This window comes from Syngnathoides biaculeatus, chromosome 19 (genome assembly GCF_019802595.1).
Source record: "Syngnathoides biaculeatus isolate LvHL_M chromosome 19, ASM1980259v1, whole genome shotgun sequence".
NCBI lineage: Eukaryota > Metazoa > Chordata > Actinopteri > Syngnathiformes > Syngnathidae > Syngnathoides > Syngnathoides biaculeatus.
In genome coordinates, this window is record NC_084658.1 from 2,035,871 (window position 1) to 2,107,959 (window position 72,089).

Below are 72,089 nucleotides of genomic sequence, written 5' to 3' on the forward strand. Positions count from 1 at the left end.
AGATCAAGGGGTCCCTAAGATGTTTTGACGGCCTTGAAGCTGGAGTTCTGGAGCAATCTGGAACAATCCTTCCAGCAGTGTATGAAAGCCTGGCAGTGAAATTTGGGAAAGTGCGTCAAGCTCCAAGAGGATTACTTTGAATGGGAAAACTTGGAGTCTGTAGTTTGGATTTGAAATTTTGTGACATCTCTTGGAACTCTTTTGATACACTTTGTGGCTACGCATATCTGATATCCAAACAGAGATTGGTAGATTTGCAGCTGAGGTAATACTCCTGAATGTTTGGCTGCCAGCCAATTGCAGTTGCATATACACAAATCGCTACCCACACCCACATACACTACAGTCAATTTAGAGTGTTCAGAGTACCTAAAGAGGAACTGTGGTACTGCATGTGCAAGTCTGGTGTGGAGGAGAAATATGTTAGAATAGTACAGGACACGTATGAGGGCAGCAGAACAGCGGTGAGATGTGCCATAAGTGTCAGAAGAATTTAAGGTGGAGGTGGGACTGCATCAGAGATCCGCGCTGAGCCCCTTCCTGTTTGCGGTAGTAATGGATAGACTGACAGACGAGGTTAGAATGGAATCCCCTTGGACCAGGATGTTCGCAGATGATATTGTGATCTGCAGTGAAAGCAGAGAACAGGCGGAGGAAAAATTAGAAAAATGAAGGTACGCACTGGAAAAGAGAGGAATGAAGATTAGCGGAGGAGGAAGAGTGAAGCTCCAGGGAGAAGAGATAGCGAGGGTGGACAACTTCAAATGCTTAGGGTAAACAATACAGAGCAATGGTGAGTGTGGTAAGGAAGTGAAGAAACAGGTCCAAGCGGGATGGAACAGTTGGCGGAAGGTGTCTGGTGTTCTATGTGACAGAAGAGTCACCGCTAGGATGAAGGGCAAAGTTTATAAAACAGTGGTGAGGCCGGCCATGATGTACGGATTAGAGATAGTGGCTTTGAAGAAACAACAGGAAGCAGAACTGGAGGTAGCAGAAATGAAGATGTTGAGGTTCTCGCTTGGTGTGAACATACTGGATAAGATTGGAAATGAGCTCTTCAGAGAGAAAGCCAAAGTTGCATGTTTTGGAGACAAGGTTAGAGAGAGAAGACTTTGATGATTTGGACATGTTCAGAGGCGAGAGAATGAGTATATTGGTAGAAGGGTGCTGCGGATGGAGCTGCCAGGCAAAAGATCGAGAGGAAGACCAAAGAAAAAGTTGATGGATGTTGTGAGGGAGGACATGAGGACAGTGGGTGTTAGAGAGGAGGATGCATGTGATAGGCTCAGATAGAAAAAGATGACACATAAGCTGTTCAGGGTTTCCTGGAGCCCATCCCAGCTGACCTCAGCCAAACTCCATCTTGGAATTGTTTCCAGCCAGTCAAAGGGCACATAGTCAAGACCACCATTTGTACTCCCTTTGCACCAGTCACTGAGTGAGAAATGACCACTGCATGCACAAAAGTCAGGCACACTAACCAGTCAGCCATGACTGATGTAATTTTAGTCAATGTCATTACAATATTTGCCAACAATATAATGCAATTATGTACAGTGGGTAAGAAAAGTACTCAGACCATCTTAAATTTTTCACTCTTTGTCATATTGCAGCCATTTGCTAAAATCCATCCATCCATTTTCTTTGCCGCTTATTCTCAAGAGGGTCGCGAGGAGTGCTGGAGCCTATCCCAGCTTTCAACGGGCAGGAGGCAGGGTACACCCTGAACTGGTTGCCAGCCAATCGCAGGGCACATACAGACGAACAAACATTCACACTCACAATCACACCTAGGGACAATTTAGAGTATCTAATTAATGTTGCATGTTTTTGGGATGTGGGAGGAACCCGGAGTCCCCGGAGAAAACCCACGCAGGCACGGGGAGAACATGCAAACTCCACACAAGCGGGGCCGGGATCGAACCCGGCTCCTCAGAACTGTGAGGCCAACGGTTTACCAGCTGAACCACCATGACGCCCCATTTGCTAAAATCATTTAATATAATTTATTTCCCTCAATAATGATAACACAGTACCCCATATTGACACAAAAATATCCTCTAGATGGTTCTACATCTTCATTGGGCAGTAACTATGTTTGATTATACTGATTGGTACTTCATTAGGAAAGCTAGACAAGTCAATATTACAGTTCACAATGCATGCCAGAGCAAATAAGAATCATGAAGTCAAAGGAACTGCCTGAAGAGATCAGAGACAGAATTGTGCCAAGGCAGAACTGGAAAGTACTTGACCAAAGTAAAAAAAAAAAAAAATGCTGCACTTAAGTTTCCCAAGAGCTTATTTTTTATTATAATATTTATTGATTATGCAGATTAAAAAAAGAGCTTTAGAAGACAGACCAAACAAGTGAAATGCAGGTGCAAACTACTGCAGAACAATGGTTAGTTTAGATATTTGATTGTAGGAAAAGATGTGAGAGGACAGTAGAGGGCAGGTAAAGACAGGATGGAAGAAGTTAGCAAGACAGTGTTAGTGTTAACTGACTTTTGTAGTATCTAAACATCTGTAAGGACCTGTACCATAATATCTTAATTTAATCTGTGTTATTGTTAGTTGTCATATCATAATCAATTCAAGCCTACAGCTTCTCCTAGGGAGCTGATGAGCACCATATCACGTGCATATTTGTGAGTGAACTTGTTTTTGGTGTTGCTGAGCAGGCACATTGAGAGAGGGTGACATTGAGAGAGGGAGGGCCCTGCCTGGCCCTTAGGAGTCAAGCCAAGAGAAATATATAAGAGAAAGACCCACCAACCCCCATTACTATGGTTATCAGTTCCTGACACTTTCTTTTAAACCTTTCCTTGAGCCATCACCTTATTGTGGTGGTGTGTTGAATGTTTGATAGGACTTGACATGTCAGCAGGCAGATTTGACGACTGGCATACACGGGAATCCCAGCCACACCAAACTGCACAAGATCTGAACAAAATATTTTATTTGTGTTTTTTCCTTTGTTTAATTATTGTAATTATTGCTGTAAATAGTAAGATTGTGCTCTCGAAAAAACAAAACAAAAATTAAATATATATAGAAATATTGTATTTTTTGTCGCTCAAAATATCCGTTACACTCTCCTGAGATGCCAACATGCCTCACAGATGGCAACTTGGAGTCAGGCGTAAAGATGAAAATGACATCCTGCAGCCCCGATTTGCAGCCGCTGTGCGCGGAGGTTCAGGTGCAGAAGTCATATTAAAGGGTATGTAAAGTCTTCAATGCACCTTTTGCTTATATTATACAGTTTTTTATTCTGATTTCGGATCTGAAAGCCGTTATGAAGGAAACATTTTTATTTTTCGATTATTAGCAAAAATTTATTGCACATGGTTGGATTCGCTGGAAATACACAACCACACAGCGGAAAAACCCAAGAAGGGACGTGGTGTCAGAAGTTGCGATAAACATGGCGGCCATTCGACTCCATTGTAAGAATGACGCTGAATTTTCCGAGAATTCGAGCGATGAACATGAGTCTGAAGGGTCCCACGAAGACGGTGAAGAATACAAGCTTTATAAAGGCGTTAAAGCTTATCAATTTGAACCAGTTAGACAGAACACATGTTGAAATGCAAACTAAATAGCTAGCGATGGAGGTGCCGAGTAAGTACTCAGACCCAGGGAGGACGACATGCCTTGTGATGGAAACACTGACTGGTAAGCATTTGTGAAGTTGTTGTTTTGTTTATATAACCATAAACTGATAAATAGCAACGGCTTTGATATCCTGAATCCTAATCCTATACAAAATTTTTGGTCTTGTTTTAAAATTATGCAAACGCCGTGTATTTAGTCTAAGTTGGTGAAAGGCTTTTAACGAACGAAATCCTTTTAAAACGTGACGTTAATTTGAGAGCAATAGCATGTCATAACTTTACCATAAATGTAATTTCAGATGTTAAACTGATGCCATAACCAGACAGTACCCGGAACTTCCATCCCCATTTTAGTCACAATTGTCTCGAGATGTCATGAGCAAAACCGGGAAACTTTAGACTGAAAGCTGTAACCGATATCTTGTGGTTTTGTATGGGCACTAAATGCTTAAAACAGAAATGTAAATGGGGTGAATGGTTCTGTGTACTGGACTGATATAGGTCTTTGAACTGTAGAAAATTGTGAATGTGAACAGATTTCTTTAATAATATCCACAGGTATACATGTAAATGCTGAATATCCATAGAAACAACAGAAGAAAGTTTTTGTTGCCATGAGAGTCAACATATTCACCAGAAAATTACAGATTATCCAGACCATCCGCTGCAGTGCACCCAGGTTTTATTGCCAGCTGTTTGAACTTCTGAGTTCTTGAGGTCACTGATCTCCAATTCAGGCAACAGTATCAGCATTGACTGGATTTTGCATAACACGAGTAAGAGCTATTTTAAAAATTATTAATATTTCTCCAAATCAGGCCAGCTTTTTGCTATTTACATTCAGATTTTTCAAAATAAATTCATTACATTATTATTGTTCCTGTAAAAGCAGAATTTGTCCAGTCAATGCTTGTTCAAACAAAGTCCCATTCTGGAAAATTGTCATATGAGTATATTTTCTTATTTTCAGGTTTCTAATTCTTATAGATGGATTGAGAGATGGTGTTCGGGAATTGTATGTAGAAAACAACGCGGGCCACTTCCATCCTGCTGTGTCTAAAATTTGTGGCAGATCGGCAAGAGTACACAGGATTTAAATGGTCTACATCTACATGAATTTTTGTTTCTGAAGTAAACATACACCACAGAACTAAAATCCTCACATTTTATTTATTGAACTGTATGCTTACATTGTGTATAAATATGTTTATCTCATAACATTTTCACTGAATGCTTATTTGATCTGTCATTGTGAGGATCTTGAGGCCACCTGAGGTTGAAATACATGTTGCAGTATTCTCTCTGCTTTCGGAGAGATATGTGTTCGTTTCTCGTGATCAGGCACTTAATCAGTCTGGCAACCTTTGGAATGTACCAAAGATTCAGCATCTGTTGATTCAATGTCAACCTCTTGTGCAGAAGATTCCTCCTGCAACATCTGCAATTAATATGGAAAAGTAAGGTTCAAAGTTTATAAAATAAGAAAAAATATATGGATAAAGCCACGGTGGTTCAGCTGGTAAAGCGTTGGCCTCACAGTTCTGAGGACCCGGGATCGATCACGGCCCTCCCTGTGTGGAGCTTGCATGTTTTCCCCGTGCCTGCGTGGGTTTTCTCCGAGTACTCCAGTTTCCTCCCACATCCCCAAAACATCCCAATACACTTTAACAAGTTAAAATAAATATTCAGGCAGTTATTTTGCAAATATTTATTTTTATTATTCAGTGAAATAGTGCTCTTTTTTCCCATTATATTGTAATGCTCTCGGCAATGAGGAAGAAGACTCACCACCATTTTTTCATTTTATTTTAGTCCTTTTGAATTAACACTCCAGGAGCACAGCAAACTCTTCAACAATGAGCTGCTGGATCACTTCACTCTCCTGCCTCGTCTACCTTACTTCCCCCCAATCCCTCCCACACGCAATCTTAAAGGGGTACACATAAGTGCTCAATTACTCTCTCTTTAAAGAATAAAATGTATTTTCTGAAACATGGATGGGCTAACATGCAGCCCCCCTCTTCCCATGGGCTCACCACCTTTTGGAGGAGCCATAGGGGTTGGTAGCATGTGAGCTGGATGGTGGCTGAAGACATGAACCTTGGCAATCCGATTCCCAGCTAGAGGCTGGCTCTAGGGACCTGAAACATCACCTCTCTGGCAGGCAAGGAGCCCAAGCTGGTGTGTAAACTCGAGAGGTCCCCTTCCCTTCCGTGCTTCAGTATCCGAGCTGGATTATATTATTGGACTTCTGTGCGCAAAACAGATGGCCCATAACCTAACCCAATGTTCAATCTTAACAGTGTCCACGTGTACCTTGAGGTGCAGTCATTTGTGTAGAACAAGAAGAGCAGAGGGAATAAGACACAACCTTGGGGTGCCCCGGTGCTGATAGTGCGTGTGGTTGAGGTGGTGTCGCCCAGCTTCACCTGATGCATCCTGCCTGTCAGGAAGTTGTACATTTTTTGAGAGATGGCAGGCGACATTGAGCTGGAGAAGTTTGGAGGAGAGGAGTTCAGGGATGACGGTGTTGAACGCAGAGCTGAAGTCCACGAAACAGGATCCTCGCAGTGGTTCCCTCACTGTTGAGATTTTCAAGGATGAAGTCCAGACCCATGTTGACGGCATCATCTGCTGACCTGTGAGCTTGATAGACAAACCACAGTGCGTCCAACTGGGGACCTGTGTTACTCTTGAGGTGGTCCAGCACAAGGCTTTCGAAGAACTTCATGACCACAGATGTCAAGGCAACAGGCCTGTAGTCATTAAGACCTGAGACTGCTTTTTTGAGGACCAGTATGATGGTGGAGTGTTTGAAGCAGGTTGTTACTTCACACAGTTGTAGAGACCTGTTGAAGAGCTTTATGAAGACAGGAGCAAATGTGTCTGTGCAGACTTTGAGGCAGGATGGGGACACAGGGTCTGGGCCTGGCACTTTGTTGATCTTTTGTTGTTTGAAGAGCTGCCTCACATCCCTTTCATGGATGTTAATGGAGTGGAAGGTGGTGTGGCTTGGTGGGTGTGTGGTGTGGATGGGTCTTTTTCAGATCTGCAATAAATGCTGCTGAGGTTGTCAGTTAGCCCGCTCTTGTTTTCTACTGGGGGGAGCGTTGCTTGTAATTAGTGGGCGATTGTAATCTATGCCAGACTGATTTGGAGTCATTACCACCAAATTGATGATGATGATTTTCTGGTTTAGCTGCATAGTCCCGCTTTGCAACGTTAATTTCTTTCGACAGCTGGTTTCTAGTCGCGAATGCAGAGGGCCCTATCGCCACTATGATATGCAACCTGCTTAGCCTGGCAAAGTTGCCTGAATCTAGCTGTAAACCACAGCTTCTTGTTATTGAATGTGTGAAAAGTTTTTGTTGGTAGACACACCTCCTCACAGAAACTGGCATATGCAGTAACAATGTCCGTGAATTCATCAAGGCTGCTTGCTGAATTTTCAAAGACACTTCATTCTGTGCAGTCAAAACAGCTTTGAAGTTCTAATTTTGCCTTGTTGGGTCCAAGTAACTTTACTAAAGGCTTTGTGCACTAAAGTGCTTGCCTATATGTCGGTGTTAAAGGAGAAGTCCGGTTGTTTGAATTAAAAATGTATCCAATAGGTCATGTCATATGTACTGAACCTTGAAAATATGGGGTTAATCCTCCATCATTTAATGATGTTTTGAGAAGATTTATTTTTATCAGCAATAATGAATCTTCATGGGCGCCGCCATTTTGGCGAGTCACATGACCTACCTTCTCTAAACACCATTAAATGATGGAAGATTAACCTCAAATTTTCAAGGTACAGTACATATGAAATGACCTATTGGATACAATAGGTCCAAACGACCGGACTTCTCCTTCAAGTAGAGTAAGGGGTGATCAGAGAAGCCTAGGGGACCATAGGGAATTGCGGGATCTGGGTGTTTAATACAAGTATAACAGTGGTCTAGAGTGTTATTTTTCCTTGTCGGACATTTTACGTGCTGCTTATATTTAGGGAGCTCATGGTTAAGTTTCTCCATCCATTTTCTACCGCTTCTCCGGGTCAGGTTGCGGGGGAAGTAGCTTCAGGAGTAATACCCAGATTTCCCTTTCCGCAGCCACTTCTTCCAGCTCTTCCAGAGGGATCCCGAGGCGTTACCAGGCCAGCCGAGAGACATAGTCTCTCCAGCATGTCCTGGGTCGTCCCAGGGGTCTCTTTCCGGTAGGACATGCCCGGAACACCTCACCAGGGAGGTGTCCGGGGAGCATCTGGCTCTTCTCAATGCGGAGGAGTAGCGGCTTGAAACTGAGCCCCTCACGAATGAGCGAGCTTCTCACCCTGTCTCTAATGGAAAGGTCGGACACCCTGTGGAGGAAACTCATTTCGACCGCTTGTATCCGGGATCTTGTTGTTTTGGTCACGACCCACAGCTTGTGCCCATAGTTGAGGGTAGGAATGTAGACTGACTGGTAAATTGAGAGCTTCGCCTTTCGACTTAGCTCCCTCTTTACCACAACGGACCGATACAAAGTCCGCATCACTGCAGACGCTGCACCAAACCGTCTGTTAATCTCCCGCTCCATTCTTCCCTCACTCATGAACAAGACCCAAAGACACTTGAACTCCTCCACTAGGGGTAGGATCTCATCCCCGACCCGGAGAGGGCACGCCACCCTGTTCCAACTGAGGATCATGGTCTCATATTTGGAGGTGATGATTCTCATCCCAGCCGCTTCAAACTCGGCTCCAAACCGCTTCAGTGAGCGTTGGAGATCACGGCTTGATGAAGCCAACAGAACCAAATAATCTGCAAAGAGCAGAGATGCAATGCTAAGGCCATCAAACCGGACACCCTCTACGCCTCGGCTGCGCTTAGAAATTCTGCCCATAAAAGTTATGAATAAAATCGGTGACAAAGGGCAACCTTGGCGGAGTAGAACTATCACTGGAAACAAGTCCAACTTATTGCCGGTACTGCGGACCAAACTCTGACAGCGGTCATACAGGGACCGAACAGCCCATATCAGGGGGATCGGTACCCCATACTCCCGAAGAACCCCCCTACAAGTTTCCATGAGGGACACAGTCGAACGCCGTTTCTAAGTCTACAAAACACATGTAGACTGGTTGGGCCAACTCCCATGCACCCTCGAGGATCGTGGCAATGGTATAGAGCTGGTCCACTGTTCCACGGCCAGGATGAAAATCACATTGCTCCTCCTGGATCTGAGATTCAACTTCCTGACAGACCCTCCTCTCTGGCACCCCTGAATTAACCTTACCAGGGAGGCTGAGGAGTGTGATCCCCCTATAGTTGCAATGCACCCTCCGGTCCCACTTCTTGAAAAGGGGGACCACCACCCCAGTCTGCCAAACCAAAGGCACTGTCCCCGATGTCCATGCGATGTTGTAAGAGGCGTGTCAACCAGGACAGCCCCACAACATCCAGAGCCTTTAGGAACTCTGGGCGAATCTCATACACCCACGGGGCCCTGCCACCAAGGAGCTTTTTAACCACCTCGGTGACCTCAACCCCAGAGATAGAAGATCCCGCCTCAGAGAACCCAGACTCAGCTTCCACATGGGAAGGCGTGTTGGTGGAATTGAGGGAGTCTTCGAAGTATTCTCCCCACTGACTCACAACATCCAGAGTTGAGGTCAGCAGTGCCCCATCCCTACTATACACATCGTTGATGGCCCACTGTTTCCCCATCCTAAGACGTCAGATGGTGGACCAGAATTTCCTCGAAGGCGTCCTGAAATCGTTCTCCATGGCCTCACCAAACTCCTCTCACGCCTGGGATTTTGCCTCACTGACCACCGAAGCTGCATTCCGCTTGGTCAGTCGGTACCCATCAGTTGTCTACGGAGCCCCGCAGGCTAAAAATGCCCGATAGGACTCCTTCTTCAGTTTGACAGCATCCTTCACTGTTGGTGTCCACCAACGTGATCTGGGGTTGCCGCCACGACAGGCACCAACCACCTTACGGTCACAGCTCCAGTCGGCAGCCTCAGCAATGGAGGCGCGGAACATCGTCCACTCAGACTCCATTTCCCTCACCTCTTCTGGAACGTGAGCAAAGTTCTTTCGAAGGTGGGAGTTGAAATTGCTTCTGACAGGGGAATCTGCCAGCCGTTCCCAGCAGCCCCTGACAATACATTTGGGCCTGCCACGTCGGACCGTCATCTCCCACACCCCACCCCCCACCCTATTGGAGCCAACTCACCACCAGGTGGTGATCAGTTGACAGCTCCTCCCCTCTCTTCACCCGAGTGTCCAAGACATGCAGTTGCAGGTCCGATGACACAGTCGATCATCGAACTGCGGCTTAGATTGTCCTGGTGCGAGGTGCACATCGACACCCCTATGCCTGAACATGGTGTTCATTGTTCGGACAATCCGTGATGAGCACAGAAGTCCAATAACAGAACACCACTCGGGTTGTGATGGGAGGGGGAGGGGAAGGGGGGGGGCGTTCTTCCCAATCACGTCCTTCCGGGTCTCACTGTCATTGCCCAGGTGAGCATTTAAGTCCCCCAGCAGAACAATAGAGTCCCCAGCGGGAGTGCTCTCTAGCACTCCCTTTCAGGACTCCAAAAAGGGTGGGTATTCCGAACTGCTGTTTGGTGCATCAGCAAAAACAACAGTCAGGACCTGTCCCCCTACCTGAAGGCAGAGGGAGGCCACCCTCTCATCCACTGGGTTAACCCCCAATGTTCAGGCACCGAGCTAGGGGGGTGGGGGGGGGGGGGGAATGAGTATACCCACACCTTCCTGGCGTCTCTCACTGTGGGCAACTTCAGATTGGAACAGAGTCCAACCCCTCTGAAGAGCAGTGGTACCAGAGCCCAGGCAGTGCATAAACGCAAGTCCGACTACATCTAGTGGGAACATCTCGACCTCAGGCAGCAACTTGGGCTCCTTCCCTGCCAAAGAGGTGACATTCCATGTCCCTAGAGCTAGTTTCTGTAGCCGGGGATTGGATCGCCAAGGCCAGCACCCAGCTCACATTGCACCCAACCCCTAAGGCCGCTCTCACAGGTGGTGAGCACATGGGAACGGGGAGGCATGTTACCCTTTCAGGCTGTGCCCGGCCAAGTCCCATGGGTGCAGGCCCAGCCACCAGGCGCTCGCCTTTGAGCCCCACCTCCAGGTCATGCTCCAGATGGCCCCGTCACACCATGAAGTTCTGGCCAACGTCCTATAGCGCTTGAGGAAAAGTTGGTAGTTGCCCATGGTTGCCAGGATAGCTCCAGAGTAGCGTTGTTTCCACGCCAGTGAACGTCAATGATCGCTGATCGCTCAAAAGTTTTGAACATGCACAAAAGTTCTCACTGAGACCAGTGTTCATCAACGTTTAATTTTAAATGCTGCAGAACGTTCAAGAACATCATGGAACGTTTTACTAAGGTTCGCCGAGTGTTGCACGCGTTTGCCTATCGTTAGTCAGCCGTAACTCTAGCTTTACTTGGCTGTTGCTTAATCGTTTGCTTTGCAGTGAGCGACTCACTGGCAACCTGTCAATGCCCACTGAACAATCCGCTAGCGCACACAGCGTGTAACCAAAGTGAAACGAATGTCGTTTGGTGTCCATTGAGCGTCATTCGAGCGTTTCTCGAACTTCCATGCATATGGGTATATAAACCGATGCTTTGTAAAAGCAAGGTCCATTTACAGTTTTTTATTGGTCTGTTCTGGTGAAAAAAAACCAACAAACTCCTACTCTCACCTCTGGTCATGAGCTATGGGTCGAATCTCAAGAACAAGATCCTAGCTACAAGTGGCCTAAATAAGTTTCTTCCACATGGTGTCTGGCTCTCCATTTGAGATAGGTTGAGCTCTTTCATCCGGGAGGGGATCAGAAAAAAGGTGCTGCTCCTCCACATTGAGATGAGCTATATAAGGTGGCTCTTGCATCACAATTACATGCCTCCTGGACCTGGTGAGGTGTTTCGGGCATTATCCACCACTGGAGACCCCAGGGACAACCTAGGTCATGCCAGAGAGGCTATCTTCCGGCTGGTCTGGGAATGCCTCGGGATCCCTCTGTAAGAGATGGATGAATCGACTGAGGCGACAGAAGTCTGGGCTGCCCTGCCAAGGCTAAGGCCCCCTCGTCCCAACCTCGGTTAAGTGAAAGAAAATAGATAAATTTTCTTATTTATACCCGAACAATTTTTATGTAATTTTAGATTTTGTTGTTTCCTCTTACAAGCAATACACAAAATGCTATGTTCATATTAAAATGTAGTATCAGCTCTACACAATAGTATACTTGTATTAATATAGTACTGTACAATATTAATTTTTGTTTGGATGACGAATCTTTTTTCAGAGCTTACCTTACCTCAATGATAAAAGGTTTTACAATTCACTTCTATATTTTCTATTGAACACAAAATTGTTACAGTGAAAACAAGGAATCATGGCATCATTAGACAAATTAATTTTGAAAATATGACCAGGGGCAACATTTGCGGAGAGCAGTCTTGACAGCACAGCATTCCAACTAAATCTTAACACAAGCGAGAAGACAAAGGAGTCTTTAATGTCTCCCAACACCACAAACTCCCCCGTCTAGTCACAAGGGCTGCATGGATAACTGCGAGCCATTTTCCCCTCATATCTTCATAACACCACCCAAAACAAAAAAAATAAATAAAATTGAACAAGCATCTTCTGTCTGATTTATGCAAGATAAATTGTGAGAAAAAAAACTAGTCTGGATTACATTTCATGGTCTTGTGACTCATGAGCTCTTTTGATGTGTTATGTTGTTGCCGGTGACAACAAGAGGGCATAGTCACTGGACTGATACGACACAAATTAGCAAGTTAACCTTTTCCACAAAATGCTCCAAATCACTTTTAAAAAATGCAGTTCACTGGCAAAATTAACGATCAAAATACATCACTTTTGGAGTTGATAGCGCTCACCATCGTCTGTTCAAGGTTCCAAAAGTGAAAGATCACCACAGAGTATGGATCATTGTTCATATCGTAAAAGGATTCCTCGGCCTCTTGGTGGTCTTTTCTCCTTTCTCAATGGTTGTCTGCCTTCCTCCTCTATCCTTCTCTCTCTAGAAGACCCCTGATTGTAGTATGAGGGCTAAAATGACACACAGTAGCTGACTGTCGCCCAAGGGGGGCCCCGGCTTTGGCCTTGGCTGGGTGGCTGTGTGGCAGCTGGTGAGCCCCTTGCTCTCTGTCTGGCCTGAAGCATCAACAGTGGTGCTTATTTGGACTTGAGCAGAGCCTTGGTCTGATCTCTTTACTCTGGGGCTGATGCTCGACTGCTTGCTGCTGTTAACCACACAACTGGTACTGAGGAATTGGGGCAGAGCACTGGGATGCAGTCATGCACACGCAGGCGGGTACGCAGACTGGCTGACACACCATGGACTGGTTTTCAGTCAATCACAATGTATATAATGTGGACAAACATTCATGCTGACTTTCACACTTTTATCAACAAAGCGTCAATTGCCTGCAGAGCCTCATCGATCACAGTAGGATGCATATTTTATAGTGTTGAGACATTGAGCGAAGCCTGATAAATGAACAATTCTTTACTGTCCATTTGTTAATGAGAACACCTTTTTATTAAATTAGAATCCACTGTGATGGTTTACCTTTACAAAAAACACACAAAACCTCCAAAGGAACAACATCACTTATACTGCTGTACTATTTATATCTGCAGATTCAACCATCCTATCGTGTAAAAATGTGTGAGAGGATGTCAACAGTCAATGATACAACAAACAGTATTATGAGTCAAGTGGGAGGTGACCAGGTTTGTATTTGGAAGCAATCACATGCTTTAGGACCTATTTTCAACAATTGTTATGTTGGTCTTTATGTTGGTTAAAAAAAAAAAACATCTATTGTGGCAAGAAAACCTAAATCAGCAATTCTAACAATGATGTGACCACTGCGCTTTCCAAATTATTTTGTAGGAGGAAATAAAACTTTTGGTGCGCGTAAGGGTCACACCTCAGTGGTGTTTATGTGTGTAAATATTGTTCTTCAGTACAACTACAGGGGGGAGATGGTGTCGGATGCCAGCGCGATGCTGGATGTGGTCGAACCATCGGGTCACATTCATGTACTGCTCCTTCTCCTGGAAAGTCAAGTCCACCTGGGTGAGAGAAGAAGAAGATTAGGTTTTTAACCAAGACAGTGTGTCATTAACATGTAATAGTGTGTCTGGCAAAGGTCACACAAGTGCCTGGGAGAGGTTATTGTGCCACAAAAGCAGGTTGCAAACTAAAGCAGCAGATGAATCATAGCCCAATAAATCAGTGTCTCCTTGGAAAATATTATGTGGGATCTAATTAAATGGAGTTTGGAAGGTGACAAAGAACACTGTCCAAAACTATTAGTTGGTTTTAATTGTGAAATCTTGTGTCTGAAGTTAACATTAAGAATCGAGTGGCGGTATTCAATATTCTTAAGGTTAAAAGCAACACTGAGTCAAAACCAAATTGACTCGTGGGAAGCTGACCTTTCATCTATGCTAAACACTGACAACATCTCCTTATGGAAGGGATCTACTCTTTATTACTCTTCTCTTTACTATTTTAATCCTAAAAACTACCAAATTTTAATGTCCCTGATCCAGGTCTTCATTTCCAATGAAGTGATATGGTATGAATACTGCATACTGACTAATTTTGCTTGACTAGCTGGTAGGTTATGATTTATGAGTGATGAGCTAGATAGCTTCAACAAACATTCAACAACTATACACAAGAAAAAGTTAACTCACTATTAGTGGGTGAATTCCATTGTACATTAGCACATCTGCTAAGGTGAAGTGGTTGCCAGCCAAGCAAACTTTGTCTTGCAAGTAGAGGTTAAGGTCCTGGAAGAGCGCCCCCCCCCCAAAAAAAAAAAATCATTAAATGCTTTATAAAGAGTTGTATAATCATCAGTCTATCTGAATGTGTTTGAAGAAGGAACATTTTGGATTTAATAACTTCCTTTTTAATGTCGCTTCAAATTTAAGACAATTCAAGATTCAATAATTAAAACTGTCAGGAGTAAGTAATTTGCATTCAACATTATCCATCTATCCATCCAGCCATCATCTTAGCCGCTTATCCTGACAGGGGGCACAGGGAGTGCTGGAGCCTATCCCAGCTGTCAACGGGCAGGTGGCGGGGTACACCCTGAACTGGTTGCCAGCCAATCGCAGGTCACATCGAGATAAACAACCACTCTCACAATCACACCTAGGGGCAATTTAGTGTCCATTTAATGTTGCAAGTTTTTGGGATGTGGGAGAAAACCGGAGTGCCCGGAGAAAACCCATATAGGCACGGGTAAAACATGCAAACTCCACACAGGCGGGGCCAGAATTTAACCTGGGACCTCAGAACTGTGAGGCCAACGCTTTCCAGCTGAGCCATGTGTTCGCTTAGACATGTTGATACAGTTTTCGTTCCTATCTGCATGGTCCTTTTCTTTAGCAAATCGTGCCTGCCATGCTAAAACACCATTATGCTATGCAAAATTTACATTTTATGTATTTTAACATTGTTGACAGTCACATTTTTGAAACATCTGAGCATTTTTTACAGTAAGCCCTTTTTGGATGTTATCCATTTTAGGGATTGAGACACCATTGTGTGTACAGTCACATTTTTGAGACATCTGGGCATTTTTTTTTTTTTTTTTTTAATAATCAAGGCCTTTTGGATATTACCCATTTTAGGGATTCGGAAACTGGATCCCACCATCCTCCCAAAGTCAGGGTCATATCACTATTAAGGGCATTGTAATTAGTACAAACAGAGGTTTTGAATTCCTTCATGGATTTTGTACAGCCAATTAACAATGTGGCAAAATAAGCACAACTTCCATGTTTACATTGTTTATTATTTTCAGCAGTCTTATCGGATGGTCACTCAAAACAGTGATTTATATTTTTGTGTAATTTTGTACTCAATTCTTGAACGTGACTTTTCACTCAGCCAAAATTGGGAACTCAAGTGACAAACTGACTTCAAAATAAATAGAAATAATCTTCTTCTTCTTCTTTTCCTTTCGGCTTGTCCCGTTAGGGGTCGCCACAGCGTGTCATCTTTTGCCATCTTAGCCTATCTCCTGCATCTTCCTCTCTAACCCCAACTGCCCTCATGTCTTCCCTCACCACATCCATAAACCTTCTCTTTGGTCTTCCTCTCGCTCTTTTGCCTGGGAGCTCCATCCTCAGCATCCTTCTACCAATATACTCACTCTCTCGCCTCTGAACATGTCCAAACCATCGAAGTCTGCTCTCTCGAATCTTGTCTCCAAAACATCCAGCTTTGGCTTTCCCTCTAATGAGCTCATTTCTAATCCTATCCAACCTGGTCACTCCGAGGGAGAACCTCAACATCTTCATTTCTGCCACCTCCAGTTCAGATTCCTGTTGTTTCTTCAGTGCCACTGTCTCTAATCCGTACATCATGGCCGGCCTCACCACTGTTTTGTAAACTTTGCCCTTCATCCTAGCAGACACTCTTCTGTCACATAACACACCAGACACCTTTCGCCAGCTGTTCCAACCTGCTTGGACCCGTTTCTTCACTTCCTGACCACACTCTCCATTGCTCTGTATTGTTGACCCCAAGTATTTGAAGTCATCCACCCTCGCTATCTCTTCTCCCTGTAGCCTCACTCTTCCCCCTCTACTTTTGTCATTCACGCACACGCAAAATAAATAGAAATAATCAAGACGTTTATAACATTTCTAGTGTGTTAATCATCCATTTGAGAAGTAAAAAGGGACCACGACAGCAGGTTCATTAACATATATCTGGCTGTGTGCGTGAAGTGGCTCCTTGCTCATATGTGTAATATGAGTGAGGTAGTAATACATATCCTGAGGGGGTATGTCATCCCTAGTCCATAACTGATGACATAGCACAGATGCAAGACTATACAGACTGTTTACGAATGCCAAATGACTCCAACTCTCACTTTGCAGCAATAACGAAACTCTCTAAACTTGGTTAGCGCGATGTCCATTTCAGAGGCCCAAGTCGAACATGGAAGTGCTGGTCCAATGGGAGGGGGATCATCTTTAGCACTTGTATGCGGCACGAAGGGAACTCTTGCCCTGCAGACTGAGCATCTTGGGGTGCAAATGGAATTATTGTGCAGCAAACGTGGCTGATGCCAAACAACGCATGAAGACTGCAGACTTCCACCATCAGATTCTTCCTTTTAATACCTTAGAGCCATGGAGCTGAAACCCAGTCCAGCATTGGAGAGGCAGCGCTCTCTGGTTGCCTCTGTCCAGCACATAGGCCACATAAAGGTAAGAAAAGTACAGCTGTACATTTTTGTAGCAAACAAGAGATGGAACTAATAACTGAAAACACTGATGATGATTAGGAATGAATGTTAAAGGTCCAAGAGAAATTTGCATCTGTGAAGCAATTTCATCTGAAAGGGGGCAGAGTCAACATCAGGAAAAAAACAAAACAAACAAAATGCAATTGCATACCTTGGTCTACAGGGAATTAAAAACAAAAGCAGTTGTTTAACCATATTTTATGGGCGTGCACCAGATAATAAGCCATGCCTACTTGCTGTAATGTTTCCCCACCCACACCCCAACCCACCAAACGCACACCATTATTAGAGCTGCGCCTGAACCCATGCCACAGATATATTGTATAATGTATGTACATTGAGAAATTAAGATGTTCACACAGGAAAACTGTAAATGTTCATTTACATACTTTGTTTCCAAACAGTGACTGTAACCTGGCAGTAGAACAGTATAAATATAACAGAAAAGTCATTGTTTTTAATTCCCCCTCCGAGGGGGAATTAATAGTTGTTGTCTTCAGTATTGGACTTGAAGAGCCTCAGAAATTCTCCATCAAACACCATTTCAGTCTCTCTGCTGCTCTCAGTGTAATTTTCATTTCAAGTTACTGTTGAAGTTGTGGTGTTCTCCCATAGTAGTCCAGCCCTAATCCGTAGGTAATAGTAATTTATTTTCTGGACGACAGTGTGCATTGGTTAATGGGCTGCGCCCACTCAGTGTAGCTTTTTATTTTTTTTTCCCCCCAATACACGATCCCTGCCGGACCATAAATCTAGGATATAGGGTATACACTGGTGCAGCCCTATGGGGGGCACAAAACCAGTGCAATCTGTACGCAGGTCCCAAGCCCGGATAAATGCAGAGGGTTGCGTCAAGAAGGGCACGTGGCGTAAAAACTGTGCCAAACAAATATGAGCATTCATCTAAAGAATCCCATACTGGATCAGTCGTGGCCTGGGTTAACAATGCCTGACCCGGCACCGTTAACCCACAGGGCGTCGGTGGAAATTCAGCTACTTTGGGTCGAAGACAAAGAAGAGGAGGAAACAGGATTAGTCGTCTTCAGAAGAAGATGAATGCACAAAGCCTACAACTGAGTGCAGGGACTTTGAATGTTGGGACTATGACAGGAAAAGCTCAGGAGTTGGTTGACATGATGATTAGGAGAAAGGTTGATGTATTGTGCATCCAAAAGAGCAGGTGGAAAGGTAGTAAGGGTAGAGGTTTAGGAGGAGGGTTTAAATTATTCTACCACGGAGGAGATGGGAAGAAAAATGGAGTAGGGATTATTTTAAAAGAAGAGCTGGCTAAGAATGCCTTGGAGGTGAAAAGAGTATCAGATCGAGTGATGAGACTGAAATTTGAAATTGAGCGTGTTATGTATATTGTGGTTAGCGGCTCTGCCCCACAAGTAGAACGTGACCTAGGGTTGAAAGAGAAATTCTGGAAGGAACTAGATTAAGTAGTTCTGAGCATCCCAGACAGAGAGAGAGTGTTGTGATTGGTGCAAATTGTAATCGACATGTTGGTGAAGGAAAAAGGGGCGATGAAGAAGAGATGGGTAAGTATGGCATCCAGGAAAGGAACTTTGAGGGACAGATGTTGGTGCACTTTGCAAAAAGGATGGAAATGACTGTAGTGAACACTTATTTCCAGAAGAGGTAGGAACATAGAGTGACCTACAAGAGCGGAGGGTAGAAGGACGCAGGTGGATTATATTTTGTGCAGACGATGTAATCTGAAGGAGGTTACTGACTGTAAAGTAGTGGTAGGGAGAGTATAGCTCAACAGCATAGGATGGTGGTGTGTAGGATGACTCTGGTGGCGGGTAGGAAGATTAAGAAGACAGAGTTAGAGCAGAGAACCATGTGGTGGAAGCTGAGAAAGGAAGAATGTTGTGTGGCCTTTCGGAAAGAAGTGAGACAGGCTCTCGATGGACGGGAGAAGCTCCCGGGAGCCTGGACTACTACAGCCAAGGTGATCAGAGAGACAGGCAGGAGAGTATTTGGTGTGTCTTCTGGTAGGAAAGGGGAGAAGGAGACTTGGGGGTGGAACCCCAAAATACAGGAAGTCATACAAGGAAAGAGATTAGCGAAGAAGAACTGGGACACTGAGAGGACTGAGGAGAGGCGAAAGGAGTACATTGAGATGCGACGTAGGGCAAAGGCAGAGGTGGCAAAGGCTAAACAACAGGCATATGACGACATGTACACCAGGTTGGACATGAAAGAAGTAGAAAAGGATCTCTACAGGTTGGCCAGACAGAGGGCTATAGATGGGAAGGATGTGCAGCACTTAAGGGTGATGAAGGACACAGATAGAAATTTGTTGACTTGTGCCATTAGTGTGCTAAATAGATGGAAAGAATACTTCGAGAAGTTGATGAATGAAGAAAATGAGAGAGAAGGAAGAGTAGAAGAGGCAAGTGTGAATGACCAGGAAGTCGTTATGATTAGTAACGGGGAAGTTAGAAAGGCAAGTGTGAATGACCAGGAAGTCGTTATGATTAGTAACGGGGAAGTTAGAAAGGCACTACAAAGAATGAAAAATGGAAAGGCAGTTGGTCCTGACGACATACCAGTGAAGGTATGGAAGCAACCTGGAGAGATGGCTGTGGAGTTTTTGGCCAATTTATTCAACAGAATACTAGCGGGCGAAAAGATGCCAGAAGAATGGAGGAAAAGTGTATTAGTTCCCATTTTTAAGAACAAAGGCAATGTTCAGAGCTGTGGGAATTATAGAGGAATAAAGTTGATGGGTGATAAAGATATGATATTACTATGTTAGTTATCATGATAAAAGTATATCATTACTACTTTCGTTGCTGTTAGGATTGTTTTATCATGCGTTTATTTCTGGTAGTCTTAGTCTGAATTGCTCTCTTTGTGAGCTGCGTGCGTGTCTTGAAGTGTGACCCATGTGACACCTGGGAGGCTATGCCCCCCTGCCGACCTCAAGCTGATGCCCCTGAACACTGGGAAGCGATGTCTCCATCCTGGCCTCAGCATGTTTCCTTTCTGATCTTAAGCAGATACTCCTCAACACCGGGAGGAGATAACACCCTTCTACCGCAGGAGGATACCCCCAAATGCCATAAACATGTCTTTAAACAATGCCCTGCTTTTTCTCTTGTGGGTTTATCAGGACACTCTTGCGGCCTTGAAGAAACATGTACCTTAGTGTTTGTGTGCTGTTGGTGTAGCCATCTGTGTCAGCATTTTCACTGTGTAACCATGTAACCCTTTGAACTGAGAATGCAATAAAAAAGAGCAGACAGGGACTACCACTTTGGCAGTCTGAGGTAGCGCACTCTCACAGTGTGTCCTCCGTCTGTCCCGTGCACGAAAAGACAATCTTGGTTGGTTTGAGTTCACTCTCTACAGTCCTCAGGCTTGTCTTAGCTGTTTTTCTAGGAAGATCTCTGACAATGGGCCATACAATGAAGTTATGGGAAAGAGTAGTGGAAGCTCGACTCAGGACAGAAGTAATTATCTGAAAGCAACAGTATGGTTTCATGCCTAGAAAGAGTACCATAGATGCATTATTTGCCTTGAGGATACTAGTGGAAAAGAACAGAGAACGTCAGAAAGAGCGGCGCTGCCGTTTTCGCGAGTCACATGACCTACGTGGGCGTATGTGACGTGTACAGTGTCGTTCCAAACGCTGGATTACATAGGACACCATTATGCACAGCGCTGATTTCTCGGATTTATCCTCATCTGATAAAGAAATAGCAGTATTGGTTGATGGGGAATACACAGGAATATTTCCATACAGATTTGAACCTATGGCAGTGATTAATGTTTTTGGGTGGAATGATGCGGAGTCTGACTACTCTGAGGGCTATGCGGGACATAAGTGCGTAAACTAAGACCCCCGGGAGCTCCGGGCTGGCAGCCTTGGATGGTTCTTCAGATAAGAATGACGCAGACTACGCGCTATGGCGGCGGGCTGCGAGCCAAGTTTCAGGTGGCAGAGGCCATTACCCCCGGACGCCGAAGCTAGGCTTAAGGCCTTCGCCACCACCGAAGGTGTTCTATGTGACAGAAAAGTATCCGCCAGGATAAAGAGCAAAGTTTATAAAACAGTGATGAGGATGTACGGATTGGAAATGTTGGCACTGAAGAAAAAACAGGAAGCAGAACTGGAGGTAGCAGAAATGAAGATGTTGAGTTTCTCGCTCGGCGTGAGCAGTTTGGATAGGATTAGAAATGAGCTCATTTGAGCGTTAGCCAAAATTGGATGTTTTGGAGACAAGGTTTGAGAGAGACGAGAGATTGAGTATATTGGTAGAAGGGTGCTGAGGATGGAGCTGTCAGGCAAAAGAGCGAGAGGAAGACCAAAGAAAAGGCTGATGGATGTTGTGAGGGAGGACATGAGGGGAGTTGGCATTACAGAACATGCACGAGATTGGTTTAGATGGAAAAAGATGACACGCTGTGGCGACCCCTACCGGGACAAGCCGAAAGGAAAAGAAAATATGAGAGAGAGAGAGAGAGAGAGAGAGAGAGTGAGAGACCGAGACAGAAAGAGAGATTATGATATATAAAAGTGAGTGATAAAATGCATGATTTACAGGGCCAGTGCTACAGATAGGCCTAATTGTATTAACAGTTGTCAATTATATAATATTTGAGAAATTTACGTCCAACTTACCTTTGTGTTTCCTGGTTTGGATATGTTCCTGGATATTTTTTGCTCCTCGGCTTCCGTAATTGATTGAACACAGAGTGCACAGCACTTTGCCGGGAACATCCACGTTACACATATTGATATAGTTTTCGTTCCTATCTGCAGGAATACACGATTTTCAAGCCATGCCCTTCTGAAACAGTTTTTTACCCCGTGGGTTTTATCAATTTCCCTGGCACAATCGTTATTTTTCAGTGCAAGACTTTCGCCATACTGGTAAACGTGCAGACATCTCGATAACATATGCGTACATATGTCTATAAGTTAGAACTATGCTGTAGTAAACAGAATCCTTCTCTATGAAATGTTAACAGAGCAAAAATACTGATGAAATACCACTAAAATTCGGCCGAAAATCGGAATGTTGTTGTTATTATACACAACAAAAATTTAATGCAAACAGATAGCAATGCCGTAAACAAATAGAAATGCTGTTTTCTGCAATCACAGCTGTGACTACTTTCACGACAAGCATTGCCGATAGGTGCTGGCGGCCGATCTTGATGACAGCCTCGTCCCGCGTCAAGCCGTACCGACGTGTCCCAGGAGTGACTTCTTTTCTTCTTATTGACCAATATTAACCCCCAACCATGATTCCAAAGAAGGCAAGTGGAACAGCTGGTGCTGAAAAAAAAAGGAAAGTGGTGCATAAAACTGTCGACTTTAAGAAGGAATTGATAGCTAACTACGAATCTGGTATGGGTGTTTCTGAGCAATCGAGGGAGTACGGCATGGTGAGATTGACGATCAGCACCATTCTGAAACACAAGGATGCCCTCAAAGGAAGTGATATTGAAAAAGGAGCAACGGTGTTTAGCAAGCAGAGGCCACAGATCTTGGAGAAAGTCGAAAAGCTGCTTCTTATTTTCATAAACAAGCAGCAGTTAGCTTGGGATAGTGTTGGCGAGGAAGGGATTTGCGCCAAAGCTAGAAATCTGTACACAGATTTAAAAAGAAAAGACCCTAGTCTAGTTCCTGAGGGCTTTGAACTCAAAGCAAGTCGAGGATGGTTCAAAAAATTTCGCAAAAGAAGTGGGATACACTCCGTTGTTTGCCATGGGGAGGCTGCAAGTTCAGACCTGGCTGCCGCGGAAAGGTTCAATCCCGAATTTGCCTGTTTCGTCAAGGCCGTGGACTACCTCCCCAGACAAGTTTTCAACTGTGACAAAACGGGCCTGTTTTGGAAGAAAATGCTATGAAGGACCTACATCACGCAGGAGGCAAAGTCGATGCCAGGCCATAAGCATATGAAGGACAGGTTTACGCTTCTTTATGTGGTAATGCTTGCGGTGATTGCAAAAATCAAGCTGCTGCTTGTGTACCATTCTGAGAATCCCTGTGCATTCAAACAGAATGACATTATGAAGCGTACATTGCCTGTTATGTCGAGGTCCAACTCCAAGGCTTGGCTGACGTGGCAATTTTGTACCGAGTGGGTGCATGAGGTGTTTGCCCCGACCGTGAAGGCCTGTTTGGAGGAGAAAAACTTCCCCTTACGCTGCCTTCTGCTTATGGACGATGCGCCTGCCCAGGTCTGGAGGATGACTGAACAGATGAATTTGAATTAAACAAAGTCAAGTTTCTTCCTCCTAACACAACACCCTTAATTCAGCCCATGGACCAGCAAGTCATCGCCAATTTCAAGAAATTGTATACAAAGTTTTTGTTCCAAAGTTGTGTCCAAAGTGTTCGAGGTGACGAGGGACACCCAGCTAGCCCTTTGTGATTTTTGGAAAATCATTTCAACATTTACCACTGCATCACCATTGTCGACAAAGCTTAGAGCCAGGTGACACATAGGACCATGAACTCTGCATGTAAGAAATTGTGGCCCGAATGTGTCACTGAGCGGGACTTTGAAGGTCTTGCAGCTGTTGGAGGGCCTTCAACACCTGCTGGTGGCGACATGGGGTCTCCACAGGATTTTCAACTCATCCATGAAATCGTGCCAATGGGCCAAAATCTCAGTTTGGAGATGGACACAGATGATGTTGAGGACCTGCTGGAGGAGCATCATGTCGAGATCACAACTGAAGAACTCCTGTACCTTCAGGAGGAGCAAAAGAAGGTGTTGGAAGAGGAGATGTCTGATGAGGCTGAAGCCAGGAAGGATGTCTCAAGTGCCCATATAAAAGCTATCTGCGCCAAATGGAATGACATCCATAATTTTACCAAACTTCATCACCCTAATAAAGCTGAATATTGCACAGCACTGCAAAATTTTAATGATGTTGTTATGAGCCACTTCAGAAAAGTGCTTAAAAGACGGCAGAAACAAGTGGCATTAGATTCGTGCTTTGTGAAAAACATTGCGAGTCACCCCCACCGAAGACAATTCATACAGTTGATTGTTTTCCATTGCTTTTTTCTTTTATTCCATTAACCCTACCTCTAATTAGTTAGAAGTTAATTTTTTTGTAAGTTAATTTCTGTGCAAATAAAAAAAACATTTGTCTTTGTTTTTTCCCCCTCATTATTGCTAGTTTAAAGTTATTCTGTACTTTTGTTAATAAAACAAAAAGTTTACAACAAGGCTGGGGGCTGAGTCGCTACATTTTTTTTCAAGGTAAATTAATGTCAAGACCACACAAAATAAGTGACGTCTTGAGAGAATGCGAGGGGAGGGGCGTTACTGTTACTAGTGTTAGTGCCTCAACATGGCTACGCTCGTGAAAGCAGAACAATGATCTTCAACGCATGTTCGTTCAATGTTGTCAACTAATATCCGGATAAATTTTAGGCAATTTTTTTCTCAATTTTCATGAAAATTTAAAAATCCAAAATTCCGGGAAAATCTGGAGGACTTTCATCACTGTGTTAATATAAAAAGGTTTACAAGGCTGGGGGCCGAGTCGCTACAGATAAGGCAATGCATTCCCAGCCGTGCATACTGTAGCTACTAAAGCGTACATTTTAAACAAAAAATAAATATATTTCTTAAATTATTTAATAATATAAAATATTTACACTATACATGTATTTCTACTCGGCGGCACGGTGGGGCAGCTGGTAAAGCGTTGGCCTCACAGTTCTGAGGTCCCCGGTTCGATCCCGGCCTCGCCTGTGTGGAGTTTGCATGTTCTCTTCATGGGTTTTCTCCGGGCACATCCTCCCACATCACAAAAACTTGCAACATTAATTGGACACTCTAAATTGCCCCTAGGTGTGATTGTGAGTGTGGCTGTTTGTCTCTATGTGCCCTGCAATTGGCTGGCAACCGGTTCAAGGTGTACCCCGCCTCCTGCCTGTTGACAGCTGGGATAGGCTCCAGCACTCCCTGTGACCCTCGTGAGGATAAGCGGCAAAGAAAATGGATGGATGATTCTTCTATGCAGTTTATTATCAGGAAAAGCTAAAAAAAAAAAACCAACAATTTTTTAAGCTTGAAAGACATTTTTTCATTTTCCATCAATTGTAATGGGAAAACGCGCTTTGGATTTCAAACATTTCACTTCTCGACCGGCCTTCTGGAACCGATTGTGGTCGAAAACCGAGGCACTACTATACTTTACTTCCAGGTTTAGTAGTTATTTTGTTTGTATATTTTGATCGTTCAAACACAATTACCATTCATACTTACTTTATAAGACAGGGATGTATTTTACAGTAGCCTCTTACACACTAAGGTACTTAAACTTTTTTTCAACAAAAAGGGACTTGGACAGTGAATCTTAGTGTTCAATTTCACACCCTGGTTGAGACTTACTGCGATATCTCTACAGAAAGGACCCATTCCTCTCTCCAACTATGTCGTGCTAGCAAATCTGTGGATGGACAACCCTCCATTTTGTATTGGTGATGTTCACTTTACAAAGTTTTTTAAAATGTGACCAGGAAAAGCTTTGAAAAATACAGCTTTGACAGAAATGAGAGTATGACTTACAAAAAAGATCAACAATTTTTAAACTCTTTGTGACAGGTTGGCCTCCTGATGTACAGTGATTGTGTTTGTTTATGCCATTAAAAGCTCTTTGTGAAATTATGGTTTCAGAGAACTGTTTAATTTTCAGAAGTACCAAGGCACCTTTCAGGGTCTTATTCGTGCTTCACTTCTACATAATGTTTGCTTTGCTGCCATACACCCACAGTGGCAAGCCAATTGAGCTTGTGCACCTACGTCATAAAATCACATGACTTTTGTTTAGGTTGCCATATTGCCGGTCTAACAAAGCATTGTTCAATGTTAAGTCTGTTTGAGATGACACGAAAATATCTCTTATAGCACGATATCCATCGATATTTTCTAGTCTTTTCAGCTGGTATTCAGTAGAATGATCTCTTCGAATATCTGTCTCCTCTGTTGTGACAACCAACAGCACAACAGGTCTCGGGCAATTTGAAATATCTGCTCTGGTTCAATGGCTCCCGCAGTGCAGAGCAGCTAGGTTTGACTGGCAATATGGCGCTGTGCAAACTGTGACGTCACATGCATGAGCTCTATACTCATTCTGTTTTTTTAAATGCATGTACTTTTCTGTGTTTCTGTGCATTTGTATTACCATATGAAGGAAAATACAGACTGGCCAATGAAACAAATATGGTAGAAAGGTGGCTAACTGGATTTATGTGTGAAACTTTTTGACCTTCGAGTTACATCACTAATGCCAGTCTGTGAAAAGCAATGAGTTTCCTGTTTGCATCCCCGGGTGAAAATGTTTTTTGAAAAAATGTGGTGCTCTTGACAGTTTGTCTCTGTGATCAATTTCATGGAGGATGACTAGTGTTTGAAAGAAGGCTGTTATGACCCGAGTAAGACAGCTGTGGCAGTGAGGGAGCACTGGGCACCAGAGCTGAGACGCTCAGGGCGACTTCCTTCTGTAAGTGGCACCATTAAAATATTTAAGAGGGCTGTCCAGATAACGTGCTGCCACCCAGCGTGACTTTGCCGACATGCAACGGCTGTGTGTGTCACTGTGAGAAGAGCATATATACATATGCACTTCATGCTGACAAGACAGTGCCAAGAGGCACTGAGAGCCCAGCAGACCCATGGCTGGTAATCCATTTCATCCTGACTGGCGTTTGGCACATAAAGGCATTTTCTTGTCATGAGAAGCCATGTCACTAAAAAGCCATACATCAGCCTGTACTGGTGTTGTGTGTGCCTCTGCAAGACACTTGCGCGCGCGCGCACACACACACACGCACACACACACACACGCACACACACACACACACACACACACACACACACACACACCACACACACACACACAGTCTGTACATTTAGACAAACAAAATGAGAGATGAACTCTAAGGTGCCTCTCAGATTTTTTAGAAAAATCAATAGTGAAGGCTTTTACACTGACCTGAGCTTCTGATGAAAGAATGTGGTCAAACCTAACCAGGAGAAATATCACACAAGTCACACAAATGTTTTTGCATAACATCACTCGAAACTACGTAGGGTTAGGGTTAAATTGGTTAAAATTTCCAATTATTTTTTCCGGTTCCGGTATTCCACATTGCGCTATTTTTTCAATATAATTTCCACTTTTTTCAAGAATGTTAACATTAAAACATTTTTACAAAAAAAAAAAAAGAACAAAAATTTAACTTACACGAGTGCGTTGTTGAAAGCCACATTCGACAAGCTTGTTTGTCAATATTGTATACAAACTACCCCATTACCGCGGAGTAAATTAATGATCGATGGTGTAGCACCGGAGAAAAGGAGTCGGAGGAGGAGTGTCGGACACAGGAACAAAACTTGTTTTATTGCCAGACATCAAAACACTACTCGCATAACGGCGGGAACTCTGTGAACTCGTCACTCCGGAAGAGCAACAACAAAAACAGTCCGTGCGGAACCCCGCACCCCAACTCGAGGTCCCGCGGGTGAATTATGTAAACACCACAATGGTACCGATTTTAAAAGCGGTTAATCGTTTTTTTGCTACAGGTGTTCGGTTAAAACCGATTATGAATGTAAGCGTTTTTTTGTGATCCCTAGTACTCATCAGCATGTTCAGCTGCAGTGAATGGTCCAGCTTGGTCCTTCAGTCTGTCCAAAATATTTAGTTTTCTGTTCTAAATGTGCAGCAGATTAGCTTCCTTCTTACTAAGCCCAGCAGCTCTAAGATCCTGCTGGCGTTTTTTCCAGTCTGCAGTAATATTATCCATAATCTTGACCACTGGGCCCACTTTACGGAAATCACTTGAAGCATTTTTTGTCGCAAGTCTTTAGTCAGCTTTATATACTAATAGTATATTGCCACGAGATACAGTGTCCAAACTAGGCTTCTTCTTTAGTCGCTGATCTGTATCTCCACACTGCCTTTCCAACTTCAAATTGTGAACAGGAGCCTTGTCGATATTCTGGGCCTGTTCAAACACTGGATATTCTTTCTCATATCCTCCAAAATCATCATATTTGCCCCTCTGCATGCCAAGGACATCAGCCATTTTGGGGAGAATTCTGTTTGCCAAAGATACACATTCTTTGGTATGTGTAGTTTCCATCTCTTTGACAGATTCGACTATACCAAGCTTATAGTTTGCCTTGACTGCATCAAAGAGAATCTGAGAAATTCCACTGAAAGTAGGTTGCTGGAAACAGAAGAATTCTTCATCGACCTCTGTGTTCTGGAGATCACTGTGGAGTGATAAAAAGAATTCTGCAAGGCTTGTATATGTTGCTTTGCTTGAAAATGTCTTTGCATGAAATGGAGCAACAAGGTGCAAGCCAAAGGTTGCAACAACAGCAATAACCACTTTGACATATTCAAGAGTTAACGCATCTCAAACAAGGCAGGCTAGCTTGTTGGTAATGTACTCATGGCTACTCAGGAAGCTCCTGAAATCATCCCAGTGATGGCACATGATAGCACTTGATTTTGAAAGCGCACAAAAATGGGCATCCTTCATTAGAAATAGATGAGTTGGCTTGGCTTTCTGATACATAAAGACTTTGAAATCCTTACAGTAGTTCTATGGTTTTTTAATGTTGTCCGGATAAAAAGACTCAGTGCCCAGGAGACAGTTGTCATGGAGACTGTATCTTTTCTTCAGTCAATATCCAGGCCTAAAAGGAAACCATTGAATAGGTTTTGCATTCCCATCTTATCCTCAAAACTGTTGACAACTTTGGACATACCACGATCAAATCCAAGTGTTGTGTGACTATCACAAAAGATTTGTCCAGCGTTTCATCTCAGTTGAACTTAATTGCCAGTGCAGCCGCCACACCTTTGTTGTGAGCAGTGGAGTCAGTCATGTGAACATCTACAGCTTTGTAGAGTTCCTCTGCTGTATGTCCAGATGCAACTTCTGGAACCTTAAAGTCAACTGCTATTGCATCTGCTGTATTTTCAGTGGTTTCTATAGCAATCAAGTCAAGTAAGTATAAGTCAATCAAGTGGCAAGTTTTCCTTTAAATCTTCTTGACCTTCACTAGTCAAATGAGTAATTGAATGCATGCATTCAGTTTGGCCACATAATGGTGTACATGATATTGATGATAAACTCTCTGTGTGTTATTTCGGCAAAAATGCGCATATCTGCGGTTTTCACATATATGCCAGTAGCCAAGAGAAGCCAACTCGAAATGAAAAATGATGTTGAAAATGTAGTTTTTATGGGTATGTGGTTAATTTGAATTCATTCCCGCCAGTTTGTAGAATATTAGCACCCCTCTAATGATTGTGTTAAATGTAGAGCTGAAGTCCACGAACAAGATCCTCACATACGTACCCTCGCTGTCAAGATGTTCAAGGATAAAGTGGAGACCCATGTTAACGGCATCAATGCAGACCTGTTTGCTCGATAGGCAAACTGCAGTGGGTCCAGCTGGGGACCTGTGACACTCTTGAGGTGGTCCACCAAAAGGCGTTCGAAGGACTTCATGACCACAGATGTCAAGGCAACAGGCCTGTAGTCATTATGACCTGGGACTGCTGTTTTTTTGGGGACCAGTATAATGGTGGAGCGTTTGAAGCAGGTTGGTACTTCACACAGTTGTAGAGACCTGTTGAAGAACTTTGTGAAGACAGGAGCAGAGTTGGTCTGCACAGACTTTGAGGTAGGATGGGGACACAAGGTCTGGGCCCGGCGTTTTGTTGATCTTTTGTTGTTTGAAGATCTGTCTGTCGCTTTTGTAGATGTTAAACAGTGGAGTGGAAGGTGGTGCAGCTTATGGTGCTGCTTGGTGGGTGCGTTGTGTGGAAGTGTCTATTTCAAATCTGCAGTAAAAGCTGTTTAGGTCATCGGCTAGCCCGCCCTTTTTCTACTGGGGAAGAACATCACTTGTAGTTAGTGAGCGATTGGAATCCGTACCAAACTGATTTAGAGTAATTAGTGCAGAGATGTTTTTCCAGTTTAACTACATAGTTCCTCTTTTCAATGTTAACTTCTTTAGTCAGCTGGTTTCTAGTGTGATTGTAGAGGGCCCTGTCCCCACTCCGGCATGCAATCTCTTGAGCCCGGCGGAGTTCTCTAAGTCTGTCTGAAAAGCAAGGCTTGTTGTTAGTGAACGTGTAATAAGTTTTTGTTGGTACACACCTCATCACAGAAACTGACATACGTGGTAGCAATATCCATGAATTCATCTAAACTGCACGCCGAATTTTCAAAGACGGTATGCAGATCACTTCTAACTAACAACAGACTACCTAACAGACAGACGAGGAGGACAAGAAAGCCGATGAAATATTAAAAATGACTGGCTCATAATTGTTCGATTTCATAACCCTTGTACAAGTCTTGTGAATGTAGCGTACTCATGAGGACCCTTGCCGGGAGACGTAAATATGTTAGGGTTGCTCAGACACCGGTGGCCGGTGGGGGGGGGGAGCTCCTTTCTCCTCCTCACCCCTGGTGCGACCGCCCTCCTCCCCGCCCGCCCCATCTCGGGATTTGGGGAAGCAGTGGCCCGTGCCACATATCGGACATAGACACATTTAGCACCCATGACTTACGTACTTGTTGTTATTATGATGCAGTTCTTTTATGTTCTGAGAGAAGTATTACGTCATTGGACGCGGATTTCTAGAATGTTCTTATTAGGACGAGGATGGCTGTCAATGGAGCTTTTTATTAATACTGCTGCTTTCAGACAAGTGCACGGACACCACACAGCCTTCCCGTAACATTCGCTGGAAATAACATTAACATTCGCCTATTTGGAATATTCATTCGAGTTTGGTGTCTACACGTTGTTTGGGTCGTTAGCGCGTGCTACACGCTATGAAACTGTCTTTGTACTTCTAATTTATTGTTTTGTGTTGCATTATATTGTGTGCGATAAAATTGTGTTAAACATAATACACGTGCTTTGTTATATTTTGCTGGTTTGACCAAGGGGATTCATTCTAAATTGACACGTAACATGTGCTATAAACTGTGAGACAAATTAGTCAAATTAAATTAGTCCCCCCCCCCCAACTAAAATTCAATATACGGCAACCTTCTGACGTGCTGTGAACAAATGGATGAGTCCATTCTGGCTGCTTTTTTTTTTTTTGTTAAAAACATACTAAATTTCATGTTTTCGGTGTCAGTGGGACTTTAAGCACTTTTCCTCCACGTGAATTCTCCCGTTCAGACTTTTGACACACCCACAATGTGTAACCAGGGAATTAGTGTGCAAAAAAAAAAAAACAAGGTGGGAATTCTGAGGCGAACTGTAAATCATGGACCATGGAATTTTCCCAACTTATTCTTTTCCTTTCGGCTTGTGCTGTTAAGGGTCGCCACAGCGTTTCATGTTTTTCCATCCAGGCCATCTCGTCCATCTTCTTTAAGACCCACTGTCCTCATGTCCTCCCTCACAACATCCATCAACCTTTTTTTGGTCTTCCTCTCGCTCTTTTGCCTGGCAGCTCCATCCTCAGCACCCTTCTACCAATATACTCACTCTCTTGTCTCTGAACATGTCCAAACCATCTAAGTCTGCTCTCTCTCACCTTGTCTCCAAAAGATCCAACCATGGAATTTTACTTTTATTTTTTATTTTACTGTTGAATACTTTGTCTCAACACTGGACTGAATGGAGCAAATAAATACTGAATGAAGGAGATGAGTCATCACCCAGTAGCTTTTTGATCGGTATTGTAATCATAACTATTATCGGTAATCAGGACTATTCCTCATGTTAGGGAAACAGGTGGAGCGGTGGATGGCTGGTTAGCACAACTGCTTATGTCAGTGATGTGTGAACTTTGCATGATCTCCCTGTGCCTGCATGGGTTTTCTCTGGGTAGTCCAAATTCCTCCCACATCCCAAAAACATCCCTGTTAGCTTAATTGAACACTCTAAATTGCCTGTAGGTGTGAATGAGAGTGAAAATGGTTGTTTCAACAGTGCCTTGTGAAAGTATTCGGCACACTTGAACTTTTCAACCTTTCGCCACATGTCAGGCTTCAAACAAAGTTTGTCAAGAATCAACAAGTGGGACACAATCGTAAAGTGGAATTAAATTTTTTTTTTTTAAACAAATAAACACCTGAAAAATAGGGCATACAATATTATTCGGCCTCCTTGCATTAATACTTTGTAGCGCCACCTTTTGATGCAATTGCAGCTGTAAGTCTCTTGAGGTATCGGTTCATCAGTTTTGCAGATCTAACTGAAATCCTTGCCCAGTCTTCCTTGCAAAACAGCTCGAGGGTTGAGGGTGAGGTTGGCTGGAGAGTGTTTGTGAACAGCAGTCTTCAGCTCTGCCCACAGATTCTCCATTGGATTCAGCTCTGGAGTTTGACTTGGCCATTCTAACACCTGGATACGTTTATTTGTGAACCACTCCATTGTAAATTTGGCTTTATGTTTTGGATCATTGTCCTGCTGGCAAATAAAGCTCTGTCCCAATCTCAGGTCTTTTGCAGACTCCAACAGGTTTTCTTCCAGAATGGTCCTGTATAAGGCTCCATTCATCTTCCCATTGATTTTAACAATCTTCCCTGTCCCTACTGAAAAAAAGCAGGCCCAAACCATGAGGCTGACAACTCCATGTTTGACAGTGGGAATGGTGTGGTCAGGGTGATGAACTGTGTTGCTTTTACGCCAAACATATCATTTTACATTATAACATTATATATATACGATTGATTGTTGTCCGATGGACAGACTCCCATCTCAGCTGTAGATCGCTGAGGTTCATCCAGTGATCATGGGCCTCTTGGCTGCATCTCTGATCAGTCTGCTCCTGGTTCAAGGTGAAAGTTTAGCGGGACGGCCGGGTCTTGGTAGATTTGCAGTGGTCTGATCCTCCTTCCATTTCAATATGATTGCTTGTACAGTGCTCCTTGAGATGTTTTAAGCTTGGGAAATATTTTTGTATCCAAATCCGGTTTTAAACTTCTCCACAACAGTATCCCGGACCTGCCTGTTGTGTTCCTTGGTCTACATGATGCTCTCTGCACTTTAAACAGAACCTTGAGACTATCACAGAGCAGGTGCATTTATATAAACACTTGTTTACACACAGGTGGATTCTATTTATCATCATCAGTCAACATTGGATCATTCAGAGATTCCCAGTGAACTTCTGGAGTGACTTTGCTGCACTGAAATTAAAGGGGCTGAATAATATTGCATGCCCCACTTTTCATTTTTGTATTTGTTAAAGTATAAAATCCACCCATCCATCCATTTTCTTTGCCGCTTAGCCTCACAATGGTCGTGAGGAGCGCTGGAGCCTATCCCAGCTGTCAACGGGCAGGAGGCAAGGTATGTACTGATACACTCGACCCCTGAACTGGTTGCCAGCCAATTGCAGGGCACATTGACACAAACAGCCGCACTCACAATCACACCAAGGGGCAATTTAGAGGGTCCAATTAATGTTGCAAGTTTTGGAATGTGGGAGGAAACGTTCACCACAACTTAGAGATAGGGTGAGAAGCTTGGTCATCCAGGAGGGTATCAATGTCTAGCCTCTGCTCCTACATATTGAGGGGATCCAGATGAGGTGGCTGGGGTATCTGATTCGGATGACTCCTGGACGCCTCCCTGGTGAGGGGTTCTGGGCACGTCCCAGCGCAAAGAGACCCTGGGGACAACCAAGGACACGCTGGAGAGACTACGTCTCTCGGCTGGCCTGGGAACATGTCATGATCCCCCTGGAAGAATTGGATGAAGTGGCTGGGGAAAGGGAAGTCTGGGCATCACACCTGGGGCTACTGCCCCGTGACTTGACCCAGAGAAGCGGTAGAAGATGGATGGATGGATTGAACTGCAGACTTTTAAATCACAGAAGAGCTAGCAAATTCAATCAAAGAAAGAGCCTACCACTGGGAGTGGCTTGTTCACGGAGGTAACTGTGTGTTTTGGCACGCTAGGACTGAAATGGGACAAGCTGGGAGTTATTAAAATGGACAGTTGTCTAAACCGGACATGAAAATATGTTGGATTTTTGAAGAGAATGCAGGATAAGATAGAAATGAACCCTGTGCAGAAATTGACACATTGTATTACTCATCATGTTGTTCGTGCTACAACTACAATAGTGATTTTAGTCTCACTGCTGAATTTGTTGCCTCCCCTTGAAGAGGAGAACTTTTCACACCTGAGAAGGTATGCTCAGAAGATTCTATTTCTCTATGGATCAATTTACATATAATAAGTGAACTGACATTAGCAGTGATCAAGTTCAATAATTTCAAAGACACGCACAGCGTGTCATATTTTTCCATCTAAGCCTATCTCCTGCACCTTCCTCTTTAACACCAACTGCCCTCATGTCTTCCCTCACAACTCCATCAACCTTCTCTTTGGTCTTCCTCTCGCTCTTTTGTCTGGCAGCTCCATCCACAGCACCCTTCTACCAATATAACCACTCTCTCGCCTCTGGACATGTCCAAACCATCGAAGTCTGCTCTCTCGAACCTTGTCTCCAAAACATCCAACTTTGGCCGTCCCTCTAATTAGCTCATTTCTAATCCTATCAACCTGCTCATTGCTAGAGAGAACCTCAACTCCTATATTTCTACAACCTCAGTTCTGCTTCCTGTTGTCTCTTCAGTGCTAACGTCTCTAATCCGTACATCATGGCTGGCCTCACCACTGTTTTATAAACATTGCCCTTCATCCTGGCAGAGATTCTTCTGTCACATAACACACCAGACACCTTCTGCAAGCTGTTCCAACCTGCTTGGAAACCATTTCTTCACTTACTTACCACACTCACCATTGCTGTGGATTGTTGACCCTAAGTGTTAGAAGTCGTCCACCCTCACAATCTTCCCCTTCTACCCCTCTGAATGACGCACATTTATTCTTTTACTTCAGCTAATCTTCATTCCTCTCCTTTCCAGTGCATGCCTCCATCTTTCTAATTGTTCCTCCACCTGCTAACTGCATTCACTGCATATCACGATATCATCTGGAAACATCATGGTCCAAGGGGATTCCAGTCTGACCTCATTTGTCAGCCTATCCATTACTACAGCAAAGAGGAAGAGGCTCAGAACTGATCCCTGATGTTGTCCCACCTCCACTTTAAATTCTTCTGTTCTACCTACAGCACACCTCACCATTGTTCTGCTACTGTCATAAGTCCTGTACTATTCTGACATATTTCTCTACCACACCAAACTTACGTATGCAATACTCTGGTACTTTGTTATAGGCTTTCTCTAGATGCACAAAGACACAATGTAGCTCCTTCTGAACTTCACTGTAATTTTCCACCAGCATTTTCAGGGCAAATAATACATCTGTGGTACTCTTTCTGGCATGAAACCATACTGTTGCTCACAGATACTTCTGTCTTCAATCTAGCCTCCACTACTCTTTCTCTTCATTGTGTGGCTCATCAACTTTATTCCTCAATAGTTTACACACCTCTGAACGTTGCCTTTGTTCTTAAAATAGAGATGAAAATGGACTTTGGTGAAATTTGCTGAAAATATAAATGCGAGCACTAGTGGGGTCCGGGGGCATGGTCTATACTCGCAATGTTTTGAAAATGCTGAAAGTTTAGTTCAACATAATTGGCGTTCGTGGCAACAAGTTCGCGATACATTGGAACAAACATTCCTGTCAGCAACCGTGAAGTATTGTTTGGGCACGCTTCACGGGACTGCCCGTAAATAGGAGGCCGGCTTGTTAGAACGTGCCTTTATGTGCACCCGCTCGACGTATTGACCACACCTGAATCAAGCAACGTGTTGGATGATAGTCTGTTTTTTTTTCTTTGTTTTTTTTTTTTTTTTTACGCCGTCACACTGCCTCCGATTGACGCAATGAGCACCCATGGTGTAACTGAATTTCCTTTGGCATGCCTCATGATGTTGAGGACTTTCGACGTAAATGCGCTCGCATTACGTGAAGCAGTTCTGAACATGCACTTTCGTACATGCTCCGTACATACTCAGTACGGTTAACTTGCATTGTTTCCGGGTGAATAACAGATGTTTTGGAGCATGCTCGTTTAGTTCACGTTTATGAAATAAAGACGTAAATTAAGACCACACAAAATCAGCGACGTCTTGAGAGAATGCAAGGGGAGGGGCGTTATTGTTACTAGTGATAGTGCCTCAGCATGGCTACGCTCGTGAAAGCAAAACAACGAACTCAAACGCATGTTCGTTCAATGTTGTCAACTAATATCCAGATTAATTTTAGGCAATTTTCCCTCAATTTTCCGGAGCAATTTTCATGAAAATTTAAAAATACGGAATTCGGGAAAATCCGGAGGACTTTCATCACTGTTAAAAAATGGGAACAAGCACACTTTTCCTCCATTCTTCAGCCATCTTCTCACCCGCTAGTATTCTATTGAATAAGTTGGTCAAAAACTCCACAGCCACCTTTCCAAATTGCTTCCATACCTCCACAGGTATGTCATCAGGGCCAACTGCCTTCCAATTTCTCATCCTTTGTAGTGCCTAACTTCCCCCTTACTAATCATTGCCACTTCCTGGTCCTTCACACTTGCCTCTTCTACTCTTCTTCTCAATCATTTTATTCATTCCTCAACTTCTCAAAGTATTCCTTCCATCTATTTACCACACTACTGGCACAAGTCAACACATTTCCATCTCTATCCTTAATCACCCTTACCTTCTGCACATCCTTCTCATCTCGATCCCTCTGTTTCGCCAACCCATAGAGATCCTTTTCTCCTTCTTTCATGTCCAACCTGGTGTACATGTCATCATATACTTGTTTAGCCTTTGCCACCTCTACCTTTGCCCTACGTCTTATCTCTATGTATTCCTTTCGCCTCTCCTCAATCCTCTCAGTGTCCCACTTCTTTTTCCACTAATCACTTTTCTTGTAAGACTTCCTGTATTTCGGGATTCCACCACCAAGTCTCCTTCTCCTCTTTCCAACCAGAAGGCACCCCAAGTACTCTCCTGCCCGTCTCTCTAGCGGCAGAGGCTTTTAGCCTACCATCGGCCTCCGGGGCTAATGGCCTCCGCCGCCTGGAAGCTTAGCTCACGGCCCCACCGCCGGAGCTCTCTTGTCAGACTCTGCGTTATTCCCATCCGAAGAACCATCTGCGGCTGCTGGCCTGGAGCTCCCGGGGTCCTTTGTTTACGTACTTATGTCGCGTTTTGGCCTCCGAGTAGTCAGACTCCGCGTCATTCTGTCATCAAAGAGCCATCCGAATATTCAACATGAATTACAGCCACAGGTTAAAATCTGTATGGAAGTATTCCTCCGTCTTCCCGATCAACCGATACTGCCATTTCTTCATCAGATGAGGATAAATACGAAACATCTGCGCTTGGCATAAATGGTGTCCCATGTAATCGAGCCTTTGTTGCGGCACGGTACATGTCACATCCATGCACGTAGGTCATGTGACTCGTGAAAATGGCAGCGCCCCTGAAAATTCATAATTGTCGATAAAAATCTTCTCAAAACAGTATTAAATGAGAGAGGATTTAACATCACATTGTCAAAATAGGGTACATGTTACATGACCTATTGGATACACTGTTCATGCAAAGCACTGCATTTCCCCTTTATTAAGGAGAGGATGATCGCGTAAAAATTTTGGGGAACAACCTCTTTCCCCAAGTCAGAGCAGTGAAGATGGGTCGTGGCTGGGTTTTTCAACATGACAATGACCCGAAGCACACAGCCAGGAAAACCAAGGAGTGGCTCTGTAAAAAGCATATCAAGGTTCTGGCGTGGCCTAGCCAGTCTCCAGAACTAAACCCAATAGAAAATATTTGGAGGGAGCTGAAACTCAGTGTTTCTCAGTGACAGCCCAGAAACCTGTTTGATCTAGAGAAGATCTGTGTGGAGGAGTGGACCAAAATCCCTCCTCCAGTGTGCGCAAACCTGGTGTACAACTACAGGAAACGTTTGACCTCTGTAAATGCAAATAAAGGCTACTGTACCAAATATTAACATTGGTTTTCTCAGATGTTCCAATACTTATTTGCAGCTGTATCACATGAATAACTAGTTAAAAATAATTATACATTGTGATTTCTGGATTTTTCTTTTCGAATTATCTCCCTCACAGTGGAAATGCACCTACGATTAAAATTTCAGACCCCTCCATGATTTCTAAGTGGGAGAACTTGCAAAATAGCAGGGTGTTCAATTACAGATTTTCTTCACTGGATATACATGAGTATAGACCACAATTTCACAGAGACAATTTATATAAATATAGACAAAATAATTTTATTCCAACGACGAGTACCAGCTCTTCAAAATATATTTAATGTATTTTACAATGGGAGAGATTTAAGAATTGCTGAGATGTAGAGAGTTTCGAATGAAGTTGTAATTATCAATGATGCACCCCTTTAATAAAGTTTTCGTTTGTCATGTTGCCCCTTGCATGAATGAATTACCCACCCTTGCACTACATGCTGTGGATGGAGGAGAGGACAAGGATAGAGAAGGGGCATGTAAGACAAGGATAGTGAACACGGCTACAAAACTGAAATATACTGGGACTGACGGTGAATTCATGAAGTTTATGGAATGAGAATATAAGTAGGGGGATACATAAGCACTTCCCACATATATGAGTAAGAGTTTCCTGCAATAATTGAGTAGTCCCGCATCAAGTGAAAGAATCCCATGGGTAGCAACGCTGCTACATACCGTTTCCTACCACATCCCCAAAACCTCCAAGGTAGGTTAATTGAAAACTCTAAATTGCTCACTGGTGTGAATGTGAGTATGGGTGTTTCTTTATACGCACCCTGCAGTTGACTGGCAGGTAGTTCAGGGTGTACCCTGCCTTCTCCCACAAACAGGGATGAGAATGACCAATTTGGAAAAACACTGAAAATGTCTGTCGATGGGTGGTGGGGGGTGATGAGCGGAAATGTTCACTTTTTGTATGTGTTCGGTTAGACATGTTGATACCGTTTTCGGTCCTATCTGCAAGGGTACACTTTTTTCAAGCCATGCCCGTCTGAAACAGTTTTTGATTCCAGCATCCCTGTCAATTGCCCTTGCTCGATCTTCATCCTTTTTTTCTAACACTTTTGCCGTCGGAAAACTATGAACACACCGTCGCACAGTTCGCGCTATCTAAGTTCCATGCGCCATTACTTGGCTAACTAACAAGTTACACTGCAATTTCTGAGAACCGAGAACACATGTACATGGCAATGGTGAAACTCGATTAACCACTAACACGATTGGATCGTTATACTATATAACTCTGTTGTCCAATCGAGTAATCAGCCGCAAAAGAGTTTCAATGTTTACGTCGCAAAATGCAAATATTTACACTACCGAGCAAGTTAGAATGGCATATGATAGTCGTGCTTGTGCGAGCACTAAGCTGAACTTGCAGCTCGGAGCCCACCACCGAGAGACAGGCGCACGATACCCTACCCCTACCCCCCCGCCGATATTTTTTTCAACGGATTTGCGCATATCTCTAGAATGGTCATTTTGGCAGAAAATTCTCATCCCAGCATAAAGATAAATGGGGGAGGCTGCAGTACGCCCGCAACCCAAGTGAAGATAAGCGGGAAAGAAATGCAGGACACTCGGCATGCCGGAGTTCAGTGCACTGAACTCGGGTGCACTCATCTGACAGCGGAGTTTCTCCTGCCTGAAGTACCGGAGGTGGATAGTGCGCCCCGCAGCATTTCGACACACCCGCACAAAGTGTCATGGCTTCTGTTCTGAAAAATAATCAAAGGCGGCATGTCTGTTGTGGGAGGAAATTGAAGTGACCTGAGAAAATCCACGTAGGCATGGGCAGAACATGAAAACTCCACACAGGTGGGGCTGGGATCTGAAACCAACTCCTCAGAACTGTGGAGCCAACGCTCTGGGGTTGAGATCACCGAGGTGGTTAAAAAAGCTCCTCAGTGGCAGAGCCCTGGGCTTGTACAGAGTTTGCATGTTGTCCGCAGGCCTACGTGGGTTTTCTCCGGGCACTCTGGTTTCCTCTCACATCCAAAAACATGCATTAATTGCAGATTCTAAATTGCCCCGAGGAGTGATTGAGTGTGACTTTTGACGCTCTCCATGTGCCAGCTCTGGGTGTACCCTGCCTCCTGCCAGATGACAGCTGGGATTGGCTCCAGTACTCCCGCGACCCCGATAAGGATAAGCGGCTCAGAAAATGGATCAATGGATAGTTTTAATTTTATGGCCTACAAATCTTTTTTTATTCAATATTTTGTGTTTATAGAGTTTTTTACTGTTACTGTCAGTTTGTGCTTTCCGACTTACATGCAAACATGAGTTACAGTGAAGAAAATAAGTACATGAAAGCCCTGCTATGTTGCAAGTTATGCCACTTAGAAATCATGGAGGGGTCTGAAATTTTCATCGTAGGTGCATGTCCAATGTGAGAAATAATCTAAAAAAAAAAAAAAAAACAGAAATCACAACATATGATTTTTTAACAATTTGTGTGATACAGCTGCAAATAAGTATTTGAACACCTGAGAAAACCAATGTTAATATGTGGGTGTAGGAATAATTGTGATCATAATTATACATCTGTTTCCAATAAATAAATGCTTTGCTCTGCTCTAGATAACGTGGCGAAGAACTGCTGCCTGTTAAAGAAATGATGACCACATGTATTCAGCAATCTTGCACACATGCACACGCACATGAATAAACATGTACTCCTTGTTTCCAACTGTTTTGCTTGTCGTCTCATTTTTGTAACATCCATGTAAATAAAGGGCGTCTTAAAACTAAATAAATAGAGGTGCTGAGGAGAGGATATTCAGAGAGTGCAGTGGTGAATTGTACGAGACAGTTCCTCTTCTCTCTCCTCGCAAGACTTGAACTGGTGTCTTTGCTTCCTTTTTTGTCCTGTTTAATGAGTGTCTAATTGGTGAACCTGACATTTACTTGGTCCTTTCCAGGGGCAGAGTCGACGTCCAGGCAAAAACCGTGGGCATGGCACTTGAGACCCTTTCCACGACTGGGCCTCGACTTTGCGCCTGGAGCCTGAGGGTTGACGAGAAGCCGAAGGAAGTGAAGACATCTGTGGTGAGTAGGAAACTCCCACACTCATGAGGAATGAGTGAATGCGCGTCTGGGGGACTGCGGCAGAACCAAACCTCGAGAATACTTGTCACTATCGAGTAGAATAATTAGTCTATAAAAGTGAGAAAAGGGCAAGGTGTGTCCTGTACGTGAGCTCCGTGAAACGTGTGCATGTGTAAAAGTGTGAGTGGAGGTTGGCTGCCTCATTTGAACAGGAAATTGAGTGACAACTGTTTGAGGATGCAGAGGTAAGAAATCTCCGCCACTTCTGGTAGAATCTTGAGAATTACCTCAAACGGAACGTAATTGTCACCCTGTTCAGGGGAAGTCAGTTTAGTCACCCTAGGTGAACTGCTGACTCCAACTGGAGAAAAACAAATGGCAAAATAGTTGATAAATGGGAAAATAGTTGAAACAGAACATCACAATGGGACTTTTCTGGCCAGCTCAACATACACACAAAAAAATATATATATAGTTAACCTGCAGGATAAAATAAGAGAAACACACACACACACATAAAAAAAAAAAAAAAAAAAAAAAAAAAAAGTCTGGACTCAAGATGATGTGAAAACGGCCATAAAAGGTATGCCATCTCATAAATTTGATGTAACATAATTCGTCCAGGGAACGCAAGACTTGAGAAAATCTTACCACTTAAATGGTGTGGAAGTACAATAAATTTGGATGACAGCAAAGTATTTTCTCACAGCAGCAGGGAGTTCGAGGGTTAATATCATGCACCTCTGCTCGATTTAGAAAAAAAGCAAATTGTTCTGCCATTGGAAGAGCAAAATAAAATAACAATGAACCATTTGAAGAATATAGAATTGGAATGACTGCATGTTTTAAAGCAAACAGTGGCATTCCTGAAGATTACACTCCAGGGAGTGTGTATCAAGGGCAATTAAAAAATGCTCTTCATGCAAATTCAAATAATCCTACAAAACAATGGATTGAAAAATATTGGGTTGACAAACCGACTGGCAGCCTGTAACATTACGTTAACCAAGCACTACACGCAGAAAGAGTGCGAGAAATAAGAAAAAGAAAGTTGACACCTTTCTGACAGAGGAAGGAGAAATTTATGGAGCTTTATGCGAAACATTTAATAACTGTGGCCGCAGATGAGGAAGAGAGCAGCCATCTCCCCATCAAAAATGACCCAACTAATGCTCCCAAAATGCAACTTTTTAATTTGCCCCGTACGTTTGTTGGGAAGAGATGGCTTGCTGAAACTAGGACTGGGCTTAATTCCCTCTCTGACAGGAAAAATAGAAGTAAAAAGAAAAAAAGGAATTACTGGGAGGACAGTTAAATATGTTACAAAATAGGAATCCAGCTCTCTATTATTACACCTTAGATATTCCAAACAAATTTTCCACAACAACAGGAGATTTCTTGCTGCAAACAGCTCAAGACGTGATTGAACAACCACAAAATAATGTAGGAAGTGACTCATTGGATGTGACAATGTAGTATAAGATACTGTAAACTTATAACAGTCCACACTAGAAAAATTCATGATTATCTGTACTCAGATGGTATACCAGTCGTGGTGACAGGAACAAGACTGACTGACAAACTAAATGCACTACACAAGGAATGGACACCACCACACACGTCATTACAACAGGAGTGGAAGAGTTTGGGACAATTTGTTTTGGTAGTACGAAATGTTCCTGATTGGACAGAAAAAGAACCACATTTGGATTGGGACGACTGAACTGTACAGACAATATCTGATTGGACAGTCTTAAACAATCTGAGACCAGATGCTGCTGTATTCACGGTGGTATCACAATCTACACAGGCAATACTGGAAAAATAGAGGAATAGCGACAACTACAGGGAACACAGTGACACATGCAGAGCTACTACAAAATTTGCTCATAGCAGTTCAATTACCAAAACAAATAGCCATATGTAAATGTGCAGTACACACATCAAAAACAGACAAAGAATCATTAGGAAATGGATTTACAGATAAAACAGCAAAAGAAGCAGCAGCCAAAACCTTTACGGGATTAGCTGACCATGAAACAAAATGAAGACATACTTTTGAGATGAACAAAATGCAACAAAAAAGCTTACCAGCAGAACTTAAAATGTGGAAAAAAATAAGGTACTACATTACAAAATAGGAATTATGTCAGCACAGATGCAAAAAAAAAAAAAAAAATTTCTACCAAAACATTTTTAAGGGGCGGCAATCTTGAGCCATAGGAAGTCTCAGGTCTCAACAGGGGGAATGGTAACCCTGGTACAAAGGCATTACATGATCCATGGATTTAACTTGTATGGAAAAAACTTTTTTGTGGGGCTTGTTTGATCTGCGTGCGACAATCCAAAGCGTGGTCAGTTTCCCCAAGCTACACATCCATTCATCCCTCCATCCATTTTCTTAGCCGCTTATCCTCACAAGGGTCGCATGGAGGGCTGGAGCCTATCCCACCTGTCAACGGGCAGGAGGCAAGGTACACCCTGACCTGGTTGCCAGTGAATTGCAGGTCACATGGAGACAAACAGCCGCACTCACAATCACATGTAGGGGCAATTTGGACACAATAATAGATTTAGTCTAACTATACATACATTACAAGCACGTAAGGGTCTCATTCCATTCAAAACACTGTTTGGGAGACCATACAAATTACCAATAATTTCCACACAATGAGAGATAGACGAATGATGAAGGGGAAAAAAAACCACACAAAAATGGGTCCCTTTCAGGAGTTAAGAACCCCAAACAGCTTAAAAATTTGCAAAAAGGTGTACTTGAATTCATTTGTTGATTGTAGGAAAGTTATTGATTTTGAAACCATTCTTAACACAAACAAAACTAATTTGTTTTTATTGGCCACTGAAGATAGCTGTTCTCATTCCCACTGCCAAGGTCACTGTAGTCCGGTTACACATGGGAGTGAGACTGCTGTCATAATGGTGACTAAACAGTGAAATTTTGCTGTTGGGTGCTGGATGAAAACGCTATCCGTTATTTTCATTTTTCTGTTCGAGTGGTACCTGTGGGAACCACTCGAGGTCCCACCCCCCAAAAAAAATAAATAAAAACAAAACAAATTGGATAACTACATACAAAAAAACGTGTTCAAAAGATTGTGTTGTTTGCACAGATCCAGAGATAATACCATTGCTATTAATTGATAACGAATTCAAAAAAAAAAAGTTGGCGGATTCTGTGTATCCATTAACTTCTCTTGAAAAAAAAAAAATGTTTTCTAATGGCGTGTCACCAGGAAATTTCACATGCATCAATTTGATAGGAGTGGAAACAAATTGGGAATTTTATCAGCATTGATGTGTAAAGCCATTTTTGTGCCATTGTCATTCATGGTGGTGCCGCAGGAACTGTCTTTTTGATTTTTTTACGCCGGATGCCTTTCCTGACGCAACCCTTCTGCATTTATTCGGAGAGAGAGCTGGAGCCAATCCCAGCTAACTTCGGGCAGCGGCAGACTACACCCCAAACTGGTCGCCAGCCAGTCGCAGTGCAGATGTAGACACCATCACTGAGTGGGAATCGATCCCACGCTACCTTCACTCGAAATGTTCCTCTGAGGGAAACCCGAACTACAACGTGGCCCGCAAGAGAAATGAGTTTGACATCCCTGCACTACACCACCAGAGAATTTTTTTTTTTTACTGTGCTTTAATAACCTTATTACTGCCATTTGTCTATTCATCCTGTCTGTTTATGAATTAACATCGACTGTACATGCAGTTTTACCCGAACACTGGCGTAGACTGAGCAAGAGCTGAATGACATGCACAAAATTGCAGAAAGAAACACGTGGATACACCTTACACACTGTAAAAGGTCCTCTCAGGTGAGTAACCCAAGGGGAAAGGTGAACAAAGTCCAGCATACGGTGGGTGCAGATTTATAGTATCTGAAAATACCTGAAGGCTGGTGAAGATTTAAAAGACACTTGACTCATTTAGGGGTGACTTGGTCGACATGACTTCAAAATGGCTAAATAATATGATAGCATGTTGGGCTGCAGCATTGACAGCCGTAATGATATTTTTGTTCATATGCTACTTTTGGACACCTGTAAAGCTGACAAAAATACATAACAGAACCAATAATTATACTCAGTCAACTATGCCTACCACACATAAGATAAAGAGGCGCAACCTCATTTCAAATAACATTGGTAAACAACTATGTGGGAGTCACCGAGGCATGAGAGGAGGACTCCATGTGTGCCTCACAATGAATCATTTAAGCACTTTTTCAATTCCTTGGCAGAGTCTAATTGCTGGGGATTCCATCTTTGGGCTTATGCTAAATGAAACCCCCTGTTTTTTCTCACCATTTGCCAATTTAATGCTACCTTAAACCCGAATGCCATACAAAAGAGTACGTAAACTATGGAGGGAGTATTCTAACCAAAAAAGCCTGAGGAACATTTTTTCATTATTATGATTATCATTTTTACAAATAGGAAACAAAACTGGTTGTTATTAATGTAGAATGCAGCTAACAAGGTAAACTATAGTTACATCACATGCATGGGCCCTGGGCCACGAATGCGTGTCATTCCAACAGAAATCCCAAAACAATGTACCGTGGAGGTAATGACTAAAACAACTCCTAACACCACTTCTCAGAAATGGAAAAGTGTTTATCCAACAACTAAGGCAGTATATGATAAACTGATATTTTCTACTAATGTTGCATTTGCTAATTTCTCTTGTGTTAGCTTTACAGGGACAGATTTTAATGTGGGAAGTCTCAACAAAACATGGTGTCAGGATATCCATCTGCAAACTGCCCCACTGCTCCCATGCAGCGATGTGTGGTGGTGGTGTGTAGGTCAAAAGTTGTATGACACGCTGATATATGCAGCAGGAACGTGTACACTGGTATCACTGCTCTTATCTGTGACTGTGTTTCCATCCAAAGCAGAGGATATACAATTGGCCGCATCCATCTTTGGACCTCCCCAAGGAGAAGGTCCTCTTGCAAAGATGGAGATCTGACATACAAATGGCATCCCAACTGCATACCAGATAAGTATAAGTTGGTTAACGAGATTGCTGCAGGATGGGAATCCATCTTGTTCTGGAGAACTAATAAAAACGTTGATAAAATCAACTACATAGATTACAATGTACAGAAACTAGGTAATTATATGGAAGCAGGCTTAATTGCCATAAGGGAACAACCAGCTGCAACCTCACTCATGACGTTCCAGAACCGCATAGCAGTCGACAGACATGCTCCTGGCCGAGAAGGGTGGCGACTGCTCAATGTTCGGTGACCAGTGTTGTTTATTCCAAATATCACAGCACCTGATGGGTCACGCACAAGGGTCATTCAAGGCCTCCGCACCCTGAACTACAACATGAAGGAGCACTCGTGTAAACACATCAACCAGGTCTGAGTGGTGGGGAAAAAAAAAAAAAAAAAAGTTTGGCAAATCTAAAAATTTGGTGTTCTCTGTCCTAGTTTCTATCGCTCTTTGCAGCTATTCTTGCATTGTGTGGATGTTGTTGTATTCCCTTCATAAAGGCATCACTTAACCAACTTATAACCACTGCTATTGCCCCGACAAATTCAAAATTGGCAGAAATATATCCACTATGGGCACAACAGAGTAATGACAGTGATATTCTTGACCACGATGATGACGTTATGACTTCTCTTCCAGACCTGTTCTCTGATCCAGAAGATTACAAGTAATTAGTGCTATGTTTTCCTCCGAGTGTAAGCCAAAAGGGTGATCTATTAGATGATTTAAGGATTTGAGCAAATGTAGGATAAACAGGATAATGTAGAAATAATTGTAAATAGTATTATGTAACTGCTTCTGACTGCAATGAAGAAATGCTTTGCTCTGCTCCAATTCAGTTACTGCTCTGCCTGTAATGAAGAAATGCCTTGCTCTGCTCCAATTCAGTTACTGTTTCTGCCTGCAATGAAGAAATGCTTTGCGCTGCTCCAATTCAGTTACTGTTTCTGCCTGCAATGAAGAAATGCTTTGCTCTGCTCTAGAAAACGTGGTAGCAAATGTAGGATAAACAGATGGAAATGTAGGAATAATTGTGATCATAATTATCCTACATCTGCTTCCAATAAAGAAATGCTTTGCTCTGCTCTAGATAACATGACAGCCTCCTAGCAGGAGATAGCAAGAACAAAAACATCTAATCATCAGAACTGTTTGAACTGCTGCCTGTTAAAGAAATGATGACCACACATGTACTCAGCAATCTTCCGCACACGCACATGAAAAAACATGTACACCTTGTTTCAAACTGTTTTGCTTGTCTCGTTTTTGTAACATCCATGTAAATAAGGGGCGTCTTAAAACTAAATAAATAGAAGTGCTGAGGAGAGGATAATCAGAGAGTGCAGTGGTGAATTCTACGAGACAGTTCCTCTCCTCTCTCCTCGCGAGACTTGAAGTGGTGTCTTTGTTTCCTTTTTTGTCCTGTTTAATGAATGTCTGATTGGTGAACCTGACAGTGGGACAGTAGCCTTTGTTTGCAATTACAGAGTTCAAATGCTTCCTTTAGTTGTGCACCAGGTTTGCACACACTGCAGGAGGGATTTTGGCCCACTCCTCCACACAGATCTTCTCTAGATCGGACAGGTTTCTGGGCTGGGGCTGAGAAACACGGAATTTCAGCTCGCTCCAAAGATTTTCTATTGGGTTTAGGTCTTTAGACTGGCTCGGCCATACCAGAACCTTGAAATGCTTCTTATGGAGCTACACCCTGGTTTTCCTGGCTGTGTGCGTCGGGTCATTGTCGTGTTGAAAGACCCAGCCAGGAGCCATCTTCAATGCGCTGACTTCGAGAAGGAGGTTGTTCCCCAAAATCTCACAATACATGGCCACAGTCATTCTCTCCCTAATACAGTGATCTCGTACTATCCCATGTGCAGAAAAACACCCACAAATCATGATAATACCACCCCTATGCTTCACAGTAGGGATGGTGTTCTTGGGATGGAACTCATCATTCGTCTTCCTCCAAACAAATTTAGTGGAATTATGACCAAAAAGTTCCATTTTGGTCTTATCTGACCACAAAACTTTCTCCCGTGACTCCTCTGTATCATCCAAATGGTCATTGGAAAACTCAAGATGGGCCTTGACATGTGCTGGTTTAACCAGGGGAACCTTCCGTGGCATGCATGATTTCAAACCATGACGTCTTAGTTTATTACCAACAGTCACCTCGGAAACGGTGGTTCCAGCTCTTTTACGGTCATTGACCCAGTCCTGTGATGTGGTTATGGGATTATTCCTTACCTTTCTAAGGATGATTAGACCCCACGAGGTGATATCTTGCATGGGCCTATACTCCGGGTGAAATCGACCATCATGTTTAGCTTCTTCCATTTTCGAATGATTGCTACAACAGTGGACATTTTTTCACCAAGCTGCTTGGCAATTTCTCCGTCACCCTTTCCAGTCATGTGGAGTTGTACAATTTTGTCTCTGGTGTCTTTGGACAGTTATTTGGTCTTGGCTATGCTACAAATTTGAGTCCTACTGATTGTATGGGGTGGGCAGGTGTCTTTATGCAGCTAACGACCTCACACAGATGCATCTAATTCAGGATAATACATGGAGTGGAGGTGGACTTTAAAAGGTGGACTAACAGATCTTTGAGGGTCAGAATATTAGCTGATATAGATGTTCAAATACTTATTTGCAGCCAAATGACACAAATAAATCATTAAAAAAAATCATCATCATCAACAACAATTCTACCACACTCACAGTTTCATTATTATTTCAAAGTGCTTACTTTCAGTATACTTCTGCTCCCGTCCTTGCTCACGCCATCCAGTTTGCTCACTCTGTACTCGAGCCACTGATGCACCACTGCTCTGTCCTTTGCTGTTTGACCCAATAGCTCAGGACACTTGGCCTCTTTCACCAGGTGGCGGGCAATGGTAACCAGGCCCATTAGGGGAGGACCATTATTATTCTGTAGCACAGGGAACTGCAAGAAGGTAGGTAATTAATGTCCTCCAATTTCTAAGAACCGGTAGTACTTTTCAGGTCCAAATAAAGTATTGAGCGAACAGATCTGTAGATGAGTAATGTGAGTCTGGACGTCTGTCAATGTCGCATAGTGAGCTCGCAAAATCTTCTCTCGTCTCTCATACGAATCTCTCTCTCTCTCTGCTCTCTATATCTCTCTCTCTCTCTCTCTCTCTCGCTCTCTCTCTCTCTCTATCTCTCTCTCTCTCTCTCTCTCTCTCTCTCTCTCTCTCTCGTCATCATCAAAAACAGCGACAAGCCTGTGTACTGAGAGGAAGTGGCAAAACTGGAGCTTGGTGAGGCCAACAACACCCTGGCGTTTAACACTAATAAACTGTAGAAAGGATTCTGGACTTAAGGAGGCTTCCTTCACCACAGCTGCCTGTGATGCTGTCCAACGGTCTTGTGCCAACCGTCAAAACCTTCAAGTTCTTGGGAATTACAGTCTCACAAGATCTGAAATGGGAGACAAACATTAACTCCATCCTCAAAAAAGCTCAACAAAGGATGTACTTCTTGTGGCTTCTGAGGAAAAATGACCTGTCACGAGACCTCCTGAGACAGTTTAGATGACACAGCAGTCATCGATTCAGTACAGTGGTACCTCTACTGACGAACGTTTTTCATAATGAAAAATTCAGTTTTCGAAGCACTTCCTCAGAAAAATATTGTTTCTAGTTCAAAGGAAATTCATCATATGAAAGGAAAAAATGGGCGCTGGATTCCCCAAATTCCACCAAACGTAAACATCCTGTATTTTGGTTTGTGTGGCGCAATAGAGCAGCTCTCCAATTGGCCATGAGTATTTTCTTGGCATCCCATTGGCTGGGAGGGATGTCAATCTTTACCCATGATCTACTTCCTACATCTTGGTTTGTGTGGCACGAGAGAGCTGCTCTCTAGGACACTCGACTGTCACCGAAGCTAATGCACATTGGAAAACTACAACTTTTTAGTTTGTGTTTTTTGCTAATTCATTTATTTGTTAATTCATCTTTCTTAACCACGGGCCCCAAGAAACTTTAGTGGAATCAAGTTGTGTGCGTGAGCACATTCATACGAATGTTTCCTCTTGGCTATCAAAGTTTGCCTCCTCCTCCGTCCTCCACGATGCCTTTTCCTTGTCACTCACCCTTCTTTTCGCTTTGTCTCCCAGCACACCAAAGGTAAATGAACATAATTTTTTTCTTGTTTACATTATGTACTTGAATGCTTGTTTTTTTTGCACTTCCACTAATGAAAAATCAAAACAACTTCTGGAACTGATTAATTTTGTAAGTAGAGGTACCACTGTATTGTGTACCTCCATCACAGTCTGGTTTGGGGTTGCCACAAAAAAGGACAAACTCCGACTTCAACAGATAATAAAAACCGCTGAACGAAACCTTGCTGGGATTGTCGGCACCACCCTACCCACTCTTGAAGACACTCAAACTCAGACCAGAGTGGGCATGATCCTTTTGGACCCTCCACATACCAGGCACCAGCTCTTCTAGTTCCTTCTGTCAGCTAGGGTCAACTGATCAATCCAAATCAAAACTAGCAGGCATTCAAACAGTTTTTTTTCCTCTTGCAATTAAGTCATTAAATTCTTGATCAGTGAAACAACTATTTTCTGCCTTGTGCCGTTGTTGTGACAGACCCTCACATCCTGCTGGTCCTATCAGTATGAGTAACAGTAATTGTAACATTAAAAGTTGAATTGCACCCTTTGCATAATTGTCATTGCACTGATGTATAACAGTGAACCGCTAACAAGTAAGGCCACACTGTATAACCATCATATAACTCTAAATGCTCTAAATGCTAGAAGACATTGCATCTTTGCACAAAGAGCTCCGTATTAAATCAATGTCGTACCAGGCACCGGCTGCCAGAGACAAACTCCTTGTGTGTTGTTTCATATTTGGCCATTAAGGCTGATTCTGATTTAACCATTCTCACTATGCTGTTTCTGGTTCAATTAACAAGCATGTTGTGTTTTCTGTTGTGCTCAGTAAATGAACACCTGGAGAAGATAAAATAGTATATTTTCATGGAGGATTGATTAAAAACGCCCATTACTATAGTGTCAAAGAATGTTACGGCTGTAAATTCGTAATACTACATATAATATGGCAGGGCGGAACGGTGAGGCAGCTGTAAAGCGTTGGCCTCATAGTTCTCCATAGTAATCCAGGCCCTCCCTGTTTGGAGTTTGCATGTTCTCCCTGTGGCTGCATGGGTTTCCTCCATGCATTCCGGTTTCCTCCTGCATCCTAAAAACACGCAACGTTAATTGCACACTCTAAATTGGCCCTAGGTGTGATTGTGACCACGACTGTCTGTCTCCATGTGCCCTGCCATTGGCTGGGAACCAGTTCAGGGTGTACCCCGGCTCCTGCTTGATGACAGCCGGGATAGGCTCTAGCACACCCCGCGAACCTTGTGAGAATAAGCGGCTAATAAAATGGATGGATATATAATATAGCAGTGACCAAACACGTGGCTAACTTAGCACAACTTTCGTCTCCGCAGCCTATTACCCGTCGTGTTTGAAATGAATCGAAGCTCTTAGACACTAAATGCACGGTTTTGTCACCTTTTTGTCTCCTCGGGTGCTGTACTTGTTGGGCTTCTTCAGTCCTAAATATTTCTCGAGTGACGATAGCTCCCGCAACGCCATGTTTCCTGTAGTTGGTGATGTCACCTACTTACACCCAATTGGGTGTTTACTCAGTGATCCCGCCTACCAGTCCTTGAATGGCTGCTGATTTGATCAATTCTAATAGATGAGAGAGCCACTTGTTCTATTGCGTCATTTACGAAATATGCCTGTAGAAGAGACTTTTAGATACACAGAACGAGAACGAAAGAGAGGGGTCAGTCACATGGACAGAAAAATAGGAGAAATTAATGTTATAAAGCTTTAAATATTAATGGTAACAGACATATCAATGTATTATAAATAAAATGAAACCTCAGCAAGACATCCATCACGACTTCAACACAATTAGAATTTCAAAAATCCGCAGAAGAAAAATAAAACAGACTTCAAGACACAATTTCATTAAACCAATCAAGCTAACATTCAAGCTAAATGTTCCAACATCCATACATAGTTACATACAATTTCCGAGGCACTTATCCTCACGAGAAGGAGTTCTGAAGTCTAGCGCAGCTGTCATCAAGCAGAAGGCAGGGTACACCCTGAACTGGCTGCCAGCCAATCGCAGGGCACAACGAGACAGACAGCCGCACTCACAATCACGCCTAGGGGTATTTTAGAGTGGGATGTGGGAAGAAAGCGGAGTGCCGGGAGAATATTCAAACTCCACACAGGGAGGGCTGGGATTGAAGTCGCGGGAGTGCTGGAGCCAATCGCAACTGTTATCGAGCAGGAGGCAGGGTACACCCTGAACTGGTTGCCAGTCAATCACAGGGCACATCAAGACAAATAGCCGCACTCACAATCACACCAAGGGGCAATTTAGGGTGGGATGTAGGAGGAAACCGGAGTGCCCGGAGAAAACCCACGCAAGGACGGGGAGAACATGCAAAGTCCACACAGGTGAGTTGAACCCGGGAACCTCAGAACTGTATGGCCAATGCTTTCCAGCTGATCCACCGTGCTGTCCCTATATATAGAGTGCCTTGTGAAAGTATTCGGCCCCCTTGAACTTTTCAACCTTTCCCCACATTTCAGGCTTCCAACATAAAGATATAAAATGTTCATTTTTTTTTGTCGAGAATCAACAACAAGTGGGACACAATCGTAAAGTGGAATTAAATTTATTGGATATTTCATCCTTTTTAACAAATAGATACCTGAAAAGTGGGGTGTCCAATAATTTCAGGCCCTTCCATTAATACTTTGTACCGCCACCTTTTGCTGCAATTACAGCTTCAAGTCGCTTGGGGTATGTCTCTATCTGTTTCTATATATCGGGTTGTAATGGTGATTGTAATGTAATTTTATATCTTAATGTCTGAAGCCTGAAATGTGGCAAAAGGTTTAAAGGTTCAAGGGGGCCGAATACTTTCACAATATCCTCATGAGGGTCATGGGGAGTGTCTGGAGACTATCCCAGCTGTCAACGGGCAGGAGGCAGGGGGCAGGGTACACCCTGAACTGGTTGCCAGCCAATTGCAGGGCACATGAAGACACACAACAGTCGCACTCACAATCACACCTACGGGCAATTTAGAGTGACCAAATAATGTTGCATGTTTTTGGAATGTGGGAGGAAACCGGAGTGCCAGGAGAAAACCCACGCAAGGTAGCGCTTACCTTGAACAGGAGTGATCATGTCTGTGAAAGCCATGACCAGTTCAGCGCCAGGCCAGGTGGGTGGGTCAAATGAGCCTGGCAACGGTCTAAGTGTGGGGCGAACATTGTGTAGCTGGCAAATATTACAGTCATGGCAGTGGGCGTGACACAAGTCAGACATTTAAGAATGCCACCACATGTGAAGTTTGGTTACCATGGCTCTGGGGCCAATATGAGCCATAGAGTGAGTTTTGATCAAAATATCTTTTGTTCAGGAGAGGCGTTGTGCTGTATTTTATCCAATTCACGAAGAGACGGAGGTTCGGGCAGGACAGGAGAGGATGTGTCAGATAATTGGACAAGCATCTGTGGGACATAGTCCGCAACCTGCTTGGCAGCCAAGTCGGGAGCATTATTGCCGAGGGCTGTAGTTGAAGAGGATTTGGAGTGGCCAGGGACCTTGACAATAGCCACCGCCGAAGGTTTGGCCAAGGCTTTGTCTAATCGTTTTATCAGTGTCAAATGTGCAAAAGGGGTACCTTTGGCTGTTTTAAAGTCATTCAGTTTCCATGCAGACAGGACCAACACAGCAGCCGAGACAGCGTAAGCTGAGTCAGAATAGACAGTGACAGATTGTCCGACCCCCAGTACTAGTGGGAGACAGACTGCGAGCACTTCCGTTGCCTGGGCTGAGGGATCAGATGTTAGTATGGAAGAGAAAACAGTTAAATTTTCATTCAACGACGAGTAGCGGTGGAGGTTCGGCTACAAAGGGTGGGGTAGCAATAGGCTGCCCTGGTCTCAAACCGGTTAAGAATTCAACTGATCCGCGCTTGAGCATGTTAGGTAAAGGAGAGCCACTATTGGGACTGCTGGCCTTCGTGCTGATCGGAGCATGGTTCCTCCGCACGTTTTAAACAGATTTTTTTTTTTTGGTAATACAAGTTTTCCCCTGATTATGTATATCAGTGGTCTCAAAAGTCCATTCACCTCAGGGCCGCTGGAGGCACATTCTGGCTGAGGCTGGGACGCAGCCTCAGTGCACATGCACACATTTTGTCATAACATGTCATTATCCAAGCCCCTTATCTTCACAAGAGTTGCCGGAAAGCTGGAGTCTATCCAAGCTAACTTTGGGCAAAAGGTGGACCACACCCTGAATTGGTCGCCAGTCAGTCACAGGGCAAATATCGACACCATCACTGAGCGGGAATCGGTCACACACTCCCCACACTAAAGGCAGACGTGTGTACCACTACACCCTCAGTGATTCTAGTTGCACACAATTTAAAAGAGAATATTTTAAAATGTCTTGAGCACAAAATAAGATAAGCAAGAAAGCTCGTGTAAACAGGTTGTGCACGAAACTAATAAAATTCTCCATGGCAAAATCACTAACTTTCACTCAATGAAAAATGTTTCTCAGCTTGCATCAGGACTTGTCACTGTCACACCCGAAAGTCACAACCCCACCGTGATTGGTAGGTTCACCAGCTCTGCACACAACACCGTAAAGTGCCATTCATATAAAACTTCAGGGCCACACCATCATTTAACTTTCATAGTAAGCAAGGTGGGGGCCGCAAAACATCATCTTGGGGGCAACAAATGGCCCGCGGACCGCCAATTTGAGACCCCTAATGTATATTATCTTCTAATTCAGTTTTTTTCTGTAAGCCATCACTGGGTGCCTTAAACCTCCTTGTGGCGGAGTAGCCTTGAAACCTCCTTCTTCCGTGCCGCCCATATATATATACAGTGAAGAAAATAAATATTTAAACACCATGCTATATTTCAAGTTCTCCCACTTAGAAATCATGGAAGGGTCTGAAATTTTCATCGTAGGTGCATGTCCACTGTGAGAGAGATAATCTAAAAAGAAAAATGCAGAAATCACAATGTAGGATTTTTTTAACGATTTGTGTGATACAGCTGCAAATAAGTATTTCAACACCTGTCTATCAGCTAGAATTCTGAGCCTCAAAAACCTGTTAGTCTGCCTTTAAGTCCACCTCCACTCCATGTATTATCCTGAATCAGATGTATCTGTGTGAGGTCGTTAGTTGCAAAAAGACACCTGTCCACCCCATCCAATCAGTAAGACTCAAACTTCTAACATGGCCAAGACCAAAGAGCTGTCCAAAGACACCACAGACAAAATTGTACAACTCCACATGGCTGGAAATGGCTACGGAGAAATTGTCGGAGCATTGAAGATGGGTCGTGGCTGGGTGTATCAACATCACAATGACCCGAGGCACACAGCCAGGAAAACCAAGGATTGGCTCTGTAAGAAGAATATCAAGGTTCTACCGTGACATATCCACTCTCCAGGCCTAAACCCAATAGAAAATCTTTGGAGGGAGCTGAAACTCTGTGTTTCTCAGCGACAGCCCATAAACCTGTCTGATCTAAAGAGGATGTGTGTGGAGGAGTGGGCCAAAATCGCTCCTGCAGTGTGTGCAAACCTGGTGAACAACTACAGGAAATATTTGACCTCTGTAATTGCAAACAAAGGCTACTGTATCAAATATTACCATTGGTTGGTTTTCTCAGATGTTCAAATACTTATTTGCAGCTGTATCACACAAATAAATCATTTAAAAAAGCATACATTGTGATTTCTGGATTTTTCTTTTTAGATTATCTCTCCCACAGACCTATACATATATATACATTCATTAAAGATTTCCCCTGACCTTTAATCTTGGCACAAATATTAGTCTTTCTCTACATAGGGTCCTGCTCTGTACACAACTTGCTCCATCACGCTACCTTACTTTACTTTAGCACCTGAAAATGAGAAACAAATTATGTATCAGAGCTGCAAATTACCACGTGACCTATATTCATTCATTTAATGTTGCATGTTTTTGGGATATGGAAGGAAACCGGAGTGCCCGGAGAAAACCCACGCAGGGACAGAGAGCACATGCAAACTCCAGACATCCAAAAACTACATCCTTTACAACATGGAATACAAAAGTTAAGTTTATTTTCACCCTTAAGAAAGTATTCTTGGTATTTTCAGAAGCCACCCTACCCAGGTAAAGAAATAGATTTAGTGTGTTAAGAAAAATTGACCAGTTGTCTGTGAATATATGTAATATAATTTTTTTCATTTTTCTGATATTTTTTCCAAGTTAAATTATTCTATGATGAGACTTAGATTTTTTTTTTTTTTTTTTTTACTCAACCTGTCCATGACCCATCTATCTTTGATCCACAACCTACTTTTGGGTCCACACCAACTGGTTCAGAATGAGTGCTGTAGATTCTCTCTGCGAGATGAGCCCTCCCCCCATTTAATGTTTGTGACCACAAACTTAACCTTCAGTATGCTGGTATATTTCAATACTATATATGAAAGTCTTTCAACATCTCCAAAGATGAACTGATCAAAAAATAGATTCAGATTAGACGAGCATGCCTGTTCTCTTTGAAGATCTCTGTAAGGATTTGTGCTCAAAAGGAATCATAGATGACAGTGAGGAGGGTCCAGAGTTTCAGTCTTAAGTCCTGCAGCGACGTTGACTTGTTCTGTCTTTCTGTCTGCATTTGCTGTGTGACCTGGTGCGTGTCATGTCTGGGTAAATTTGCACCATGCTTCTATGATGTCCCCATAATGAAATGTCACCTGTCAGTCAACGGTGGCCTTATTAACCATGTAGTTTCCAGGTGTGTACGTGTGTGTGAACGTTAGCGTGACAGCAAGACAGAGGTGACAAGCATTGCTTTCATCTTGATTGTCACTGGTAACTTCTCACATGAATATAATGCTTGAGGTCGGACTGCAGAACTGCAACAATAGTCCATGTGATATTGTTTGTTGATCGGCTTAAATAATAAAATTATCCATTCGGAGCTGGATAATCTTGGCGCCAGTTTCGTAAATCTGAAAAAAAATGCCCATGTCTCGTTTTGAAAACAAACTCTTCATGTTCTCCCTTTGATTCTGTGGGCTCCCTTCCATATCCCCAAAACTTGCATGTTAGGTTCAGTGAAGGTTCTAAATCAGGTGTCACCAACATGGTGCCCACAGGTACCAGGCAGCCTCTGAGGAGCACACATATCCTGCCTACATACTCTAAAAATAATTCACAGTTGAGGGGACATTGTGATTCCCTTGGAATTTTGTAGAAATTATCATTTTGTAAATGTAAATCCTTGCAGAGATGCATAAAAAAAGTGATGGATATTAATTTGTATCTGTTTCCAACCATGTCAAATCAGTGTTAACAATTATTGTCAGAAATCATTAACTTGATCAAGTCTTCAAATGGAGCACAGGTGTGAAAGTAAGGGCCTGGAGGACAGATCTAGTCCTTTGATCATTTTATGTGGTTCGTGAAAGCAAATCATGAGCAATCACGACTTCGTATTTCTTACTAAAATATGAAAAATAATATTGATAGGTTTAGGATTAGATAAGTTGCAAATTGTTCTCCCTATGCCTTTATGGTTTTCTCTTGGCACTCCGGTTTACTCCTACATCCCAAAAACATGCATTGTAGGTAAACTTTGGTCTCTAAATTGTATGTAGCAGTGACTGTGAGTGCAGATGGTTGTTTGTTTAAATGTGCCTTGCATTTGGCTTGTGATCATTTCAGGGTGCACTCTGCCTCTCGCCCAAAAATAGCTGGAAGAGTCTCCAGCATGCCTGCAACCCTAGTAAGAACAACCAGTACAGAAGATGGATGGATGGCTAGATATTCCAAGTATTTTTGTCATCAATTCACTTTTCAAAATAAATGGAATAATGCTTCAACTTTTTTACTAGGGTCTGAGTTCAAAGCTAGTTTTTAGTATTTACTAGTAATAGGCTGTTTGCGTGTGCGTGCATGTGTGTGTGTGTGTGTGTGTGTGTGTATGTAATATGATCTAATGTTTGAAATGGATTCACAGTCATAGGAGCCTTCCGAGGGAAACCACAATTACAATGTGGCCCAGAACAAAAATGAGTTTGACAACCCTGAGATAGTAGAATATCCTACCATCCATTTATCCATTTTACATGAAGCTTTTCCTCACTGGGGTCGCGAGGTTAATGATTACTAATGAGAACGCCCCCCCCCCCCCCCCCGAACCCCAGACTGGTGGCCATCCAGGCCACCAAACACGAGGCGTCCGGGTGGACAGGTCAGGAGGACGACCCGGACGCCAAGCACCAGGGTCCCCATGGGGCGATTCGGGCGGACGACCTCTGTGAGGAACCAAACGGCGAGGCAGGAACCAGAACGAGGCAGGCAACTGCTCTGGATGAGAACCTCCCACGCCGTGGTTGCAAGACAACCAGGGACTGGTCACCACCGAGGCTTGGTCAGGAAGTGGCTGGGAGCCATCTGGAGCGAATAGGATGATGGAGAGAAGGACTAGAGCAATGACCACCACCCTCCCGTAGTCTCTCCAGCTCCAGGGTGGCTCCACAGAACTCCCCAGCTCCTCCTGGACAGCAACATGAGAAGGCGGCGCCAGTACCGCCCACTCCTGGACAGCAACTTGAGAAGGCGGCGCCAGTACCGCGCCCTCCTGGACAGCAACGTGAGAAGGCGGCGCCAGTACCGCCCCCTCCTGGACAGCAACGTGAGAAGGCGGCGCCAGTACCGCCCCCTCCTGGACAGCAACTTGAGAAGGCGGCGCCAGTACCGCCCCCTCCTGGACAGTAACTTGAGAAGGCGGCGCAAGTACCGCCCCCTCCTGGACAGCAACGTGAGAAGGCGGCGCCAGTACCGCCCCCTCCTGGACAGCAACGTGAGAAGGCAGCGACCCCGTCGCCGCCTCCTGGACAGGAACGTGAGAAGGCAGCGACCCCGTCGCCGCCTCCTGGACAGGAACCTGAGAAGGCGGCAGCAACATCACCAACTCCACCTCCTCCTGAACGGGAGCGTGAGGCGGCTGGGGAACTGTCGCCACCTCCTGGACGGGAGCGTGAGGAGGCTGGGGAACTGTCGCCACCTCCTGGACAGGAACGTGAGGGCGGGACGGTCGCCGACAGAGCAGGAGTGTGGAGCGTCCGCGGGCCGGTCGCCGACAGAGCAGGAGTGTGGCGCGTCTGCGGGCCGGTCGCCGACAGAGCAGGAGTGTGGAGCGTCCGCGGGCCGGTCGCCACTGCCACTCCAGAGCACGGACGAGAAGTGGCTGTGGAGACGTCGCCACCTCCTGGACAGCAACGTGAGGTGGCATTGGGTCGGTCCCCACTGCCACGTGAGCTTGCAGTGCATCCGTTGAAACAGCAACGTGGGCGTGGCACGGTGGCGAATCCATTTCCAGGGCAACGTGAACCTGAGTAGGCGGAGAGTCAGTCGAAACTGACACATGAGCGTGTCTCGGGAGCGGGTCAGTTCCAACTGCCGCGTGAGCTCTGCTCGGAACCGCTAAAACCTCGACGTGGGAATGGCGAGGAGGCGGGTCAGTCTCGCGGAGGTCCCTGGTAGATGGCCAAGCGGGTTCCCTCAAACGGATTAGTGTATTTGTATCCACCGGGCGAAGAAGTTCGGGTGCTGGGAACGCGAGGGGGTGGAGCGAACTGACTGGGATGAAAAGCCGGGTAAAGAGATTCAAAATCCAAGTCATCGGAGTCGTACTCAGGCAGCCGGTCAAACAAATCGTGGTCCTCCTCATATTCCGAAAAGTCAGAGTCCAGAAGAATATGAGGAGCCGGAGGGGTCGTGTTCGGGACGTATTCATAAGACACGGAAGTGGAGGACGTCAGGGAGCCTACCCGGATTGGACAGGCTTGGTCCTCCGGCAGACGGTCTACCTTGCGTCGGTCCCGGCAACGCCGGGTCTTTCCTGCTGGGTCCTGTATTGGCCAGTTCGTTCTGTCACGTCCCATCGGAAACGAAAGTAGGACCCAAATGCAGGAACTCGGAAGACGCAAGGTAGTTCAAGAAGAGACACGTTTATTGTGTGCAGAGGTTGGGGATCGAGCAGGCAGTCCGGTGCAGCAGCGGTAGTTGTGACGCCGGGCGAAGAGGGCAGATGAGCGGACAGGCAGGAGTCGGTACACGGGAGAACAATCAACGCAGGCAGAAGTATCAAGGAGTCAGGCTTACAGGGTTGGTCGGAGAACGGACGAAGGTCGGTACACACAGGTTCAATCAGGGATACGAGAGTGCTGGAACGGGACATAAAGCTCAACGAACTGGCGGAGGACCAGTCATCACCAGGTCCTATATATACGGGGGATGATCAGCCCGCATGAGGCGCAGGTGTGTGCCTCCCAATTAGCGCAGCCGCACGGGCACCCGCACAGCTCGTGCTGAAGCGGCAGGATCATGACAGTGCTCCCACGTGTTATGTGCATTATTTAAAATACGGGCTAAATCTTTAAACAAAGGTTTCGATTTTTGTTTTTAACAACAACAAACGTTTGTTGTATGCAAGCAGCATCAGACGTTTAAACGTGTTTGAATTAGATTATTTCGTCGTCAAGGTGTACGTAGATTTCTCTAGGCACCCACCAGTCTGTGTTTTGGGTGCAAAGTTCCACGTCAACTTCGTCAGGTCTCGCCGAATCCTGTTCTTGTGTGGCATTCGTCAACTCCGGTTCAAACATATATGGTTGAATTACACCTGCATGGAATGTTTTTCAAACATGGCAAGAATAAGAAAAATTCCTCCTCATCAGTTCCTACCTCTTCCACAGAGCATTCCATAGAAACTTCTTCATCACTGCTGGCTATCTCCTCGAGATCCAACTCACAGCGTGTATGATTGTCTGTATACGAAGCTATTGTGTATATTGGGGTGGTCTTGCCGTCACGTCACATGGGAGCATTTTCAACAGAGCCTTGATTTGAAACAGACATCGGAGGCATTTGGATTACAAAGAAAATGTGCACTTTGGGGTTAATTAATTATTCAAATATTTTTTTATGAAAAATCAACCACATTTGTGTGATATATAAATAACCTGTAGGTCCTCTGGATTAGACTTTTAATGGCCAAGTTTGGAACAGCAAACGAGGAATTTATCTCTAGCAGTCGGTGCCGCCCTGGTACGACATTCATGTTGAGTCGTGAGAAGAACAAACAAACTAACAAGAACAAAGAACAATAGACATTCAAATAATAGGAACTATTCCTCATAAGAGTCACAGTTGTGCAAGATGCATTCTTCTTCATTTAGACCAGTTAAGACTCCGTCAACACCCCACAGTAAATTAAGATTATACTGGGTGCCCTTACCCATTCATGGTTCACAGTTATGATCCAGTGCAATGACAATTGTGCAAAGGGAGCAGTTTAAAGTGACGAATTGTGTGATAGTCTACAGTATATATTACTAATACTAATACTGATTGGACCAGCAGGATGTGAGGTTGTGTCCCAACAACAGCACAAGGCAGAAAATAGTACATTCGCTGATCAAGATTGTAATGACTTAAAGGATGACTTGTGGAAAAAAATAGACATGGGAGCACATATTAAAAGTTAGTCGATGAGGGTTCAGTGTTTCATTTAATGCCAAAATTATCCACAGATTTCACATCGAAACATCTGTAAATTGGAATCTATTTTCTTCTCTCGATCAGAGATTCAGATGACCCCGGCTGCAAAATTGACAGCCAATCAGTGTTTGCTATGTCACTGGTGTTTCCTGATTTGACCCCTTCTGGTTACAGTTTCACCAAACACACAACCTCCACTATTTGGCATTTTGTGGCCGATTTTTGTAAAAAATAATTACAAACACGTCAAACAAAACAAAAATAATATAATGTACAATATTTGCATTTGGGCCAAAATACACACAGGTGAAACTTGACATATTGGCGCGGGGAAGTGACACTGACGACAAAGCACAACAGCAGTGCCAAAATATGGAATTTGGAGATTTTCCAGACGGGGTCGTTTTGAAAGACTGGTGTTTGTATTCTCTTTCTGACATAATGGCAACTGTGGCGGAATGCCAGTGTAGTCATGAGTTTGAAAAGGTCGAACAAAAAATGTGTATCAGAATCAACTTAGATCCCGATCAACACGTTTGCATCACTGCCTCAGATAGAGATGAAGTTGTTTGTTTGGACGAAGACATGTAATGTATCAATTTACTTTAGTGAGTACAAAATTTTAATTCTCTTGGAATGCAAATGGGCCATGTCCAAAGTTTCAAAAGTGTGAACTCATTTTCCGAGTACGCATATGCCTGTCTAAAGGTTTATTTATATCTAGAATATCAAATGCTAAAATAAAATTTGGGGACTTCCCTAAAGTGATTACACGATATTTAACTTTACAGTATTTTATATTGTGCATACATTAACACTAAAAGGAATATCTACAAATATTCATCATTACTTGACATCTTCAAAATTAATTATAGTGGCAAGATCTATTTCAAATTCATTTATACCCTATTTATAAAAGACTGAAGATTAATCTAGATCCAGACATAGGTTCCAGCACTCCCGTGACCCTCGTGAGGATAAGCGTCTAATAAATAGATGGATAGATCAGTGGGGGTCAAATTCCTAACCGATTTTGCAATAAAATGTACACAAAGCATGTATGTGTCAAAGATTTCTGTTGGTAGCTGTAAATATTTATTTAAATCTGACGAGTTTTACAGACTGTCAGTATCACTTTACCTATTGGGTACATGGAAAGCTTGGACCAAATAATAGGATCCCACTGCCATCTTGTGTTGTGAATAACATTCTAAAAAGGTTCCCTGAAGAAGATTGTTTTTACAAAGGATAGCATGAAACCTTAAATTGATAATGTATTAACGTGAAGACTAATACCTTGTTATAGTTGTTTTTGGTTGGATTTTGTCACGACCAGAACATGGGGTTGGACCGAAATGCACAACTCGGGAAACGTAGAGGTGGTTCGGGAAACGTTTTTATTCAGTCCAGTATTCGGGATAAAACAGGCAGTCCACGGAAGCAGCAGTAAAAAAGTTGTCAGGCGTGAGAGGGAGGTCAGTAGGCAGGCAGGGGTCGGTACACGGGAGAACAGGAACAGAATCAGGAGTGTGCGGGAACGAGGCATGGGGCAACAATCTGGCAAAGGCCACACCGTACGTGGAGTCCTCTTTGTATCAGCCATGACTACGTGGAACGAGGGGCTGGTGTGGAGGTCTGCTCTTGGAATCTGTTTGAGTCTTCTCCGCCTCTTTAACAACTTGTTCGATTTTCCAAGTGGGTCATCCAACAAGGGAGGAAGGGTGGTGTCTGGTTCTGCAGGAGTGGACGGGGATGAATACATCCAATACAGCACGTCAGGTTTGTTGTTGCGAGAATCAGAGAAGGAGGAAGGAGAGGCTGAAGTTGAATAGGCTCAGGGAGAGGGCCATGACAATGTATCTTGCAAACCTATGCTACCTAGCCAAAAAAAAAAAAAAAACAGATGAACTTCAGCTTCTGATCAAAACCTGCAAAGACTTTGGTCAGTCTGCGGTTCTGTGCTTTATGGAGACTTGGCTTTGTGGAAATGTGCCCGACGACGCCATCACGTCGGCCATCATCCATCGTGTGGACCCGTAATGCTGAGCTAACACGGAAAACGAAAGGCGGTGGAATATGCTTTTATATCAATGAGGAATGGTGCATGGACGTTACACAGCTCAGCACACACTGCAGCCCACTTTTAGAGTTGCTGTGTTTCAACTGTAGGCCGTCTTATTCGCCACGCGAGTTCACATCTTTTATCCTAGTTGGTGTTTACATACCACCTCAAGCTAGCATCAGCAGCATGTTGCTAATGCTTGCTGAGCAGATAAACGAGATTGAGAAAAGTCATCCAGAGTTGTGTGTTCCAACAAAATCCTTTTGCATGTTCAATAACAATAAGATGTGGTTTTCAGCTAGACATAGGCAACTTTGCCAGGCTAAATACATAGCATATTGTAGCAGGGACAGGGCCCTCTACAATTGGACTAGAAATCAGTTGACTAAAGAAATTAACATTGCAAAAAGAGACTATGCAGTTAAAAGAGAAAAACAGCTCGCTGCTAGTGACTCCAAATCACTATGGCACGGTCTACAATCACTCAATATCTACAAGTGAATTTAACCCCCGGTAGAGCGGGGTCTCCGACAACCTAAATAACTTTTACTGCAGACTTGAAATAGACAATTCCACACTATGGACTCACCAAGCAACACCACCTTCCTCTCCACCATTTTGCATCCATGAAGGGCATCAAGATCAACAAAGGACCCAGCCCAGACCGTGTGTCCACATCCTGCCTCAAAGTCTGTGCAGACCAACTTGCTCCTGTCTTTGCAAAAATCTTCAACTGGTCTCTAGAACTGTGTGAAGTACCAGGCAGCTTCAAACGCTCCACCATTATACCTGTCCCCAAAAAAAGTAGCAGTCTCAGGTCTTAATGACTACAGGCCTGTTGCCTTCACATCTGTGGTTATGAAATCTTTTGAACACCTTGTGCTGGACCACCTCAAAAGGGCCACAGGTCCCCAACTGGACCGACCCACTGCAGTTCGCCTATCGAGCTAACGGGTCTGCGGATGATGCCATCAACCTGGGTCTGCACTTCATCCTTGAACATCTTGACGGCAAGGGTACCTATGCGAGGATCCTGTTAGAGGACTTCAGCTCTGCGTTTAATACCGTCATCCCTGAACTCCTCTCCTCCAAACTTCTCCAGCTCAGCATTTCACCTGCCAACTCCCGGTGGATCTACAACTTCCTGACGGGCAGGACGCTAAAGACTGTGGAGATGATTGTGGACTTCAGGAGGCATCCTGCACCACATCTGCCCTTGACGCTGTCCAATTGCCTGGTGTCAACTGTCGAGACCTTCAAGTTCTCGGGAATTACAGTCTCAGATAACTTGAAGTGGAGGACGAACATCACCTCCATCCTCAAAAAAGCCCAGGAAAGGATATACTTCTTGGGGATTCTTGAGGAAGCGCTGCCTGTCACGAGAGCTGCTGAGACAGTTCTACATAGCGGTATCAGTACTACTCAATCAGTACTGTGTACATCCATAACTGTCTGGTTTGGAGCCGCCACAAAAAAGGACAAAGTCAGACTACAACGGACAATCAAAACCACTGAACAGATTGTCAGCAACACGCTACCCTCTGTCGAGGACTTGCACGTAACGTAAACCAGGTCCAGAGCAGGCAGGATCGTCTCGGACCATCCACATCTTGGCCACCAGCTCTTCCAGCTCTTTCTGTCGAGAAAGTGATACAGATCAATGAAAGTCTAATGTAGCAGGCATTATATATATATATATATATATATATATATATATATATATATATATATATATATATATATATATATAGCGAGAGAGAGAGAGAGAGAGAGAGAGAGATAGTTTATATTTATTTACATTACTTTATTTATTTTGCAGATAATTCATTACTTAAATTAAACTGCTCCCTTTCCACAATTGACATTGTTAACACACTTATCTATATAGATTTCACATCTTGCACGCCTTATAAGGAATAATTCCTATAAACAAGAATGTCTCTTCTTTGTTCTTGGTGCTATGTTGTTCCTTGTTCTCTGTTTTTTGTTCTGTATGTTGTACCAGAGCAACCGACTGCTGGAGAAAAATTCCTTGTGTGTTCCACACATTTGGCCATTAAAGCTAATTCTGATTTTGATTCTTTGGGAACGTGAGTGAAAATGAGAATGTCATCTAAATTGACAAAAACAAACTGGGGGACGTCATTAATGAAGGTTTTGAAAACATTGGGGCCATTGGTCAATCTAGATGGGATGACCAGGTATTCGAAGTGTCCAACAAGGGAATTTTAAGCAGTTTTCCTATTAATAGTAATTCCTATAGCTGATATGGATGAAATGGTAGCCATTGCGTATGTCCGATTTGGCGAATATCTGGGCATCATGAAGGGGTTCAGTTGAGGAGTCAATGAGGGGTCGTGGCGATTTGAGTCCACGGTAATAGATGCAGGGGCATAGATTGATATCTTTCTTCTGAATAAAGAAGCTGACTTCTACTGGAAAAGAAGAAGGCACAATGAGTCCAGGAGCCAGGGAGTCACAGAAAAAGTCCTTCATAGCTTTTATATCAAGGTGGGAAAGGTTGAAGAGACAGCTGTAGCGAAGAAGTGCTCCCGGCAGAAGATTGATGATGTAGTCATGGGAGCTGATGGGGCGATAGGGAAATGGCAAGATCCTTCCTGAAAACAAACAAGAGATCATGATATTCTCCCGTAACCCGGGAGAGGTTGACTGGTGTGGCGGGTGGTTGAGATTTCCTGGAAGGTGGTCTGATAGAAAGCAGGCAGTGTGAATGGCAGTGAGGACCCTACCCATTGACAGATAGGTGTGTTCTGTCTCTGGCAGGGTTATGCTTCCTAAACCAGGGAATACCGAGTGCTAACAAGGTCTCATAGGAAGGGATAAGGAATAGTGGGATCTCTTCAGGGTGATTTCCTGCGATAAGCAATGTAAACAAAATTGTTTGCTAGGTGACAGGGGAGATGAGTCACCCATCCAGGGCTGTGACTGTTTTTAGTGATTCAAGTGGTTTCAGAAGGAGTTGGATCTGCTTCATCAATCCTTGGGGAATGAAATTATCATCTGCATCAAAACCAATAAGGGTACTAATGGAAGTCTTATGAACAGGACCAAGAATACATGTGGCAATGGTCATACAGCTCTCTCGGTTTGTGCTGAGCCTGGTCTTTGGGATCACAATGACATGACACTGAAATATTGACACTGAAGTGGCCTGGTTTACCACAATAAATACACAGTCACTGGGTGAAGTAGCGGTGATGTTCCTGGGGGGTTAATCTTGTGTTGTTAAATTGCATGGGCTCATCTGGTGCAGGGTATGTGTGTGTGTGTGTGTGGGGGGGGGGTGATGAAGAAGCGGTCGGATGTTCAAAAGGTGGAGGAGATGCTGATAGCGCATTGACCTTGGAAGGAACAATTCTACGCCTCTCTTTCATGCTCTCTCCCATAACCAGGTGTCAAGATGGATGGATAACAAAACAAGATCCTCAAGTGAGGAGGGTTGGTCCCGGGCTGCAAGCTCGTCCTTGAGCTGCTCCAAAAGCCTGTTTAAAAAGAAATTCTGAATTCCACTGAATGAAAACCCATGGCCCTACAGTCCTAAGTGAGCTTACTGAGGTACCGAGGTACTTCCCTGCCCTGAATGGGATAATGAAAGACTTTCTTTAGCTTGGCAGAAAGGAAGTTAAACGAAATGAGTATCAGAAGAGTTGTGCCATAACGTAGTTGGCCATTTAGCTGCTTTTCCACGTCAGGGGTGAGTGACAAGTCTGACCATTAACTTGTTCGATGGGGTAATTTAACAGTTCTAAATTGAAAACTAAGGGAGCAGTTAAGGAGCAATTTGATGCATGCACTGAAGTCCCCAGACCCAGAATAGGGTTCAGGTGGCGGGACATGAGGCCCTTTGTATGGGAGAAACGATGGATCAGAGGCTGCCAGCCTGAAAGGAGTAATCACGGGAGAAAGGTGGGATTGCATTTTGGAAGAATGGAGGGATACTTTTTATGAGTATTCATTGAGTCTATTATTTCACAGAGAACTTTGTCCTGTCTTCCTATGTAGGTACCTTGGAGGGTGAGTGCTTCTCTTAGTGTATATGGTATTGCTGGGTCTATACGTAGCAATGTATTCTGTCACACGACCATGGTATTCATTTTAACTAGACCCAGATACAGGTGGACGCTGAAGACGTTTTCGGAGAATGGTTTATTGAGAAGAGATTTGTAAGTGGATCCTTGAGGCGAACTGGCAGGTCATTGAGACAGGGAGTGCACTGTAGGTGGAACATTGGAAAAGCAACAAAGGCCAGACTATGCCAAGCAAGGCTGGGGCAGAGGGTGTGCCAGGCCCTTCTGGGACTTGTAATGGAAAAGCACCTAAACAGACAGAAAAACCTTCACACTTACAGCTATGGACAACTTGGAGCAGAAAAGTGTGGTATGAGTACCACAGATGGTACGCAGGCTCTAGTGGTACAGGAATTAATCACTACCAATTAGTTGAATGTAACTTTTCAGAACAACACATCCAAAACAAAGACATTTTCTTTTGTAATTAGCTAATGGTCAACATGTTAATTTAAATTTCATGTATCAAAAATGGAATCTTGGTGAAATAACTGGTTAGTACATCTGCCTCACAGTTCTGGGGACAAGATTTCAAATTCTGGTCTTACCTGTGTGGAGTTTGCATATTCTCCCCGTGTCCACATGGGTTTTCTCCTGCTTCCTCCTACCTCCCAAAAACATGCATGGTAGGTTGATTGAAGACTCTAAAGTGCCCGTAGGTGTGAATGAGAGTGCGAATGGCTGGTTGTTTGTATGTGCCCTGCTATTGGCTGACGACCAGTTCAGAGTGTAAACAGACAGCTGAGATAGCCCGCAGCAAGGCTGTGACCCTTGTGAGGATAAGCAGTACAGAAAATGGATGAATGGATGGATCAGTAGTTACATACACTACTCGGTATTGTTGAATACTCAAGTTTGAATAATTCTACTGCTATCGGTTTGAGAAAAAGCGGTATTGAACATCCCTAATCGTTAAGAATTGTTTGTTTAAAGCTGATATTTACCGTGTAAGTGCAAAACATTTCAGTGGAATTGATCAAATATCGTGTCCCCCCCCATATTCATGCATGTATCACATCCCAGCGGTGTGGAGACAGACCCAAATGCAGGACTCCCAGGCAAAGGCATAATGTTCAGTGGGTTTTATTTTTTAAGAGATGCACAATTAGTCCAAAAAAAGCAGGATCCAAAAACCGAGAAACATGGTTCGATGACTATGAAGCTAAGTAGCGGAGTAACCCGGGATGCAGTCACTAATACAAAGCAAACCCAGTGACAAGCCTTCAACTTAAATACTTGGTCTAATCGCAGTACCTCATGCGAAACAACTGTGACCAGTGACAGGTGTCAGAGATGACACCGCCCAGGGCAGCGGCCTGGCCACGCCGCTCCTGGTAGTGGCCAAGTGTTGCTCATGACAGCATGTTAATATTTAGACTGTATTGCCAGTAAGTTAAGGCTTAAGGGAGCAAGCCAGACTAACTGGCAAAAACCCATGCATGCATTTGGAAAACATGCAAATCTCCCCAAAAAATGGTTAGATTTGTCAACCAAACCAAAATACACCACAGATCTTGAAAGCAGACATTCTAACCACCTGGCCCCTGTTTTTTTTACCTACATGAGTAAATTTTCTTTTTTGTTTTTTAATGAGTATAAACTATAATAAATTGCCACTCAAAAGTGAATAGTACTGTATAGCTAATGCACCTCCACTCTCATCCAGATGTTAGTTTGTTTTCCACTGTATCCTTATACCTAATATAAATGGACGGATGCTATTTCTAAACCCAGTTTGTTGAGAAAATGTATCCTGGTAAACATATTAATTATAGAAATGAGCACACAAACTATCATAAATGATTAGTGCCATACAGCAAGGCAAGTCTAATTTGTGCCACGTTTTTTATCCCCCTCCCAACATTCCCTTTTTTGTGCTTTTTTATTGGCCACAGTACATCACAATACTTTTACTCTGCCAGGCCTTCCATAAGCGTACGCCTGCAGCATTCAAATACATCTCCTTGAACTAAATGCCTCCAAGCTGCCACTTCCTGTCTGTACTCAAGCGGACTGAGGACAACGATCCCCAGTGCCCACGACTAACTGTAGCCTGTGGGAGTTTTGATGACAGCGATACACAATACAGGGGTCAAATTAGTAGGAAAATCTAAATCTGGGGTCACCCAGAGCGCCGTGGGCCTTCCCTGGGCAGGCATAGCCATAAACACAGCCCTCAGTCCTGCTAGATGTGTCCTCCTTTTCCCTGGGCTGGAGCCAACAATATGCTCTTAATGCTGATTTGTTATCGCTGTTGACATGACCACTGGCCTGCCTTCTATGTTACCTTTCACGACCTGGGAAATATCTTTGAATACTGTAGTCTCAATACAACAGGGGGAGAGTCAACTCAACATGAATACTGTCAGGCTGGAATGGTAAAATTGGTTGCAGAGTTGACTCTAGGTCACATCCCCAGTGTGAAGGTGTCAGGTATGGACATTATTCAGTTCTCTTTCATTACTTTTCATTTACAGATCGAGATGTATGAAAAATAACTTTTCATATTGCTGTGATAAATTGTATGTGAAAACTTTAAATGTGTAGTGTTAAATTTACTACAATATAATACATTTCTGGTCTTATTTATGGTAACTGCATGAACAATCACACATAATACAAAAATTTACAGTTTGTATGTCCTGTATAGTTACGATATAGTGCATTTGTCCAAGATTTTATATTGAGCATTATGAAACGCCATAATCAAAATTCTGTTAAACACATTACATTCATCACAAAGATGTTTTGGAATATTACAGCATCACTCCTTTAAAAATCATTTTAAGACTCGTAAGATAACATCATACCCCACAAATTTTTTAAATCATAAACTGATTTTGTTTTTAGAAAAAATACAACTTTTTCCCAAAATATTTCACATTTTATTCCCATAAAATTAATACTTCATTTTTGGAAGGTTAGGACTTTTCTCAAGAACTTCTTTGATATAATTGTATTACAATTTCTAATTTATTTGAATTTCTCCAGTTGAGATATCCTGTAATACTTCAGCTTTCTGTAATGCTGTATTCAGAAGTTTGTGCAACACGTTAACGTTTCCTGTTAGTGTGACACGTGGAGTCAAATATTTTTCTCCAAAAAACGAACAATGTGATATTTAATGACATTTGCAAAACACAAAAGACGTCTCCCCCTTTTTCCTTTAGGGGAAAGAAAAACAGCAAGGAGAAAAGTCAACACATTTTTTTAAAGGCTTAGAGCACTGGTTTTCAAACTGGGGGTCAGGGAGGGGGGAGGTGATTGTTTCTACTGCAGCTAATTGTTTATCTCGTATTATTTCTATTTTATTCTTTTTTTGGAAAAAATACAGCAACTGTAGATTTGTAAGATTTACATTTGATCAAAAAATATAACTACAATTATATGTAAATATAAGACAAAATATATTTTCTTATAATTCTCAACTACAATATTTTTTTTTTCTAAACATGTGATTTTATTCTCCTGAAATGTTGTTTGTCATGAGCAAATGGACTTTATTTTTAATCCTCCGAATACTATGACCTGACCCAATCAATTGAGGATGAAATAAGGCCCAGGGGCCCACCCGAGAGCCACCCAGTGGATGGGATGTGTTCTACACCGTGTGACCCAGGGCGGTCCGCCGGTACCCCCACGGTGTCCTGCCAACTGGCCACCCAGCGGGGGCTGCAAAGGCCTCAGTCCCACACCCAGCCAACCTTTACCCATCCCCTGTCCACCACACATCGCCCCACCCATCCACCCCAGCCAAGTGATGTGGTGCATTTAAAATCTGGAGGGCCAGCGAGCTGAGGGGCGGGGCTGCCAGGTACTACTGTCTTACAGACCCCCTTCGCACTCCCGCTCCCCAAACACACACACAATCCAGTGTATCTGGTGCATTAAAAAAAGGGATGAGTCTGTGTGATACATTTATAATCAAGTTGGGCAGCCATGGCAGAGGGGGCAGACCACAAAACACTACAGACGTTCTGAAACCTCGTTTGACGGCAACACCCCAGGAACACTATATGCATATGTATTCAAAAGTGATTAGTGAGAAAAATATGTACAGTGAATTGTGTGAGAGTGTATTAGGTGAGTGATTAAAAGGCAATGCTCCTGTCGGGTCAGGTTCACAAGGCCAGGTAACCACCGGCGAGGGGTGCTGCCCAATCCGAACACGTAGCACAGAGCGCAGTACAACCCCGAGGATGGGAAC

At 43.6% G+C, this 72,089-nt stretch overlaps 1 protein-coding gene across 2 annotated transcripts; it reads right to left on the reverse strand.

Moving 5' to 3' along the window:
* Positions 1 to 13,154: 13,154 nt before the first annotated feature.
* On the reverse strand, positions 13,155 to 52,271 carry eef1e1 (eukaryotic translation elongation factor 1 epsilon 1). Of its 2 annotated transcripts, XM_061804815.1 has the most exons (5): positions 52,140 to 52,259; positions 51,612 to 51,856; positions 48,792 to 48,989; positions 14,372 to 14,467; positions 13,169 to 13,741 (listed from the first exon to the last, which is right to left on the reverse strand). In XM_061804815.1, the coding sequence occupies exons 2-5, from the start codon at positions 51,693 to 51,695 to the stop codon at positions 13,598 to 13,600; spliced, it is 522 nt and encodes a 173-aa protein (XP_061660799.1). In that variant the 5' UTR covers positions 51,696 to 51,856; positions 52,140 to 52,259; the 3' UTR covers positions 13,169 to 13,597. The 2 variants fall into 2 exon arrangements, with proteins under 2 accessions (XP_061660800.1, XP_061660799.1); XM_061804816.1 differs by lacking the exon at positions 14,372 to 14,467 and having other exon boundaries at positions 13,155 to 13,741; positions 52,140 to 52,271.
* Between the last annotated feature and the right edge of the window lie 19,818 nt (positions 52,272 to 72,089).

Bases quoted from the DNA above. Each gene is read 5' to 3' on its own strand.
- eef1e1 (XM_061804815.1), bottom strand. From the start codon at position 51,695: ATGGCGTTGCGGGAGCTATCGTCACTCGAGAAATATTTAGGACTGAAG. The intron at 48,990-51,611 runs GTGACAAAACCG...ACCTTCTTGCAG, and splicing joins GCACCCGAGGAGACAAAAAG to TTCCCTGTGCTACAGAATAA. The intron at 13,742-14,371 runs GTGAGTTAACTT...TCTCTCACCCAG, and splicing joins ATGGAATTCACCCACTAATA to GTGGACTTGACTTTCCAGGA.